Source organism: Natator depressus, chromosome 1, assembly GCF_965152275.1.
Source record: "Natator depressus isolate rNatDep1 chromosome 1, rNatDep2.hap1, whole genome shotgun sequence".
Lineage (NCBI taxonomy): Eukaryota > Metazoa > Chordata > Testudines > Cheloniidae > Natator > Natator depressus.
This window is the reverse complement of record NC_134234.1, coordinates 211,222,620-211,294,708: the sequence shown is the minus strand read 5'-3', so window position 1 is coordinate 211,294,708 and position 72,089 is coordinate 211,222,620. Positions and strand designations below refer to the sequence as shown.

At 45.3% G+C, this 72,089-nt stretch overlaps 1 protein-coding gene across 2 annotated transcripts; it reads right to left on the bottom strand.

Moving 5' to 3' along the window:
* Positions 1-28,882: 28,882 nt before the first annotated feature.
* On the bottom strand, positions 28,883-66,081 carry YBX3 (Y-box binding protein 3). 2 transcript variants are annotated; one of them, XM_074934788.1, is made up of 10 exons: positions 65,844-66,081; positions 59,688-59,751; positions 56,911-56,944; positions 47,656-47,745; positions 46,691-46,813; positions 38,512-38,712; positions 36,501-36,595; positions 33,269-33,440; positions 32,433-32,533; positions 28,883-29,203 (listed from the first exon to the last, which is right to left on the bottom strand). In XM_074934788.1, exons 1-9 carry the CDS (start codon positions 66,064-66,066, stop codon positions 32,468-32,470), a joined length of 1,068 nt encoding a protein of 355 aa, XP_074790889.1. In that variant the 5' UTR covers positions 66,067-66,081; the 3' UTR covers positions 28,883-29,203; positions 32,433-32,467. The 2 variants fall into 2 exon arrangements, with proteins under 2 accessions (XP_074790889.1, XP_074790897.1); XM_074934796.1 differs by lacking the exon at positions 38,512-38,712.
* Positions 66,082-72,089: the final 6,008 nt, after the last annotated feature.

Below are 72,089 nucleotides of genomic sequence, written 5' to 3'. Positions count from 1 at the left end.
ATCCTGGAAGCTGTGCCAGGCACTGCAGTTAAAAGATAGGGAACAAAGGATAGAAATAAATGGTGAGAATGGAGAGAGGTAAATAGTGGCATCCCCTAGGGGTCTGTACTGGGGCCAGTACTGTTCAACATATTCATAAATGATCTGAAAAAAGAGGTAAACAGTGAGGTGAGTAATTTTGTATCATTTGCAAATTTTCCAAGATAATTAAGTCCAAAGCTAACTGCAAAGAATTACAAAAGGATCTTACAAAACTGGGTGACTGGGCAACACAATGGTAGATTAAATGCAAAGTAATGCACATGGCAAAATATAATCCCAACTATACATACAAAATAATGAGGTCTATATTAGGTGTTGCCCATCAAGAAAGAGATCTTGGAGTCATTGTGGACAGTTCTCTGAAAACATCTGCTCAATGTGCATTGACAATCGAAAAAGCTAACAGAACATTGGGAATCATTAGGAAAGGGATAGATAAGACAGTAAATATCATATTGCCACTATATAAATCCATGGTACACCCACATACTGAATACTGTGTGCAGATTTGGTTACCCCATCTCAAAAAAGATATATTGGATTTGGAAAAGGTACACAGAGAAAGGCAACAGAAATAATTGGGGTATGTAATAACTTCTGTTTGAGAAGAGATTAAAAAGACTGGGACTTTTCAGCTTGGAAAAGAGATGACTAAGAGGGAATATGATAGAGGGCTATAAAATCATGAGTGGTGTGGAAAAATTGAATAAGGAGATATTTACTCCTTCACATAACACAAACACCTGGGGTCACCCAATGAAATGAACAGGCAGCAGATTTAAAACAAACAAAAGAAAGTATTACTTCAGTGGAACTCTTTGCCAGGGGATATTGTGAAGGCCAAAACTATAACAGGGTTCAAAAAAGAACTAGATAAGTTCATGGAGTATAGGTCCATCAATGGCTATTAGCCAGGGTGGGCAGGGATCCAACACCCTGCATGTCCCTAGCCTTTGTTTGCCTGAAGCTGGGAGTGGAGGACAGGATGAATCACTTGATGATTGCCTGTTCTGTTCATTCCCTCTGAAGTACCTGGTATTGGTCACTATCAGAAGACAGGATACTGGGTTAGATGGACCATTGGTCTTACTCAGTATGGCCATTCTGTTCTTATATAGCCCTCCCTCTCCCAGCCGTAACCCACTAGACCCCACTCCCCTCCCAGAGCTGAGATAGAACCCAGGAGTCCTGACGGAGTCTCTCTTAGTAACAAAGTAAGAATATACATTAAAATTTTAAACCTAACCAGAGTCCCTTAAGTGACTTGCCACAAGATGTCAGAACATGTTAGTATTAGAGCTGAGTGGATCTAATATTTATTTTTCTTTCTTTTATATAGGAATTAGATACAGTGCTCCTGTCAGCTAATTGCTAAGATATCTGACAAAAAAACTAGAGTTTTTAGGTGCCTAATAGCACTTGGAATCACAGTTAAAGTTGCGCTCCCTCAAAAAAAAAATCTGAAATGGCACCCGTGCCAGCAGTTCCACTGAGAACAATGGAAACTGCTTGGTTCTGAGTTTTTTTGAAAGTTTGGCCCCTCATTCATCAGAAGTTTCTCTGTGAGATTCAGTGGGGTCACATGTGGTATTCACCTGAATTATAATTATGCCAGCTTGCCAGGTGGAGTTCTGCCACCTGTCAGGATAGGAGAGTCAGACTGAATGAAAGGTACAGAGATTTTCGTGTCCTCTTACTATGGCGAAATTAGAGAATACAGTCACAAAAGGAGTGGGATGTCTGGTAGCATTTTTTCAGGCCTGAACTCCTGGGATTTTACTAGGATTCCGCAACTCTGAGGATTTTGGAGAACAGTGTGTGAGAAATGGGAACATGTATCCTTTTTAAAGGTCCACTTTCTTCCTTGAGCAGCAATGCCAAGATCATCTCCAGGTACTAGAGACTGGGGATCTGGAGGGTCCCTCCCAGCACCACAAGTTAGTTTCTTTCTTGTCAGCACAGAACTCTCTTTCTTTTCATTTTCACATCTGCACAGTCTCTCGGGGTGCCCACCCAGGTAGCAAGCATTGTAAGATATCTTCAGTACCTCCTCACCTAACACCAGAGAGCAGGACAGTGGTGAGCCATCACCAAGAGGTACCAGAACAGCTCAGAACTTCCTAGCTGTTCTATCAGCAAGACTCTGAAGAGGCCAGACTTCTCCAGGGTTCTCTCTTGGTATCAGGTAACAGAGCTGTACTGAGTTAGCTGGGGGAAGGAACAATACCATTCAGATCTCCCCACCTGGGGTTTCTCCAGGGTTGAATCCGAGCAGGCACACGAAAGAAAGAAATGAGCTCTGATCAGCCTTTTACAGTAGCATGACAAGTGCCAGGCTTTGAGGACCAACATTAAGAAAGAGTACTGACTTCCATTTTCAGATGTTGAATTATCATTTACGCTCAGGCAGGGTATAATGCAATGGATTCAGCCATGACTTTGCAGAAGATATTATCACATCTGGATTAGGCAGACCACTGGCATGATAGAACTTAATATATCAGGGTAGTTGAATTCTAGACCCATGGTGTTTTCAATCCTGAAAAGTTGGAGTGGTCCAGATGGCACATCCTATGTTCCTCATAATCCTATATAGCAAGATAGATTTTCTCTCTCTAGTAAAAGGATTTTGGTGTCTGTTTTTACAATGAGAGAATCAACTAGCTTGTTGTGGAGACTGTGTGGTTTTATTTCTTTCATGCATCTCACCACCTGTGTAGATTTTCCGCTTTGCTGGGTAGTGTGGGGTTGCAGCGGAAACCAGAGAACCCACACTCAAATACACTAATTTCCTACCAGTATGGGATGCAGCAATTTTTCAGTAGTCAGGATGTGAAGCAACAGCACCATCTAGTGATTATAAACTGGTACATAAACTGTGTGCAGTGTAGGTGTAGCCATATCAGTCCCAGAATATTAGAGACATAAGGTGGGTGAGGTAATATCTTTTATTGGACCAACTTCTGTTGGTGAGAGAGACAAGCTTTGTCTCTCTGGTACATAAACTGGCATTTTAACTGACCAAAGTTACTGAGTTGACACCTCTTGAAACTGAAGTATTCTGTGCTGAAGAGATGAAGCCAAATGCAAAAATGTTGCAGATGAAAATGGGCAGTTTGATTTTATGGGTTAAGTTTATACCTTGTGAACTCCACTGAAGTGACAGTTATACTAGGAGTGCATTTTAACCTATGTGCAAATATCAAAAGATGGTTACTATTACAGTATTTGGGGAAAGTTCCCTTCTACAGAACAGATACAGCTGCAAAGGCTGCATGCAGTGCTGCTTTCTCCAGCACTTACCACCAATATTCCAAAATTCAGACTTGGAGGGACCACCCATAGGAAGGAGAAGGATTCCAGCTTCACTGTCCATTTCATTCCTTAGCCTCTCTGCTAAGACTAGCGAGGAGGTCAATTTGTGTCAGTTGTGATGGCGATTCATTTATTTATTTTACATGGACTCCTGGACAGATACTTGGAACCAAATTAAGACTCACTCACTCATTTCATATAGATAAATAGTTTGCAGATAGTATAGAACTTTTCACCTATATAGTTGGGCATTGGTTCTAACCCAGCTTCAGGTCACAGGCACAGAATGTGTCTGAAGTTAAACAGTATGGACAAGAAGTCCCACTTTTAGGGTACCTGTTCTATTCAGCAAAAATACCTTTCAACTCTTGATTATCAGCTCTAATCCGAACAGTCCAAGAATCATAGAATCATGGAAGATTAGGGTTGGAAGAGACCTCAGGAGGTCATCTAGTCCAACCCCCTGCTCAAAGCAGGACCAACCCCAACTAAATCATCCCAGCCAGGGCTTTGTCAAGCTGGACCTTAAAAACCCCTGGGGATGGAGCTTCCACCACCTCCCTTGGTAACTCATTCCAGTGCTTAACCACCCTCCTAGTGAAATAGTGTTTCCTTATATCCTACCTAGACTTCCACCACAGCAACTTGAGACCATTGCTTCTTGTTTTGTCATCTGCCACTACTGAGAACAGCTCCATCCTCTTTGGATCCCCCCTTCAGGGAGTTGAAGGCTGCTATCAAATCCCCCCTCACTCTTCTCTTCTGCAGACTAAATAAGCCCAGTTCCCTCAGCCTCTCCTTGTAAGTCATGTGCCCCAGCCCAATAATATTTTTTGTTGACCTCTGCTGGACTGTCTCCAATTTGTCCACACCTTTTCTCTAGTGCGGGGCCCAAAACTGGGTGCAGTACTCCAGATGTGGCCTCACCAGTGCCGAATAGAGAGGGATAATCACTTCCCTCAATCTACTTGCAATGCTCCTACTAATGCAGTCCAATATGACATTAACCTTCTTGGCAACAAGGGCACACTGTTAACTTATATCCATCTTCTCATCCACTGTAATTCCCAGGTCCTTTTCCACAGAACTGCCGTTTAGCCAGTCAGTCCCCAGCCTGTAGCAGTGCATGGGATTCTTCCTTCCTAAGTGCAGGACTCTGCATTTGTCCTTGTTGAACCTCATCAGATTTCTTTTGGCCCAATCCTCCAATTTGTCAAGGTCACTCTGGACTCTATCCCTACCCTCCAGCGTATCTACCTCACCCCCCAGCTTAGCGTCAACCACAAACTTGCTGAGGGTGCAATCCATCACAGATCATTAGTGAAGATGTTAAACAAAACCGGCCCCAGGACCGACCCCTGGGGCACTCTGCTTGATCCCGGCTGCCAACTAGACATTGAGCCGTTGATCACTACCTGTTGAGCCCAACCATCTAGCCAACTTTCTATCCACCTTATAGTCCATTCATCCAATCCATACTTCTTTATCTTGCTGGCAAGAACACTGTGGGAGACAGTATCAAAAGCTTCACTAAAGTCAAGGTATATCATAGAATATCAGGGTTGGAAGGGACCTCAGGAGGTCATCTAGTCCAACCCCTTGCTCAAAGCAGGACCAATCCCCAACTAAATCATCCCAGCCAGGGTTTTGTCAAGCGAAACCTTAAAAATATCTAAGGAAGGAGATTCCACCACCTCCCTAGGTAATGCATTCCAGTGTTTCACCACCCTCCTAGTGAAAATGTCTGTGGAAGCCCCAATCATCCTGCCACTCTTCCCGGACTTGATAACTCAGGATCCCACCAAGTGAACGAAACTGTTCCGGAAATCCGTTCAGCTGTTTGTCACAGTAGCAGACAGAATTAAGGGCTTCCAGTCTCCTCCCAAAGGATCTTGTCTTGGATCTCGTCCTGCATCCAGGCATGCTATGACCTGGCAAAGGTACCTGCCCCTCCACTTACAGCACACTCCACGAGGGCGCAGGCATCATCAGCGGTGTTCCTGGCCCATTTTCTTATGCAGGAAATCTGCAGAACTGCGACATCATCAATGCATACCTTTACCTCACATTACACTATTACCCAGCAGGCCAGAGATGACGCAGCCTTTGGTAGAACGGTGCTACAGTCAGCGAATATTTGAGCTCTGACCCTGCCTCCAAATCCTGGGCTTTGTAACCACCTAATTTGAATTTACATGAACAAGCACTTGAAGAAGAAAAAACAGTTACCTTCTCATAACTGTTGTTCTTCGAGATGTGTTGTTCATGTCCATTCCAGTGCCCACCCTCCTACCCCTCTGTTGGAGCTGCCAGCAAGAAGGAACTGAGGTGGTGGCAGGTTGGCAGGGCATTATATCCAGCGCCATAAATGTGCGACCCCAGGGGGCTCCTGAGCCTACCCAACTGATCATTCTGGGGAAAAACCTTCCAGCTGCCGTGCACACAAGCACATGCACACCTAATTGGAATAGACATGAACAACACATCTCAAAAAACAACAATTACAAGAAGGTTAGTAACCATTTTTTTTCTGTTTTGAACCCTTTATAGTCTTGGTCTTCATAACATCCTCTGGAAAAGAGTTTCACAGGTTGAGTACTGTGTCCAGTTTTGGGCCCCACGCTACAAGAAGGATGTGGAAAAATTGGAAAGAGTCCAGCAGAGGGAAACAAAAATGATTAGGGGACTGGAACACATAACTTATGAGGAGAGGCTGAGGGAACTGGGATTGTTTAGTCTGCGGAAGAGAAGAATGAGGGGGGATTTGATAGCTGCTTTCAACTACCTGAAAGGGGGTTCCAAAGAGGATGGATCTAAACTGTTCTCAGTGGTAGCAGATGACAGAACAGGGAGTAATGGACTCAAGTTGCAGTGGGGGAGGTTTAGGTTGGATATTAGGAAAAACTTTTTCACTAGGAGGGTGGTGAAACACTGGAATGCGTTACCTAGGGAGGTGGTGGAATCTCCTTCCTTAGAAGTTTTTAAGGTCAGGCTTGACAAAGCCCTGGCTGGGATGATTTAGTTGGGGATTGGTCCTACTTTGAGCAGGGGGTTGGACTAGATGACATCCTGAGGTCCCTTCCAACCCTGATATTCTATGATTCTATGACTGTGGGTTGTATGAAGAAATACTTCATTTTCTTTGTTTTAAACCTGCTGCCTATTAATTTTATTGGGCCTGTCAATACCAGAAGGTGATCGTCTTCTTGGGTCTCATGTCGTTGATTGCAATGTGGTTCCACCTGATTGAATGTGTCTCCAAGGTAAATCAAGAGACATTGGAAATGTATTTACATAAAAGGTAAACAAAACCATCAAGCTAACAAGAGGAGGAACCAGCATGAAGTCTTTACCAGACCATATGATGTCTCTTCCAAGCAGGACAAACTGTACTTTATGTGAGAATATAAAAAGGTCTATAAAAACAGGGGGTCTGAACCTCAAATCAGAAGTGACTGAATCACCTGATTGTATACAATATTACTGTGTATTCAGGAAGGTCTTTTAGGAAAGCCAGTGACACAGTGGTGTTTAATATCATTGTGAAATTTATGCATTAACACCTGTGACAAGGTCAGGCCAGATGGCTACAAGAGAGTGGTCGAAGGTAGATACATTAGTTCCAGGTTAAGCAGGTCCCTTTTCCCTGGGTAAGATAACAGGGACTATTCCAGAACACTCAGGAACTTTCTAGAATTAATTAAGGCAGGCAGGCTAATTAGGACACCTGTAGCCAATTGGGAAGCTGCTAGAATTAATTAAGGCTAATCAGGACACCTGGTTTAAAAAGGCTGTCACTCCAGTTAGTGAGGTGTGCGTGTAAGGAGCTGGGAGTGAGAGGATGTGCTGCCGGAGGACTGAGGAGTACAAGCGTTAACAGACATCAGGAGGAAGGTCCTGTGGTGAGGACAAAGAAGGTGTTGGGAGGAGGCCAAGGGGAAGTAGCCCAGGGAATTGTAGCTGTCGTGCAGCTGTTCCAGAAGGCACTCTAGACAGCTGCAGTCCACAGGGCCCTGGGCTGGAACCCGGGGTAGAGGGTGGGCCCGGGTCCCCCCCCAAACCTCCTAACTCCTGACCCAACACAGGAGCTTCCACCAGAGCTGATGGTCTCTGAGCTGGTCCCCGACCCACAGGGTGGATCAGCAGAAACTGCGGGAATTGTTTTTACTCTTTATTCCCCATGCTGGACAGTGATGAGATTATCTGAGTGAATGGCAAATTTGAGCCATGAAAGTGGCCAAACTGAGGGCTGCCGTGAATCTCTGAGGCGAGCAAAATCCGCCAATAAGCGCAGGACCCACCAAGGTAGAGGAGGAACTTTGTCACACACCATACAAGGAATTAGGGACACTCACTGATATTATGCTTTAACGTCTGTGACCAAACACAGGCAGAAACAGGTTTTCTCCCAGACAAGTGAGAAGGCTGTCTACTGGTCTCTAACGTAAATTAAGTGACGTGGAACCAAAATAATGGAAGCCCCATTTACATACAAATCAGCAGGGGGATGGGAAGTCCACAGGAAGGGAAGAACAGCAGGAAGCCTTCCTGGCTCTTGAAACAGGGACAATGAACTTTGGAGTGATATAAGGGAGGCCAAAATATTTGAGTTGTCCATCACTTAGGGAATTCAAGGGGACAGACCTCTTGAAATCAGAAACCATTGGGTCCTTCAACCAAAGGGGTTGAAGTCTCTTGGAACTGAATATAGATGAGAAACTTAGGCAAAGATTATTACTTGCTGAAGTTAAATCTAGTCCTCCGAGATGTCACATCCACTACAAACTCTTAGCTATGTCAGATTCCAGAAACTATCCTGCTATATTTTTCCTTCATTGAAGCTGAGCCAGCAGCAGGATGGTTACTGCCACAGCCATTGGTACCAGTGTGTCTCAAGAAATCATTAACTCTGCCCTCCCTTACTGTTCATCTCAGATACTTTCTGATCCTTAGCATTCTGCTGTGGAGGTTCAAATATGTATAGCTGAATAGTGCTAACTCTGAATTGTGTATAAGCATCTGAGGGGAGTTAGCAGCTTGCCCTAAAGAATGTGAAATTAAAAAGAACTGGTTACCTACCTCTCATAACTGTTGTTCTTTGAGATGTGTTGCTCATGTCCATTCCAATAGGTGTGCCCGCACTGCGTGCACGATCATCAGAAGGTTTTTCCCCTAGCAGTACCCATCGGGTTGGTTGTGGAAACCCCTAGAGTGGCGGTGTATATAGGTCCCTGCCGACCCGCTGCCTGCTCAGTTTCTTCTTGCTGGAATACTCCGACAGAGGGGAGGCGGGTGGGATTTGGAATGGATATGAGCAACACATCTCGAAGAACAACAGTTACGAGAGGTAGGTAACCATTTTTTCTTCTTCGAGGGATTGCTCATGTGCATTCCAATAGGTGACTTCCAAGCAGTTTCCCTGGGGGAGGGGTCAGAGTTCACCTGGTTGCTGAATGCAGGACTGCCCTGCCAAAGGCTGCATCGTCCATTGTCTGCAGGGTAATGGCATAGTGTGATGTGAAGGTGTGGATAGAGGACCATGTTGCTGCCTTGCATATTCCCTGGAAAGGGACCTGCCCCAGGAATGCTGCGGATGACATCTGCGCACTCGTGGAGTGCACCGTAAGCGGAGGGGCTGGAATTTTAGCCAGGTCGTAGCACGTCCTGATACAGGACATGATCCACGATGAAATGTGCTGGGATGAGATCGGGAGCCTCTTCATCCTTTCTGCTATTGCAGTAAAGAGCTTTGGTGACTTACAAAGTGGCTTTGTGTGCTCACTGTAGAATGCTAGGGCATGCCTGGTGTCCAGGGAATGCAACATGTGCTCTCTGTTACTGATATGTGGCTTAGGGAACAACACAGGTGAAAATATGTCTTGGTTCACATGAAACTAGGAGACTACCTTTGGCAGAAATGCACGGTGAGGGCATAGCTGCACCTTGTCTTTATAAAAGACCATATAGGGGGGCTTGCAAGTCAGTGCTCTGAGCTTGAATACCGTTCTGGCCGAGGTTATGGCCACCAGAAAGAATCATAGAATAGAATCCTAGAATATCAGCGTTGGAAGGGACCTCAGGAGGTCATCTAGTCCAGCCCCCTGCTCAAAGCAGGGCCGATCCCCAATTAAATCATCCCAGCCAGGGCTTTGTCAAGCCTGACCTTAAAAACTTCTAAGGAAGGAGATTCCACCACCTCCCTAGGTAACGCATTCCAGTGTTTCACCACCCTCCTAGTGAAAAAGTTTTTCCTAATATCCAACCTAAACCTCCCCCACTGCAACTTGAGACCATTACTCCTTGTTCTGTCATCTGCTACCACTGAGAACAGTGTAGAGCCATCGTCTTTGGAACCCCCTTTCAGGTAGTTGAAAGCAGCTATCAAATCCCCCCTCATTCTTCTCTTCCGTAGACTAAACATCCCCAGTTCCCTCAGCCTCTCCTCATAACTCATGTGTTCCGGTCTCCTAATCATTTTTGTTTCCCTCTGCTGGACTCTTTCCAATTTTTCCACATCCTTCTTGTAGTGTGGGGCCCAAAACTGGACACAGTACTCCAGATGAGGCCTCACCAGTGTCGAATAGAGGGGAATGATCACATCACTCGATCTGCTGGCAATGCCCCTACTTATACATCCCAAAATGCCATTGGCCTTCCTGGCAACAAGGGCACACTGTTGACTCATATCCAGCTTCTCGTCCACTGTAACCCCTAAGTCCCTTTCTGCAGAACTGCTGCCTAGCCATTCGGTCCCTAGTCTGTAGCGGTGCATTGGATTCTTCCGTCCTAAGTGCAGGACTCTGCACTTGTCCTTGTTTAACCTCATCAAGATTTCTTTTGGCCCAATCCTCTAATTTGTCTAGGTCCCTCTGTATCCTATCCCTACCCTCCAGCGTATCTACCTCTCCTCCCAGTTTAGTGTCATCTGCAAACTTGCTGAGGGTGCAATCCACACCATCCTCCAAATCATTTATGAAGATATTGAACAAAACCAGCCCCAGGACCGACCCTTTGGGCACTCCACTTGATACCGGCTGCCAACTAGACATGGAGCCACCTTCCAGGAAAGGTAGGACAGAGGCAGGTCACCATGGGCTCAAAAGGGGGCCCCATAAGCTTGGACAGGGCCAGGTTGAGGCACCACTGGGGAATGGGCCATCGTACCTGGGGATAACGTCTGTCCAAGCCTATCAGGGTTCCGTCCCCACTCTGAACTCCAGGGTACAGAAGTGGGGACCCACATGAAAGACCCCTTAAGCTTATTTTTACCAGCTTAGGTTAAAAACTTTCCCAAGGCACAAATTTCATCTTGTCCTTGAACAGTATGCTGCCACCACCAAGTGATTTAGACAAAGAACAGGGAAATATTTCCTATTTCCAAAATATCCCCCAAGCCCTTACACCCCCTTTTCTGGGGAGGCTTGAGAATAAACAAGATGAGCACAAACCAGCCTTGGATTTTTAAGACCCAAAAAAACCCAATCAGATTCTTAAAAAACAGAACTTTATAAGAAGAACAGAAAAAGATAAGAGAACAACTCTGTAAAATCAGAATGGAAGATAATCTTACAGGCAGTCAGATTCAAAACATAGAGAATCACTCTGGGCAAAACCTTAAGTTACAAAAAGACACAAAAACAGGAACACACATTTCCTCCAGCACAGCGAATTTCACAAGCCAAAACAAAGAAAACCCAACGCATTTTCTAGCTAGATTACTTACTAACTTTACAGGAGTTGGAGGGCTTGCATCCTTGATCTGTTCCCGGCAAAGGTATCACACAGATAGACAAAAGCCTTTTCCCCCCCTCCAGATCTGAAACAATCTTGTCCCCTCATTGGTCATTTTGGGTCAGGTGCCAGCCAGGTTATCTGAGCTTCTGAACCCTTTACAGGTAAAAGGACTTTGCCTCTGGCCAGGAGGGATTTTATAGCACTGTATACAGAAAAGTGGTTACCCTTCCCTTTATATTTATGACAAAGCCCTTGAGAAATGGCCCACCATGGGACTGATGAAGACTGACCTACCCGCTGCTCCCGGGTGGAAGGCCGAAATGGCAGCCAGGTGTACCCTGAGAGATGATATTGCCAACCCCTGCTGCTTGAGTTATAACAGGTAGTCCAGGTGCTAGCTACAGTTCGGTGCCCCTCTGCAGAGACCAGATGGAAAAGCGCTTCCACTTTGCCAGGTATGTGGCATGAGAGAGGGTTTCCTACTTCCCAGCAGGACCTCCCTAACTGGGTCTGAACACTGAAGCTCAAGAGGGTTCAGCCATGGAATTTCCATGCCATGAGGTGAAGGGACTCCAGGTTGGGGTGTTTTAGATGGCCGTGGTCCTGTGTGATTAGGGTCGGGCACACAGGAAGGGCTACTGGTCTGTCTACTGAGAGGTTCAGCAGCATGGTGAACCAGTGCTGGCGCTATGAGGATCAAGGAAGCCCTGTCCCGGTGAGTCTTGAAGAGGACTTTGTGTATGAGAGGGAAGGGTAAGAATACGTACAGCAGGTGAAAGGTCCATGAAAGGCATCTGTGATGGAGCCTGGGCTGTGGTTCAGGAAAGAACAGAACCGCTGGCACTTCCTGTTGCTCTGTGTTGCAAACAGGTCTATCTGGGGAGAACCCATGACCATGAAAAGCGTGGCTGAGGTGATAGACTAGCTCGTTTTGTGCTCCCAGAAGGTGCGACGCCTCTAGGTGTATCGAATGGCCGATGCAAAAGTTTCACTGTCCGAGAGCATCCTGGGACAGGGGAGAGGAGCGAGCACCACCCTGTCTATTTATATAGAAACATTGCTGCAGTATTGTCTGTCAGCACCCACACACATGCACCCTGAAGGCGGGCCTGGAACGCTTGGCATTCCAGATGAACCACCTTCATCTCCCTTATGTTGATATGCAGCGATAATTCTGTGTGGGACCATAGGTCTTGGGTTCTGATATTGCCCAGGTGCACTCCCCAACTGAGCACTGAGGTGTCCATGACTAGCAATAGCGTAGGTTGGGGTTTGGCAAAGGGTACTCCCGCACAGACCATTTGTGGCTGCAGCTACCAGTGGAGAGACTCGAGAATGCAAAAGGGGAGGGTCATTAGCGTGTCCAGTGGGTCCCTGCCTGGCCCGTGCACCTGCGCCAATCATGCCTGGAGGAGCTGAAGGCGTAACCTGGCGTGCTGGACCACGTATGTGCAGGCTGCCATATGCCCCAACAGTTTCATGCAATTTCTGGCTGTGGTTGTGGGGAATTGGCAAAGGTTTTTGATAATGTCCATGAGTGCTTGGAAACGCAGCTCAGACAGGAATGCCCTGGCCTGTATGGAGTCCAAGAGAGCTCCTATGAATTCTATTCTCTATGTCCGGGCTACTGTGGATTTGGGCACATTCAATATGAGGCCCAGCCTGCAGAAGATGGCCCGAGCCAGAGACACAGGATAGCCTGGAGCCTTGGGGATGAGGAAATAGTGGGAGTAGAAACCCTTGCCCCATAACTCCTGAGGAACCTCCTCTATTACCCGTAGAGCGAGGAGCAATTGCACGTCCTGCAGAAGGAGTTGTTTGTGAGAAAGAGATGGGGAAGGGAGGTGGGAGGGAAGGAACAGAATTGGATAGACTATCCCACCCCTACCATGCTCAGGACCCAGCGATCTGACGTGCTCTGGGACCAAGCACGGTAGAAGTGGGAGATTCAATTCACAAACTGGGGGGTAAGGATTCGAGTTGATCTGATGCTTCGTCCTTAGGCGCATCCTCAAAAGTTTGGCTTCGGGCCCAGGGGCTATTTGCCAGAACCCTGGCCTTGGCCTGAGGAGGACTGTGGAGGACACCTCCTATTATTTCTGCCCTGTCTCCTGGACGAGTCTCACCTCAGAGGCCCAGAGTAGAAGTGGGATGGGGGGGCTGAGGTTTAAACAGCTTTCTTTGGGGTGCAGGGGTGTGAATCCCCAAAGACTTCAAAGTCACCCACGAGTCCTTAAGGCTGTGTGGGCAAGAGTCTATATTTTGGGCGAACAGGCCTCTACAGTCAAAGAGGAGGTCCTGGATCGTGTTCTGGATCTCAGGTGGTACCCCCAACTCCTGCAGCCACACGCTGCACCTCTTTGTAATAGATGTGGCCATAGTCCGAGCCGCTGAGTCCCCTGCATCTAACGCGGCCTGAAGGGAGGTTCTCGAGACCACCCTGCCCTCCTCAAGGAGCACGCTAAACTCCTTGTGCGAGTCAGCTGGGAGCGACTCCTGGAATTTTGCCAATGAACTCCCAGAATTGAAAGTATAGTGGCTGAGTACTGCTTGCTGGTTGGCCACTCGAAGCTGGAGCCTCCTGGTCAAGTAGACCTTTCAGCCAAAAAGGTCCAGCTACTTAGCGTCCCATGACTTAGAGGCGGAACCTGGCTGCCCCTGTCGCTCCTTATGATTTGCTGCATTGACCACTAGAGTCCCCGGCTGGGGGTGGGTGAAAAGGTGTTCAAACCCTTTCTGTGGCACAAAATAGCATCTCTCCACCCCTTTAGCGGTGGGTGGTATTGAGGCCGGAATCTTCCAGAGCACCCTAGTGGTGTTCTGGATCGTTCTTATCAGGGGCAAGGCCACCCTAGATGGACCCTCCGGGGCAAGGATGTCCACCAACCGGGTCCGACTCCTCCGTGACCACCTCTGCCTGGAGATTTAGGTTTAGAGCCACCCTCCTAAGAAGGTCCTGATGTCCACCGCCGTAAGGGTGGTGGTGGTGCCTGCCACCGCCTCATCTGGCGAGGAGGAGGAGGAGTCCTGTGGGACTGGGTTTTCCTGCCCTTCTGGCTCTCCGGAGGCTGGGTCAGGTACCTCAGACCCCACCATGACTGGAGATGGCTCTAGTATAATTGGTGGCACTGGTTCGGGAGCTGCGCCTGAGTGTGACAGCCCAGAGTCCCTGTCTCATTCGGGTCCTCAGGAACCCTGGGGTTGTGGTGAGCCAGCAACATTGCTGAGGGGGAGGCATGGGGTGCAGACACCACTGATGCCACCCTGGAGCCCTGACCCTGATGGTAGGCCCAAGGGGTCCAAAAGGGCCATCGTACTGGGCTCTGCCACTGGGGTGGCCAGGCGACCCCTGGTGCCATTGAGTCCACAGCTCTGCAGTGCCGGGACCAGTGCTGGGAGCGGGAGCAGTACTGGCTGCATTGAGAGACAGCAAATTTTAGAGCCTAGGGAAACCCTTGAGAACATAAGAACGGCCATACTGGGTCAGATCAAAGGTCCATCTAGCCCAGTATTCTGTCTTCTGACAGCAGCCAATGCCAGGTGTCCCAGAGGAAATAAACAGAACAGATAATCATCCAGTGATCCATCCCCTGTTGCCCATTTCCATCTTCTGGCAAACAGAGGGTAGGGACACCATCCCTGCCCATCCTGGCTAATTGCCATTGATGGACCTATCCTCCATGAATTTATCTAGTTCTTTTTTGAACCCTGTTATGGTCTTGGTCTTTACAACATCCTCTGGCAAAAAGTTCCACGGGTTGACTGTGCGTTGTGTGAAAAAATACTTTCTTTTGTTTGTTTTAAACCTGCTGCCTATTAATTTCATTTGGTGACCCCTAGTTCTTGTGTTATGAGAAGGAGTAAATAGCACTTCCTTATTTACTTTCTCCACACCAGTCATGATTTTATGGACCTCAATCATATCCCCCCTTAGTCGTCTCTTTTCCAAGCTGAAAAGTCCAAGTCTTATTAATCTCTCATCATACGGAAGCCGTTCCATACTCCTAATCATTTTTGTTGCCCTTTTCTGAACCTTTTCCAATTCCAATATATCTTTTTTGAGATGGGGCGACCACATCTTCACTCAGTTTTCAAGATATGGGCGTATCATGGATTTACATAGAGGCAGTATTATCTATCCCTTTCTTAATGATTATGAACATTTTGTTTGCTTTTTTTGACTGCTGTTGCACATTGAGTGGATGTTTTCAGAGAACTATCCACAATGACTCCAAGATCTCTTTCTTGAGTGGCAACAGCTAACTTAGACCCCGGAATTTTATATGTATTGTTGGGATTCTGTTTTCCAATGTGCATTACTTTGCATTCATCAACATTGAATGTCAATTGCCATTTTGTTGCCCAGTCACCCAGTTTTGTGAGATCGTTTTGTAGCTCTTCACAGTCTGCTTGGGACTTAATTATCTTGAGTAGTTTTGTATCATCTGCAAATTTTGCCACCTCACTGTTTACCCCTTTTTCCAGATCATTTATGAATATGTTGAATAGGACTGGTCCCAGTACAGACCTCTCTGGACACCACTATATACCTCTCTCCATTCTGAAAACTGACCATTTATTCCATTTATAGCTTTCCTATCTTTTAACCAGTTACCAATCCACATGAGAGGACCTTCCCTCTTATCCCATGATAGCTTACTTTGCCTTAAGAGCCTTTGGTGAGGGACCTTGCCAAAGGCTTTCTGAAAATCTAAGTACACTGGCCTGTAATTGCCAGAATCACCTCTGGAGCCCTTTTTAAAAATTGGCATCACATTAGCTATCCTCCAGTCATTTGGTACAGAGGCTGATTTAAATGATAGGTTACAAACTACAGTTAGTAGTTCTGCAATTTCACATTTGAGTTCTTTCAGAACTCTTGGGTGAATACTATCAGGTCCTGGTGACTTATTACTGTTTAGTTTATCAATTTGTTCCCAAAACTCTTCTAGTAACACCTCAATCTGGGACAGTTCCTCAGATTTATCACCTGAAAAGAATGGCTCAGGTTTGGGAATCTGCCTCACATCCTCAGCTGTGAAGATCAATGCAAAGAATTCATTTAGTTTCTCCACAGTGGCCTTATCATCCTTGAGTACTCCTTTAGAATAATAGAATATCAGGTTGGAAGAGACCTCAGGAGGTCATCTAGTCCAACCCCCTGCTCAAAGCAGGACCAATCCCCAATTTTTGCCCCAGATCCCAAATGGCCCCTTCAAGGATTGAACTCACAACCCTGCGTTTAGCAGGCCAATGCTTAAACCACTGAGCTATCCCTCCCCCGCATGTAGCATGGTGATTTTCTAGTGGCCCCACTGGTTATTTAGCAGGCTTCCTGCTTCTGATATTTTTGCTATTACTTTTTGAATTTTTGTCTAGTTGTTCTTCAAATTCTTTTTTGGCCTTCCTAATTATATTTTTACACTTCATTTGCCAGAGTTTATGCTCCTTTCTACTCTCCTCAATATGATTTAACTTCCACTTTTTAAAAGATGCCTTTTGTCTCTCACTGCTTCTTTTACTTTGTCGTTTAGCCACTGTGGCACTTTTTATGTTCTCTTACTATGTTTTTTAATTTGGGGTATACATTGAAGTTGAGCCTCTATTATGGAGTCTTTAAAAAGTTTCCATGCAGCTTGCAGGGATTTCACTTTTGGCGCTGTACCTTTTAATTTCTGTTTAAATAACTTCCTCATTTTTGTGTAATTCCCCTTTCTGAAATTAAATGCTACAGTGTTGGGCTGCTGTGGTGTTTTCCCCATCACAAGGATGTTAATTTTAGATTATATTATGGTCACCATTACCAAGCGGTCCAGCTATATTCACCTCTTGGACCAGATCCTGTGCTCCACTTAAGACTAAATCAAGAATTGCCTCTCCTCTGGTGGGTTCCAGGACTAGCTGCTCCAAGAAGCAGTCATTTAAGGTGTCAAGAAACTTTATTTCTGCATCCTGTCCTGATGTGACATGTACCCAGTCAATATGGGGATAGTTGAAATCCCCCATTATTATTGAGTTTTTTATTTTTATAGCTTTTCTTTTCTTTTATAGCTTTTACAGTCACTATCACCATCCTGGTGAGGTGGTGGGTAATATATCTCTATGGCTATATTCTTATTAGAACATGGAATTACTATCCATAGAGATTCTATGGTACAGTTTGGTTCATTTAAGTTTTTTACTTCCTTTGTTTCTATGCTTTCTTTCACATATCCTACCCGTATTTTATCATCTTTCATCCTCTCCTCCTTACTAGGACATAGAGAGTCTCCATTAATAGATCCTCCTCTAAGGGATGTCTCTGTCTGAACCACATGCTCCTCTGCACCTGTCGGCTTTCCCCCAGCCCTTAGTTTAAAAACTACTCTATGACCTTTGTAATTTTAAGTGCCAGCAATCTGGTTCCATTTTGGTTTAGGTGGAGCCCATCCTTCCTGTATCGGCTCCCCCTTTCCCAAAAATGTCCCCGGTTCCTAATAAATTTAAACCCCTCCTCCCTAGACCATTGCTCATCCACACATTGAGACCTTGCAGTTTTGCCTATCTAACTGGCCCTGCGCGTAAAACTGGAAGCATTTCAGAGAATGCTACCATGCAGGTCCTGGAGTTCAATCTCTTACCTAGCCACCTAAATTTGGCCTCCAGGACCTCTCTCCTATCCTTCCCTATGTCATTGGTACCTATATGTACCACGACCACCAGCTCCTCCCCAGCACTGCACATAAGCCTATCTAGAGGTCTCAAGAGATCCACTACCTTTGCACCAGGCAGGCAAGTCACCATGTGGTTCTCCCAGTCATGTGTACGTGTGAGTGAATTGCATTTGATTGTGTCTGAGCAGTACTTGAACTCCTACAGGAACTTTGTTTTCTCTCCCCTGCCTCACCAACATCAAAAGACCCCAAATCCTGATGAACATTCCTCCAGCTGAGAAGCACTAGACTGCACCTTCTGCAAGTAAGAAGCCTGGCTGTGGAATCAGTTGTTAAGGTAAGAAGAATTTCTGCCTTGTAAGACCCTAGAAAACGTTGAAACAGGCATCAGAAGTAAAAATGGCTGGCAAGGAGGTTCTATCTGGAAAGTAGTTAATACCATGCAGTGAAGTGCATTGCATGATACAAAGGCAACCTTTAGAGAAAAAGCAGGCTCCAAGAGATGAGACAAGATATGAAAAATTAATTACATTGAAAATCCAGCAGATTCATAGCTGGATTTTGGAGAAATGAAAATTAAGCACATGTTCATGTGCGAAACTCCAGTGCTGCATCAGGGGATAATGAGCCATAGCCATGTACATAGAAGCATCACAGTCTCAAGGGGGAATGAAAAGAAGGTTACTCAGCAGGGTGACCAGATGTCCCGATTTTATAGAGACAGTCCCAATATTTGGGGCTTTTTCTTATATAGGCTCCTATTACCCGTCACCCCCTGTCCCGATTTTTCACACTTACCATCTGGTCAGCCTATTACACAGTGCAGTAATGGAGATTCTTTGAGGTGTGCATTCCCATGGGTGTTCCACTTTAGATGTGCTTGTGTCCCTGCATCTAAGATCGGAGATCTTCAGTAGCAGTGCCCACTGCTATGTGTTCCTCCCTGTCTTGTGCTGCGAGCAGCAGCTATATAGTACTGTGCGGTCTGACCACCTTCAGTTCCTTCTCTACCACACAGTACATGTTTGAACTCCAAAGTAGAGGGGAGGAGGTCGGGTTGTGGAGCACCCATAGGGACACACATCTGGAAGAACCTCAGTTACTGTACAGGGTGAGTAACATTTCCTTCTTCTTTGAGTAGTGTCCCTGTGGGTGCTCCATTTTAGGTGACTGTAGAGCAGTGCCCTAGGGCTTCGGAGTTGGATTTGTTAAAGAGGACAGAACAGTCTGTCCCAGTAGAGTATCTGATGCTGAGTCCTGGATGATCGCGTAATGTTGTATGAATGTGTCCGTTGATGCCCAGGGTGGCTGCTTTACAAATGTCTGTAATTGCACATTGTTCAGGAAGGCTATCAAAGTGGAAAGCAATCGAGTAGAATGTGTTCGAATTTGTAGTGGGTGCTATAGATTATGCTGCCGGTTGCAAAGATGAAGGTACTCAGAAATCCATTTTGAAAGCCTTTGTTTGGATATGGCAGATCCTCTTGATCTTTCTGTAGACAGGAATAATCATGGCAACTTGCTGAATGATTTAGTTCTTTTGAGATAGAAGGTCAATGCCCTTCTAACATCTAAGATGTGAAATGTGGCTGCTCACTTATTTTCTTGTGGTTTGGGGAAGAAGGCTGAAAGGTGAACAGGCTGGTTCAGATGAAACAGTACTTTGGGTAGGAATTTTGGGTGTGGTTGTAATGTGACCTTATCCTTGAAGAAGATTGTGTATGGGGGGGGAGGGGTACATCAGGAGGGCCTCCATTTCCCCTACCCGTCGAGCAGATCTGATGGCTATGAGAAAGTGTGTCTTCATGGATAGCTGTACGTACAAACAGGTCACCATGGGTTCAAATGGGGAGCTGGTGAGGCAACGTAAGACTATGCTGAGAACCCACGGTGGGGTGGGATCTCAGACTTCAGGATATAGGTTTTGAAGGCCCTTGAAAAATCTTTTTGTTATCATGTAGGTAAATACTGAACAATCATCAGTCTTATGATGGAATGCCGCAATGCCAGCAAGATGTACCCGAATGGAGCTTGTAGCTAGTCCTGACCTTTTGAGCTCTGTAGGATGCAATGCAGTAAAGGAGCACTCAGTGCTGTGACATGTTTGTTGTCTCACCAAGATGGACTAGAGCCCTCTGGAGTGGAAAAGAGGTCCTGACTCACTGCGCCACTGGATGACTCTGCTGTGTGCTCCACGTAGTCCTCCAACTTGACCTCCTCATCCATGACTTCATCCTTGGGGTCAGGTCCACTGTCTGCCCCATCCAGCCCTGCCGAAGTATACACAGGGATCTTGGTAGTGGAGGTGGGGGTCACTGCCCAGGATGATGTCCAGCTCCATATAGAAGTGGCAGGTCTTCACTGCAGCACCAGAGTGACTGTTTGCTTCCCTTGCCTTCTGGTATGCCTGCCTCAGCTCCTTTATCTGAGCTCGGCACTTTGTGTTCCATTTGTAGTTCTCTGCCCATAGGTATCAAAGTTCCTATGGCAGGAGCGCAGCTGGGACTGGACAGTCTACTTTCTCCATATAACTCAGCAGATCCAACAACTCAGCTGTGGTCCAAGCGGGAGAGCATTTGCTGTGTAGAGCCACCATGGTCACCTGGGAAGATGCAATGTGAGCTCTCCACACCAAGCAAACAGGAAGTGGAATTTTAAAAATTCCTGAGCCTTTAGAAGGGGCGGGGTGGATGCCTGTGTACCTGGAGGTCGTTTACAGCAATAAACCCAAGCGTGGTGTCTACACGGACACTGCATCAATCTAACTTTGCCGCAAAAAGCTTCATGCCTCTTGTCAAGGTGGTTTTATTTTGTCGACAAAAGAGGACGGTTTTGTCGGCAAAAGCAGCTTTGTAGTGTGTACACCTCCACTGTTTGGTCAACAAAAGCTGCCTTTTGTCGACAAAACTCTTTAGTGTAGACAAGGCCTTTGGCCCTTATATCCAACTGAGGCATGGGGCTTAAGACAAACTCATCTCATCAACTTCTCCCATTGGCTACCTTAGGCAGCTCCCCACTTATGGTGCTGAACTTCGTGAATTACAGCGTAATGCACCTGTCTCTCCCCATTCATTGCGTAGGGAGCCAAGGCACCTAACTCAGGCTTTGTGGATTGCTATGTTGTTCCAGTGATTTTCTGGGCACCTAAAAGTTAGGTGTTGCAACACCTATATAATTTCATATAGCCACCTTTATAAAACACTTTTGAAATCTATAGAAGAAAAGTGTTGTTACTTATTCAGCCTCTGACTGACTGGAATGTTTTTGAGAGACCCAGAAATCTTTCCCCAGTGACCTGTCAAGTTTTTCTGACTTGGAGGGAGTTCTTTATTCAGAATTAATTTTAAGGCAATTTTCAAAGTCTCTCATTTTTCTGATGAAAGATTTTGTTTTGCGCATTTCATTAATGCATTTAAAACCTCAATTACATCTTCATTCTGATTGCCCTGTCTTCATCTGCATGAAGCATACATTTGGCTCTCTGAACAGGGCTGATATCCAGGCTATTTAGGCATGAGGTACGTACAGAATTATTGCAAAGTATTCTATATAAGGGGCAAGGGGAGAGAATACCTTGTTACAAAGGGACAGAGGTGCCAAAGTGCCATTTAAGCCCCTAAGGTTAACACTAGGTACCCATGAGATCCTCTGCTAGGTACCCCACACTCGACTGCCACCTAACTCTATAGGCACCTGAAGTTCCTGGGTACTTGAAATTTCTGCTGGTAAAGTCATTAGGTGCCTAAATATATCTGCCCCTGCCCAAAGGAACAGAGGAGGTGGTACCCACCTCATGGGGCTGTTGTGAAGTCGACACCACTCCCCTATGGCTCTAGTCCAGCAAAGCATATGCATAACTTCAAATATATGAGTAATTCTATTGGCTTCAGGGAGAGGACTCTAATGCTTAAAATTTCAGAACATGCTTAAGTGCACTGCTGAATCAGGGCCTAGTTCATTACTGGATCCTTAGATAGAAGGTGATAAAGCACGAAGTCTTATGAGTCACTTAGGATGGCCCAGTGCTTGGGGCACTAGCCTGGGATATGGGAGACCCACATTCATTTCCTAGCTCGATCGTGGACCGCCTGTGAGACCACGGGCAAGTAACTCAGTCTGTGCCTCATTCCACAGCAGGGGTCCTAACAAGGAGATGGCCCACTAGGATAAATCTGGCTGTTAAAACAGCAGGAAAATGACACCCCTACAACTGAGTCAGGCACAGGGTACATGCTAAACTGGGGGGACCGTAAGTTCAAATACCTGGATTCTATTCCTGGTTTTCCCACTGACTCACTATGTGACCTGGGAGAAGCTATAGGCCAAGGACCTGACCATATGAGCCACAGAACAAACTCCCATTGAGGTTGATGGAAGTTAAGGACATTCAGCATCTCATAGGATCAGTCCTTAAAATTAGATTTTAGAAATCAGTAAGAATATTTTTATCTTAATTAATGCAAGACTCTGGCCCTAGCATGCGAGAAGTGCAGGGAGAAACACCACACTGAACAGACATGTAAATGCAGTGGGGCTGTCAAGCGATTAAAAAAATTAATCTTGACTAATCGCCCAATTAAAAAAATTAATCACAATTAATCGCACTGTTAATAATAGAATACCATGTATTTAAATATTTTTGGATGCTTGTTACATTTTCAAATATATTGATTTCAATTGCAATACAGAATACAAAATGTAAATGCTCACTTTATATTTATTTTTGATTACAAGTGTTTGCACTGTAAAAAGACAAAAGAAATAGTATTTTTCAATTCCCCTAATACAAGTACTATAGTGCAATCTCTTAATCATGAAAGCTAAACTTACAAATATAGAATTATGTACAAAAATACTGCATTCAAAAATAAAACAATGTAAAATTTTAGAGCTTGCAAATCCACTCAGTCCTACTTCTTGTTCAACCAATCGCTCAAACAAGTTTGTTTACATTTGCAGGAGATAATGCTGCCTGCTTCTTATTTACAATGTCACCTGAAAGTGAAAACAGGCATTCTCATTGCACTGTTGTAGCCCGCGTCACAAGATATTTTTGTGCCAGATGCACATATGTCAACCACCATTCCAGGGGATATGCGTCCATGTTGATGATGAGTTCTGCTCGAAAACCATCCCGAACAGTGCAGACTGACACATGTTCATTTTCATTATCTGAATCATAGAATATCAGGGTTGGAAGGGACCTCAGGAGGTCATCTAGTCCAACCCCCTGCTCAAAGCAGGACCAATCCCCAATTTTTGCCCCAGATCGCTAAATGGCCCCCTCAAGGATTGAACTCACAACCCTGGGTTTAGCAGGCCAATGCTCAAACCACTGAGCTATCCCTCTTCCCTCCCCCCCCCCAGTCAGCTGCCACCAGCAGAAGGTTGATTTTCTTTTTTGGTGTTTAGATTCTGTAGTTTCCACAGCAGAGTGTTGCTCTTTTAAGACTTCTGAAAGCATGCTCCCTACCTCATCCCTCTCAGATTTGGGAAGGCACTTCAGATTCTTAAACCTCGGGTCAAGTGCTGTAGCGGTCTTTAGAAATCTCACATTGGTACCTTCTTTGCGTTTTGTCAAATCTGCAGTGAAAGTGTTCTTAAAACGAACAACAGTGTGTGCTGGGTTATCATCCGAGACTGCTATAACATGAAATCTATGGCAGAATGCAGGTAAAACAGAGCAGGGGACGTACAATTCTCCCACAAGGAGTTCAGTCACAACTTTAATTAACCCATTATTTTTTTAATGAGCCTCATCAGCATGGAAGCATGTCCTCTGGAATGGTGGCCAAAGCACAAAGGGGCATACGAATGTTTAGCATATCTGGCACGTAAATACTTGGCAATGCTGGCTACAAAAGTGCCATGCGAATGCCTGTTCTCACTTTCTGATGATATTGTAAATAAGAAGAGGGCAGCATTATCTCCTGTAAATGTAAACAAACTTGTTTGTCTTAGTGATTGGCTGAAGAAATAGGACTGAGTGGACTTGTAGGCTCTGAAGTTTTACATTGTTTTGTTTTTGAGTGCACGTATGTAACAAAAAAAAAAATCTACATTTGTAAGTTCAAGTTTCAGGACAAAGATTGCACTACAGTATTTGTATAAGGTGAATTGGTAAATACTATTTCTTCTATCATTTTTACAGTGCAAATATTTGTAATCAAAATATACTCTTTGATTTCAATTACAACACAAAATACAAGATATGTATGAAAATGCAGAAAAACTTCCAAAATATTTAATAAATTGCAATTGGTAGTCTCTTGTTTAGCAGTGCGATTAAAACTGAAATTAATAGCGATTAATTTTAATCATGATTTTTTTGAGTTAATCGCGTGAGTTAACTGTGATTAATTGACAGCCCTAAAATGCAGCCCACAGGCAGTGGTGCTATGATGATGTATACAGGTCAAAGATTAAGGTGCATTTTCCCCCAGAGGTAAGTGGCATGAGGCTCTGCAGGTCAGTATGTGGGAGCACTGACAGAGCGAGGGATTCTAATATAATTGAACAGCATTAAGTGCTACAGGTCAGGACTGTGATAAACTGGGAAAACTATCAGAAGGATGAAACAAGAGTTTCAGCTCTTCCCTGCACTGAGCTTGCAGTTTTCCTTTTTAGCGTGTCTCAACATGAAACTTAATAATAAATCCCAAAAGTGAACAGGGAATTTCCATTGCAATCAGCAGAGGGCAGCTGGCTTTTCAGTTCCAATTTAGGTTCCATCACATTCACACACACAGGAAGTGACAGAAGGAGCAAGTGGGGCAGAGAAAATATAGAATACCGTTAACTTACCTGCACTGCAGCTGGAAACAAGATGCCTTGGATCTCAGCTTTCCCATCTGACACCCTGCATCTTACTGTATCGCAAATGTGTGCTGGGAGGTGGGTAAACCAAAGAAGTGGGTCCCCACAGAGCTTGATATGATTTTTAATTATTAAGCTGCGTGCACAATACAGAGCACCAGTAACAGCAAGGAAACCAGAAGAGGAGACATGGACAACCACCCCCCACAATGCTCCCTGCTGCTTAATCACATAGATGTGCAGATGGCATAGGTAAGACTTTAACCCTTTAAACCCTTCTCTATTTACAGCATTCTATAGAAGGGAAATGGTAAGATTTGCAGCTAGCAAAAGGAAGCACGTGGAAGCAGACAAACAGTTTAATAATTTGCCTAACCAAAAGAAGGCTGAGGGGAGATATGATTGCCTTCTAGAAATATATCAGAGGAATAACTACCAGGGAGGGAGAGGAATTATTTAATCTCAGGACCAATGTGGACAAGAACAAATGGATATAAACTGGCCATCAGAAAGTTTAGACTTGAAATTAGACGAAGGTTTCTAACCATCAGAGGAGTGAAGTTCTGGAATAGCCTTCCAAGGGGAGCAGTGGGGGCAAAAGACATACCTGGCTTCAAGACTAAGCTTGATAAGTTTATGGAGGGGACGGTATGATGGGATAGCCTAATTTTGGCAATTAATTGATCTTTGACTATTAGCAGTAAATATGCCCAATGGCCTGTGGTGGGATGTTAGATGGGGTGGGATCTGAATTACTACAGAGAATTCTTTCCTGGGTGTCTGGCTGGTGAGTCTTGCCCACATGCTCAGGGTTTAGCTGATCGCCATATCTGGGGTTGGGAAGGAATTTTCCTCCAGGGCAGATTGGCAGAGGCCCTGGAGGTTTTTTGCCTTCCTCTGTAGCATGGGGCACTTCCTGGAGGATTCTCTGCACCTTGCAGTCTTTAAACCAAGATTTGAGGACTTCAATAGCTCAGACATAGGTTAGGGGTTTATTACAGGAGTGGGTGGGTGAGATTGTGTGGCCTGTGTTGTGCAGGTCAGACTAGACGATCATGATGGTCCCTTCTGACCTTAAAGTCTATGAGTCTAATATGTAAAGGGGGACAGGGGATGGAGTAGGTGGAGCACTTGCCAGTTAAAACAGCAGGAAACTGTAAAGTGGTACGGTTAGAGGGATGGAGTGGTTCAAGGAGTATTCAACATTCTGGGGTAGCCTGGCTGCTAGGAGTGGAGTCAGGCAATCAGGACGGGCACTAGGTGGGAACGTGGCTGAGCTTGGCTGCAGGCAGACAGTGATCAGGCAGCTCTTTTGAGAACATTAGTAGCAGGATCAGCACATGCTGGGTGGAGGTGCTAAATAAAGTTCAACCACCAACCCAGACGAGAATGAGAACTTTTCTGTCCCAGGCCGTTACAGTCAGAAATCTTATACTGATTTCAAATAAAGAGATCCTGTGGGGCTAACAGAACCTATCTTGCTGCTCTGGAATGGAGGCTTGTTTCAGGGACCTTTGCAGTTGTGAGACCCTCTCCCGAGTGACAGCGAGCTTGTAAATTTAGGCCTTAATGCCAAAGCCTGATGGAATAGGTATCCTGGTTTCCCCCTCCCATTCACAGCATGCCCCTTGAACGAGGGGCTCCTGTGGTAAAAAATGGTTACTAATGTTATGTAGCCATTGTTGTTCAAGATGTATTTCACATGTCCATTCCACTCTCATGGTTTGCAGTTACCACAAATAGTTGGATTGACAAATGGACCGGTTTAGTCCTGTCTACATAGAATGCCAAAGCTTTTCTAACATCTAGGGTGTGTTAGTTTGCACCTCTCTATTGGCATGTGGTTTTGGGTAAAATGTAGATCAGTAGATCAAGTGGTTAATATGAAAATTAGATACATTAGAATGGAATCTCAGATGACAGCACAAATGTATTTTATCCTTAAGGTGGTGTGGATGTCAGGGCATGCAACTCAGCAACTCTCCTGATCAAAGTGATGGCTACTAAGAAAGCCACCTTTAGTGATAGATAAAGCAAGGAACATGTTGCTAGAGGTTCAAAATGGAGGCCCCAGGAACCTTGACTAAACTAAGATCAAGTCCAGGGGGAGAGGAGGGGAGACAGGTTCCCTTAGCTCAGGGATGGGCAAACTTTTCGGCCCAAGGGCCACAGCTGGGTGGGGAAATTGTATGCAGGGCTGAGGCAGGGGTTTGGGGTGCAGGAGGGGTCCAGAGTGCAGGAAGGGGCTTAGATCAGGGGTGCGGACTGCGGGAGGGGGCTCAGGGCGGGGAGCTTGGGTGCAGGAGGGATGCGGCAGGGGATTGGGGTACAGGAGGGGGCTCCGCATGCTGCCCTTGCCACGCCTCCAGGTACCTCCCGTGAAGCTCCCATTGGCGGCGGTTCCCCATTCCCGGCCAATGGGAGCTGCGGGGAGCAGTGCCTGGAGGCAAGGGCAATGCACAGAGCACTCTGCCCCACCCGCCCAGGGGCAGCAGGGATGTGGTGCCGGCTGCTTCTGAGAGTCGCATGGGGCCCACAGCCCCACGGAGGGCAATCCGGCAGGCCGGATCCAAAGCCCTGAGGGGCTGGATCCGGACTGCGGGCCATAGTTTGCCCACCCGTGCCTTAGCTAAAGGTACAACTTTTCCAGGCCCTTCAAAAATCTGACTTTCATAGTTAGAAAAATACAAAAACAGTTGTCCATGAGGATGGAAAGCTGATACAGCTGCCAAGTGGATCTTGAAAGCAATAACTGCCAACCATTGCTGTTTTAGGTGTAGTAGTCCAGGATATGGAAGATTGAGGACTCCATTGGTGAAACTCCAGATTAATGAGACCAGAGGGAAAAATGTTTCCACTTTGACATGTAAGTAGACCTGGTGGAGGGCTCTCTACTATTTAACAAGACACTGCAAACTTTTTTCTGAGCAAGACTCCTCCTTAGGATTTACCCATGGAGCTTCCAAGCTGTTAAATGAAGCCCCTGCAGTTTCAGATGGAGCAGCTGACTGTGATTTTAGGAGATTAAGTCTGGGTCCAATGGAAGCAAAATTGGAACCTCCACTGGCAGATGCAGTAGAGTGGAGAATTAGTGCTGCTGGGGCTATTAGTAAAGATCAAATGGGACCATGCTCTCGGGTTATACTAACACTCTGTGTAGGAGTGGGATCAGGGAAAAAGTGTAGCCGAGTTTGTCTGATCAGGGTAGAAGGAAAGCCTCAGAGAGCTAGGACTGTGACCTTGTAGGAAGCAACAATGATGGCTTTTCCTGTTGGTTTTGGTCGCAAATAGGTCTATCTGGATACATCTGTGCAGAAAGACCATTGTGAGAACAGGCTTTTCCCTTGACTTGAGGTAACGATCCAGAATATGAGCTTCCCCTAAACACTTTAAGCAGCTTGAGCGTGCGTTGCACACAGGCACTGGCCTAACACAAGAGATACAGGGTTGAAGTCTGGTGACTGAAGCATCCCTCGGCACAGAGAAATGGAAATCCCAAACCAGGGACCGAAAAAGAAACTAATCCTATCTACTATAAAACCAGAAAACTATTATAAATTTTCAAGAAAATACACAGAGCATTCACTAAGGCACGTCAAGCAATTCCAATGACTGTCACGGGCAGTAAGAAGCAACTGAAGCGGCTTTGGGAAGCCTGGACCTTTTATACCAGCATACAGTGGCATGCAGAAGAGGGCACTCGAACTGCCCTGATGGATACCACTGAGGGGAAAAAATTTCCGACAACTGCAGGTGGGGCACGTACACACGGGTGGAATGTGCAATCACTCAGAGAAGGGGACGCACAGTTTGGTTACACTGGTTGCGAAAGCAGGAGGGTAGTCTCAGAGAGGGGATATTACAGCTGCTTTGTGACCACCATACACTGGCTGTGTTGGCACAAAGTTGACACAACACAAGCATGTCTGAATTTTTCTGTAGCGTCCAGCATGCTTCTGGGCACTATAAACAAATCAAGTGTATTCATAACAGCAGCTATCACTTTGTTATCTAAGTGCTGAAAGATCAAAATATAGTAGTTCAGCTGTTTTAAAAGTAATCATAGAAGAGACACTTCTACCTTTCATTTGTTTTGTTTTTTGGAAGTTAAATCACTTTTATTTGTGAGGAACGTCACCCACACTGCACATTTTCTTATAGATCTTACAAAGGAAAGCAGAAATTTCTCCTCCCCGTGTCCTGAAATTAAGCAGGACTGGCACAAAAAACAAAACAAAAAAAATCCCTCATCACACCTGGGAGGTTTTAGCACCAGCGTCCAGTAAAAAAGCTTTTGACTTAAAATTTCATTTCTTTGGTTGGGGTTTTCCCCCCCCACCTTCTCTTTTCTTAGTTTGGTACCAAAAGAAAAACTGGAGGGGAAAAAATATATATATATAATAGCGAAATGGTGACATTTTAAAAATCCCCGCAGTTGCCGTGGAAGCTGGGGAGGTCGCTCTGACTCTCATTCTCTCTCTCTATGCGTCTGTTGCAGGCGTTCCCTGGATCTCGGCTGCTGGTATATTTTTTATTTCTCTTAAGTTCCGATGTTTCAAATCTTCATTGTTTTCGTCACTTGTTTTCATTTTATTGCTTGGATCTTTCTTTGGTGTTATTTTTGTAATTACACTTTAGGACACCTGTAGAAAAGGTCAAATCGAACAAGTGATTTCTTTATTTAATTCTTCAAATATCCCCCCTCCATTAACTCCTAGGCCTTGTCTCCACTAACTTTTAACCAAGTTTGTAGCTACAACAGCAAGGAATGTGGTATAAAACAATAAACCTGTAAGACTATTGGCTCCAAGAACAGCTTTTATCCTTGTACAACACGGCTAGTAGCTGTGACCAGTCACAGTGTGCTTTCCTTCTCAGTGACCTTGTCTGGAACATGATTGTCTATTTGTAACCAGTTAAATTTCACTTATTTTGCAATGTAGACAGGACCCCCACTTCTCAACAATGCTTGTATAACCAGTTGGTCCACCGTCCTCCAAGAACTTTGAGGACGAGGTCGGAATGCAGTGCACTGCATTCCAAGTTGCTGGTGTTGCTCTACGTGCGACAGTACCAGATATTCCCAAAATGCACTGACAAACACAGTGAGGTAGTGTAGCAAGTACAGCCACAAACACCATTGACACATGGCTGCGTCATGAAAAATGCTCATGTATGGACACAGCTCACCCAGGTTTGTCTCAGCTGCGTGTCTCATGACCTAGTTACAAAGATACTGTTGAGTCTTATATGCATATCATCTAAAAATTGTCTGATGGAAAACTGACTTTACTGGAACACTGTGATTAACACAGTTGTATCCCAATACAATCATAAAAACAGTTTGATATTCCTTGTATGGATGGGAAGAAAAAGCATGGCCTCATGTTATGCAATTATGGTACACGGGCCTTTAAATATCAGGGCCCCTAATCCATCTCTGATGCAATTCCTTTGATATCAATGGAGTTATGCCAGGCTGTCATCTGGCCCCAAGGCTGAGCCCCAAGTAAAATCTTCAGGATTGCTCCTGATAGATTCTATTCTGGGATGAAGTCTCTCTTGCAGCCATGTTCCTCACCCCTATTCCTAATGTCTGGTCTTCCACCCACACCCAAGTCCTAGATGAAGTGTGGGTTGGATATGAGCATGGGGGCAGACCCCAAAAAACAGAGAAAAATAATTTTTAGGGAGGGAAAAAAAAAAAATGGAAAATAAGGATGAGCAGGTTGGACTTCAAGTGTCAAGAAAAGGAAACCTCCACCTAGAAATGTCTCTGGGATTGGGGCAGTAGACCCTGCACACACAGCTAAGGGAACTGCTGAAGATTTGAGAATCATTTCTGTGCTATGGAATATAATTGTGGGGCTGGCTGCCCAAGGCTCCATGGCTGCCATCAAATAAACCCAACTCCCTCCAGCTGCAGTGTCTGAGAGGATATTGTCAGGTGACTTTTGTGAGCCTGTCATGGAGATAGACAGCCCTGTCAATGTGCAAAACGGAAATTAAGATGGTAGTGGCCTGCTAATTACTAAGCCATAGAGCAGTGGTCTCCAACATTTTTACACCCAAGATCACTTTTTGAATTTAAGTGCAACCCAGGATCTGCCCTGCTCCATCCCCGAGGCCCTGCCCCTTCCCCAAAGCCCTGCCTCACTCACTCCATCCCCCGCACACTCTGTCACTCACTCTCCTCCATCCTCACTCACTTTCACCAGGCTGGGGTTGGGGTTCAGGAGGCGGTATGGGCTCTGGGCTGGGGCTGAGGGGTTTGCAGTGTGGGAGGAGGCTCTGGGCTGAGCTTGGTGTTAGGATATAGATATTCAGGCCTGTCTGCAAAGGCCTGTACTTTAAGAATTTAGGTGTATTCTTATCACTTGGCTAGTTCTAGAGGTATAAAAGAAAGAATCAAAATCACTGTCTGCTGGTGTAAGGGCCTTCTCTTACTGTCACAGTCTGAGGCCCTGTGCTTAGGCTAAGGCCTTTGGCTAAGCAGCAGAGGCAGCCATAAGCTCGGAAGCGACCTGTCACATCCTCACATCCCAAACTAGTCACATTGAAAGAAGGTGCTATTGGGCTGTTAGGAATACAATCCTGTCCTGATTATGCCTATCACCTCCAGAGAAAGGGAAGTGCCTAGAAGATGTAAAAGGAAACTTAGTTTGATACCTTCCTGTCTGGCAAGAACTCACTTATCAATAGCTGGGATGTGAAATCCTCATTTCTGTGTTTGTTCTATTGCTGTTGTCCCCATTTCCCTATTGTTTGTCTGCATAATCTCTGTCCGATTCTGTGATTGTTCCTGTCTGCTGTATAATTAATTTTGCTGGGTGTAAACTAATTAAGGTGGTGGGATATAATTGGTTACAATATGTTAGGATTGGTTAGTTAAATTTCAGGAAAATGATTGGTTAAGGTATAGCTAAGCCGAACTCAAGTTTTACTATATAGTCTGTAGTCAATCAGGAAGTGAGGGGGTGGGTGTGTGGGTGGGAGAGATGGGAACAGGGAATGAGGGTGGAGAAATTGGAATCATGTTTTGCTAAAGAGGGGAAATGGGAACAGGGAATAGGGGTAAGGAAATTGAAATAATGTTTTGCTAAGGGCAGGAATGGGAACAGGGACACAGGTGTAAGGCTCTGTGGTGTCAGAGCTGGGAAGGAGGAGGGATACTAAGGAAAGAAACTGGAATCATGCTTGCTGGAAGTTCACCCCAATAAACATCGAATTGTTTGCACCTTTGGACTTCGGGTATTGTTGCTCTCTGTTCATGCGAGAAGGACCAGGGAAGTAAGTGGGTGAAGGAATAAGCCCCCTAACACCTGGGGCAGGGGTTTGGGGTGCAGGAGGGGGTGAGGGCTCTGGGAAGGGGGTCAGGGCTGGGGTGTGGCCTCGCACCAGGCAGCACTTACCTCCAGCGGCTCTTGGTTGGTGGTGCAGCATGGCTACCGCTAAGGCAGGCTCCCTGTCTGCTCCAGCCCCACGCTGCTCCCGGAAGGGGCCAGCGCGCCCCTGCTGCCCCTGGGGTGGGTGGCACATGGCTCCATGCGCTGCCCCCTCTGCAAGCATTGCCCCCGCAGCTCCCATTGGCCACAGCTCCCCGTGCCCGGCCAATGGGAACTGCGGGGTGGTGCTTTCAGGTAGGAGCAGTGCGCAGAGGGAGACCCCTGCCCCCACGCCACCTCCATGGCCGTGCTGGCTGCTTCCAGGAGCGGCGTGTGGCTGGGGCAGGCAGGGAGCCTGTCTTAGCGGCAGCCCTGCCGGAGATCGCGATCGACTGGAAGATCCTCTAGGATCGACCAGTTGGTAACCAATGCCATAGAGCGAAGGAGAAAATTTCACTCAAACTCTGGATTTTCCTATATTCCTTACCTGAGGGATGGTAAAGGTGCCTCGGGAGCCGGACATTATTCAGCACTGCTCTGCTCGGTCACTGGAGCAGGGTTCTCAGCAGGTATTTCGGCCACCTTGGTCTGAAAGAACATAGTTGCATGGAATAGGCAAAGTGATGATTTCCAGCCCCCTCCTCTATTCAGTATTAGTATCAATAATTGAGGCTTGGAAATCCCAAGAAAAATGAATCTTCGAACATTGACCATAGTAGAGTTTTGCCTTTAGCACACTACTTCCAATTCAGCTCCAGCACGGAAGGAGGAGATCAGCTGTCTCGTGGTTTGGGGAATGAGACTCAGAGCCTTTCATTGCTAAGCTTCTTGCTGGACTCTGCAACTAGGTCATTGGGACTGACTGGTTCAAAACAATCAAGGAATGGGATTTGAAACCTTCACCTCCAGGGCACTGATTCCAATACAGACCCTGTTTGAAGAGAGATGGATGGCTCAGTGGGAATGGGGAAAGGCAATGGAGTTCCATCACCTCAAGGACACTGGATCCAGTTCAGAAATGGCCAACAGTTATTCCCATCTGATGGCTGTTTACCATCCTGTGTGAAATGAGTTGGTTCTTGAGCAAGTTTCTAGTAGGACAGGTGATTATATCAAATACAACCACCCTCACATATAGCACCAGTTTTGGCAGCCTCAACACTTACCTATGACATCCCCTGCCCACGCCTTTCAGCACAGGGTTAGGGACACGGGCAGCAGGTGAGGGAAGCTAACAGCTACAGAGCTGTCTTAGGTGTGCATGTTGGCAGCACCAGTGCCAGAACTCAATATACCTCTCCCCATTGCCAGGGATGCTCTCACCTCATTGCCATCTTGGGATGGAGCATTGGGCGGGCGGGGTCGTCGCCGATAATTGTATGGGCGCCGGTATCCACGACGGGATGGCTGCTGGCTCATAGCATTAGCCTCGTGCTGGTTCTCCTTGTTTTCAGCCTCTCCGACCACTGGTGCAGGGCGTGGACGTGGGGGTCCCCTGAACAGGAGATGATGCAGAGAAAATAGGTATTTAAAAAAACAAAACAAAAAACAACAACAACAGTAATTGCTACCAGCAGAACCTCCCCAAGTGATAAGAGCCATCTCAAACAAGTTCCCTTTCAACTCCAGCAGACCAAACTTGAACTGGGTTCAGCTGTGAATCAGAGATGGTGCAGACCCATGAATTCATCCAATCTATCTCCCTGCAGCAACAAAGGACAAGATACCCCAACCCCTTGTAGGCTTCCTTTCCTACCCTACAAAAACACTTTTGGAGAGTGTCAAGCCAATACAATTGAAAACGGTGACCAAAAAACTTACTGCCCACCACCCAGTTTCCATTAGTTATGTGGCTTAAGCCATCCTGACCCTCACCGTAGGAGCTAGGGGCCAATACAGCTTTCCAAAAATAGATGTTTAACAGCAAAGCCACAGTCACTCTGGATTTACAGCAGGGCAAAATCCTGCCCACTGATCTCAGACAGAAAACAGTATGTAATTCACTGGCTTCAAATGTACAAGTGAGTGATGTCATCCCCATAGGAGGAGCGCACAGAGGGGATATGGGACTTATTAGTCAAGGTGCACAAGGCTTGTGTTTCTGGCACTAAAGGATAATGATTCTAGTCCCAGTTCTAACAGAATGAGTATGATTTATGCAGAGTCTGTGTGTAGAATGTGGAGTCATTACAGCTGAGCAGAAGATCTGACCTTACTCCAGATGAATGCAGTTCAGGGTATCTTATCTCACACTCACCATTCATGCCCTCTTTGTGGGATGAATGAGACACATTCAGGACAAGCATCTGAATGGTCCTTTCAAATTGGAGGGGCTTAGTTCATTAGAAGTGGGGCCAAGTCTCAAAAAAAGTTTGGTGGTTTCCAGGTTCAAGCCTTGGATGAAAATTAGGCAAGTCCTGATTTTACCTAAACCTGTTCCTTGTACCAGTCCTACTCATGAAACCAAAAAGAGGTCAGAGATCTCCTCAACCGATGTGGTGGAAGCTCCATTGTGAGTCATTTAACACGAGGACTGGAGAATTTCCTGCTGAGTGAAGGGAACAATCCTATATTGCCAGTGGAGGATGTAAAACATGTAATCCAAAGAGAGTCCATGAACTTGCTGTTGGAAGGCACCAGCGCTCATGTGAAATCCACCTGACCTGTCACTGTGTTATTTTTATCCCAGTCATCTAACCAGTCATTTTGCTTTCTGGGGAGGAAGGGAGAAGTTCTCTAACCCCTCCCAAAAGCAGTCTGATGAGTCCCCCCCCTCCTTTTAAAATCACCATATTTTCTTACAGGAGTGGCAAGAATAACTCTGCAATACTCTCCTTTACCCAGCCAGTTATCTTGAGCATTCAACAAACTTAGGGCATGGCTACACTTGCAGATGTAGAGCGCTTTGAGTTAAACCAGCCTCTGGAGAGCGCAGTAGGGAAAGTGCTGCAATCTGTCCACACTGATAGCTACAAGCGCACTGACGTGGACACGTTAGCAGCTCTTGCAGCGGCCACAGAGAGCAGTGCATTGTGGTAGCTATCCCAGTATGCAAGTGGCTGCAACGTGCTTTTCAAATGGGGGAGGGTGGTGGAGTGTGACAGGGAGTGTGTTGTGTGTATGTGGGGGGAGAGAGAGTGGGTTTTTGGGGGGCTGAGAGCATGTCAACATGCTGTCTTGTAATTTCAGACAGCAGCAGACCCCACCTCTCCCGCGCCTCTCTCTCACACACAGCATTCCATAGTAATGGTTGCTTTGTCTCGGGGCAGATAAGCAGCCGGCTGTCAGAAATGGAGCTTTCAAAGGGCATATCCGCATTCCTACAGCGAGTTCAAAACAATGAAAAGAGTGGCCACTTGACTTAAGGGGATTATGGGACGTTTCCGGAGGCCGATCAGAGAGCAGGAATGCAACATCTTGTTCACACTGACACCCAGGCGTTTCAGCCAAGGCACAACAAGAGTTAATCTTCTACTGAGGTGGAGCACCAGAAGTGCTCTAGCCGTGGAGTCAGAGTGCTCTACGTGCCTTGCTAGTGTGGATGGGTAGTGAGCTAGGGCACCCGGGGCTGCTTTAATGCGCTCTAACTCGCAAGTACAGCCAAGCCCTTAGGCTTGCCTATACAGAGAAGACACTGTGGAATAAGCTGAAGTGTGAATTTAAAGCTCAGTAGCTATTCCAGACTCTTATTCCACAGTAAGAGTGCCTTTGTGCAGTTTAGCTTAATCCAAGTGGACTTAATTTAAGACTTGGAAGTGGATTAAGCTAAACCACATGAAGGCACTCAGTTTGGAATAAGTGTACACACTAGAAAACTGTTGTGGAATAGCTATTTCCCCCATGCAGACAAGTCCTTAATCTTGAGGTCCTCCCTCAAACCTAGCCAATCCCCCCCCAGTTCCTGCAGAAAGTGTCCGAACAGCAGGATACTACAGAGTAATTGCAATGCTCTGATTAAAATGAGGACTCTAACTGTCCTTTTAGATCTTGAAGGGCAAGACTCAAATAGTCTGTCTATACGGCAAAAAACCCAGTCAGCAAATTTTAGAGCCCAGGTCAACTGACTCTGGCTTGTGGAGCTCACACTACAGGGCTGAAAGAAAAAAAAAAGCAAGTGTAGTTGTTCCAGCTTGGGCTGAAGCCCAGCTCTGAAACCCAGCACAGGTGTAGTGTCTCAGAACCTGGGCACCAGCCCGAGATTCGCTGCTGCGTTGGGCTGCTGGTTGGTTTTTTGGGTGCAGTGTAGACATACAGGAGAACAGGTAATGTGTGACAAATTTCAGAATGTTGCCAATTGTTGAGACACCAGAGACTAGGGAAGAGGACGGAATCATATACCCTAGTTCCACACATTCTTACACCCGCAGGCAAGTCCCATCACCCCTCCTTCAGCTTCCCCTCTGTAAAATGGCGAGAATGCTTTTTACACACAAATCTTTGTAAAGTATTTTGAGTTCTGGGGACTCTCTACCAAAATGTTCTTAGGAACTATATAGGCAGTGTGACAGCTTCAATCCAGTGGTAACTTGGATAGGGGAGGGTGTATGGCACATACCTGCGATAGCGCGCGCGATAGGAGGGATTCCGATGGATTTGCTGATGAAGCTGTGCTCCTTCTGGGACCCCATCCTTGATTTCCCCATCACCACCCTAAGACCAAACAAAAGGATTATGGACACGTTGGCAGCTGATGGAGGATTTCTAAACTACAGACGGTTGGAGTGAAAGCCAGCTAGTTCTTCCTCTTCTGATCATGGGACATGATATGAGAACAAAGGGGAACGTGGTAAAATTAAACAACCAGTAAATTTAGAACAAAATCAAAAGGTAACGTATGTTCACGCTGCATTTGGCTGACCTGTGGAACTCACTGCTGCAGGGCATCAGTCAACAAATATGGCAAGTTTTTTTTTTTTTTTTTTTTTTTAAAAGACTGTATAACTTTGTCCATTAAAGGAACTGAGAACTCATACTTCAAGGTGCAAAATAATCAGTTGCAGGGGACAGAAGCTTTCAAAGTATTATACAATTAGCCAAGTGCATTACAGGGTTTTTTCCTTTTTTGGAATTGAAGGAATATTTAATATTCGAGGCAGTATACTGGACTATGTGGACTGACAAGCAGAACTGTCAGGAGCAAGATATCAGGGCAGATGGACCAGTGGTCTGTATGGCAATTCCTATGTACCAAAGAAGGAAGAACAACATGGTCAGAAGGCTCTTACTATGACAAAGAAGAAAACTGGAAGTACACGAGCCAGCAATGCCCCTCCCCTTCCTCAAAGGAAACAGATGGTAGAAAAGCCACCTTAGGATGCTTATTCACTGCCCCAGAGAGGCAGAAACCTTACCAAAACTGCTTCTGACACATGCTTGTGAGTGCCCCAATCCTGGGCACCGTGTGTTCTTGTGTTATTCATCACGGGGGGGGGGGGGGGGGAGGAGAAGAAGGGGAATATATATCAGGTCCTTCCTGGGTCTTTTCTGTCTCCAAAGTTTCCTAGAGACACAGAACTGCTCTAAAGACACTTGCAGTTTCACATGCTGTGCCTGCATATAGCTATGCCAACTATTTTTAGCAGCCTGACAGGGGCAGCTGCTGAGGTGGAGGAGGGGTGGAGAAGAGTAGGGAGTGGAATCAAGACAAAGAAAAAACAGAGAGAGAGTATGCGAAAGAAAACAGCACATCAGGTAATGCCGTTTGTTGGTGGAAAAACTGACAGACAGAAAAGTAACCAGAGGAATCTCCATCAAATGCTGGCTAAATGGATAGTACTGGTAGAGGTAATCAAATACAATCTGAAAGGTGTGAACACCCAGGAGGGAAAGACAACTTGGACATTTAGAGTGGTTTGAGATAGAACTATTACTCTTATCCTTTTAGAATAAGAAGGCTTGCAACATGCTACAAAACAGGTGACAGTAAAATAATCCCATAGTTTCAGAACTCCCCCCCTACTTTCTTTCTTATGTTTCATGGGGTGGATGATGTCTGAGCACAGACTGAGTTAAGACAGACAGCTCTAGATCAATAGTTTCCTCCAAGCGAGATCCATTGAACAGCAGATGATCCACAAGAGGTGACATCTTTCAGAATTAGCAAAGGGGATGGCGGGAAGGATGGAGAGTTACTGGCTTGTCCACAAAGAATGAAAAGTTGGAGAACTACTGAAATATGAATACTACAAATGCATAGAGAGGCAACAAGTGTCCCATGGCTCCAGTGAACTCCACAGGTCATTGCAATAGAGATTACTGGGTTTCTCAATCACCTCTTCATCAGAGAAAGCTGAATCCTGCTGCCTCAGTCCTCCCAAACCCTGCAATTACCATTTGAATGTCAGAATAATGTAACTGGGTTATACCTTTTTGAGGGACAATTATATTGTTGTTTAATGAGGATGGAAGTGTACCAGCAGAAGATCAACCTGGAAGTTCAGTCACAACTGTGTCTGAATCACTCCACTGAGAAGCAAGTTCACAGACGTAGAGGCAGATGGGGCAGCAAGGGAGAAGGAAGCAGAGCAGGGCAGGGAGGTAATCATAGTTTCCAGACGCTGTTTTACCTGCGTGCCATCAGCAGCATGGGAATAGACCCGTGAGCGACGGTCAAAGGTCTGTCCTGCGCGGTAAGGTGGGAAGAAGCGCTGCCGGTATTGTGGGCGGCGCAGCTGGTTCCGCGACCCTGGGATATGCCCTTCGGTGATGAGAGGATCCAATCCTTCACTGCTCCCGCTCCCCTCCTCCTCCTCCTCCTCACCCGGGTACTGACGAAGCAAAGAAACACAGAGTGAGAACCAGGAGGAGGAGGAGGAGGGAGGGGGCAGATGTCAAACCAAGACCTCCCCTACACAAAACCAATGTAATTCTAGACTGCACACACTTGAGCACCTTATCGGGGAGGAGACAGTCCCTTTCTGTGACTCCAGTGCGAATGCACCAGGTCAGCAACATCCAGTTCCAGGCACTGCAGTGCCAGAAGATGCAGTCACAATGAAGGGAATGAGGAGAAAACAAAAACAAAAACAAAACAAGAATGATGAAGGGGCTGGAAGGTCTGATTTAAGAGGGAAGGTGCAAAGATGACATGCAGCCTATCTATCTAAGGAACAACTCAACAGTGGGGAGCGGCATAATGTGAACATCAAAGAGCAGGAACTGATTCTAGGGAGAGGGAGGTACCACGGGCCATGATTGGAAGCAAATACCATTTCATCATTTCCTTTGTGTATTTGCCTACTCTGATCTTTGCGCCTTCTTCCATGCTAGCCACAGGCCTGCATTGTACTCCCTTATCCTAGCATGAATACCTACCAAATTTCTCCTCAAGACTCCCTTGCACTGCAAAGCCCAATCCAGATCAGCAGGCCCCTCCCCTACCCACTGTAATGGATGTGTGTGCTGTAGACAGATGATTACTAGAAAAGTCACACTCCCCCACATCTCTGAGAAGCCGAGACTAGAACCCTAGTCCTTCAGTTTGAACAATATAGGCCTGTACCATTTAAACTACAAGAAATCCCCTTTACCAGGCTTAGGGCAGGTATACACTTGCATCAGCACAGCTGTACCAATGCAGTTGCATGCTGTAGCGCTTCTGGTGAAGACGCTCTAAGCCAGTGGTGGGGAACCTGTGGCCTGAGAGACATTCTGCTAATGTTGACTGTCTGCAGGCACGGCCCCCCTGCAGCTCCCAGTGGCTGCGGTTCACCATTCCCAGCCAATGTCCCTAGCACGTCCCTGCAGCTGCCACTGAAATCCCATTGTGACAATATCACTAGTGCTACCAATTTTTCAACTGATCATTTTAGCAATAGCTTCCAGCCAATATACATGGCCCACAATCCCAAACCATTTCCTGAGCCTTTGACACTGCAGAAAAGTCCTACAATAGCCTACGTATCTGCCAAAGCATCCATCTTCCCCATGGCAGCTTCCAAAATGCAATTTAATTTAAAACTCTTGCAGCATATAGAAGAGAGAAAATTTAGGGGCAGTGTAAAACCTGTGAATTGAATACCCAAATAAATAATTGAGGGAATACTATACTAATTGGCCTTTTCATTTGAATTTAATTCAGTAAAATCCTCCCCCTTTTCATTTAAATGCAGCTTCCAGAAAATTTCTAGTTTAGACATGGAATCCAGGATTTTGCTATAGTTTAGGTCAAGCTGACCATGTTGGGGCCTTGATCAGGGTGTACACGACACCATGATACTAAATGGCAAAGAAATAAAACAAAATTCTATCGCAGAATCTTCATCTAGGTCTCCCTGCATATGTTGTGTTGTCTGTTGACTTCTGTGGCTTGCACACAGTTGACCATATGGTCACATACATGGCATCAACTGTTTATATGGAGCTTTACAAACATACCGTAGGGAATGAGCTCTATCCTACACACTCACCCCCAAGAGTTGACCATTTAAATGTTTGTTCCTACTATCAGTGAAGTCAATGGCAGAAAACTTACTACAAACACTTACTACTACCTCTTCTACATAATCTAGAAGTGACATGCAAAAAAGTCTTTTTTCCTTCTCTATGGAAGTACAAAGAAAGTGTGTGTTTCTCCAAAGTGGATTTTATCTCTTTTTTGGGCTTTGAAACATCAAGACAATCAAGTCAGGTCTTCCCTGGTTTTTGCTAGAGCACTACTACAAGGACCAGTGAATAGGAGTGGTAGCCTGTATAGCCTGCAATTGACAGGAATTGGGTGTTTGTGTTTTTTCACTAAGATCTTTTTCTCAGGTTTTTCTTTCCTCCTGACAAGCAGTTCACACCTTGGATTCTCCACTCTGTTACACCATGTTTATGCCATTGTAACTCCACTGACTTCAGAAAAGGTGAAGAGTACATAGAAATGATTTAGCAGAGTTAAGAAATAAGTGTATTAGTGTTTTTAGACAATAAAATAAAATCCTTTCCCCTCACAGTTCCACAGGAGACTGAAGCCTGGATGCCATAATCCTACCAGTTCTTTAGCCATCTATAAAGTCTTCCAGGAGGGAGTAGAAAATACCTGAATTTCTAATATTAAAAAAAAAAAACAAAAAACAAAAAACAAACAACACATTGTGCAGGGGTCGGGAAAGACAAAAACATTTTAAAATATTCCTCCAAGTTTCTCCCCACTATAGATTATAAAGCGGGTGGGGGGGACGACGGACGGACAAGTCTAATTCCTCCACCTTTGCAGGAATATACCAGTTACTTAATGGATCAGACTCAAGGTCCATCTAGTCCAGTATCCGGTCTCTAACACTAGCCGGTATGAGATATTTCAGAAAAAAGGTTAAGAACCCTGAAGCTGGGGTGGGAGGGCCTCCATGAAGACCTCATCCTAATAGTCAGAGATTGGCTTTAATCATGAAGCTGTTTATCCCTTTCAAGACCTTCCTTTGAGCATTAATTATTATAACTCTGAATAGGCTTATCCCTATAGTGCTACCCTCTTTGAATCTTTCTAAGTTTTTGGCCTCAAGAACATCCCCTGAAAGCAAGTTTCAAAGTCCAATTATATATTTCCTTTTGTTAGTTTTGAATTTGCCACCTTTCAATTTCAACATTCCCTTGTTTTTCTGTTATGAGACAGGGAAAAACAGAAGCTCTAACCTACACACACACTTCATTTTATATACTTTTATCATGTCTTATTTTAGTCATCTTCTTTCTAAGGTAAGCCATCCAAATCTTTTAATTTTTCTTCATATGACAGTCTTTTCCATGCTTATCCATTTTCATTGCTCTTCACTGAGCCCCTGTATTTTTGCAATATTATTTTAGAGGTGAGGTGACCTACACTGCATGCACAATTCTGAAGTGACCCAGTTCTCAGCTAGGCTATTCCTACTGTGCAGAAAGACAGAGGCAAGCCAATACAAGGGAGATAATCTTAAATGTTAAACTTTAAAAAGGAAACACCCAGAAATTTGGTAGGGACAATAAGATATATATAACAGAACATTAATATAAAGTAAAATACTTGCTTAGGAAAATAAACTGTAAATTACCATCACAACAAAAGAAATTTGTTAACACCATGTTGTGTCACCCCAAGAGTGAATCAGCACCTCCTCTCCCTGAGCTTCACCCCAGTTATCCCACCACCTTCACCTCTCTCTGGCTTGCGATGCTCCCTTGCTTTGACACTCCAATGACCACATCTCTTTCCTACAGGTCCACTCCTCTACCTGGATAGCCACACTCATTCCCAAGGCGCCCAAACTGTATTCCCTGTCAATGTCCCAGTGGTCAACCTCATCATTCACAAGGAGGTATGCCCCTCACGTCCAGGCTCCTTGCACACCGTGTTTCAGCCAGTTAGCTTCCTCTGGCAAATCCCCTTTTTATCCCAGCACCGCCTCTTTTTGTCTCCTCCTTCTCTAACTACCTTCCAACTCCTTCCCCTCTCCCTGCTCTCTCATTGCCAGTCTCTCTCCCAGGACAGCATTCTATGCTACTGCATCACAGCTGCAGGCCTTAAAATTATCCCTCTTGATTGAAACTGCAGGAGGGGCTAGTCCCAGGGCCAGGGCAACTACAATTCCAGATTAAACAGATCACTGATTCATGTAATGGCATTATATGCCATTTCTTATGCATCTTGTTCTCCTTTGACTGCAGCTGCACACTGAGCAGAGGTCTACACTGAGTTGTCTACAATGATGTCCAGGCCCTTTTCTTGAGTAGGATAGTTAAATTAACATTTGCCTTCATGTTGCCCATTTACCTAGCTTGGTCAAGTCTATGTACTTCCTCACAGTCCTCTCTAGTTCTGACTAACCTAAATAACTGTTACCTGCCGATTTTGCTACCTAACTGCCCTTTTCGTTGTTAAACACTAGACCCAGTACAGAAACTTGAGTCATCCCACAACCTTTTGCCATGACGAAAGTTGACCATTCTACTTTGTCTTCTGTCTCCTAGCCAGTTTTTGATCAAATGACAATACTTTGCCTCTCACCCCATGATACTTAGCATCTTTAGTAGCCTATGGTAAGAGACTTTGTCAGAAACATTTTGAAAGTCTAAATTAATTATTTCAACTGGTTCTGCTTTGCCCACTACATCATTGACAAGGCCAAAGAATTTTAATAGTGTTGCACTAATCTATTTTCCTTCGCAAGAATTGTAGTGAGTAGACCCTGTAATAAAACATCTGGAATATTATTTTTAGTTATTGTTTCAGCCAGGTTACCAGGTACAGATGTACAGCTTATAGAACCTATCGTTTCACAGATCACCGAGCCGTTTTTAAAATATATATATATATTCGCCACCCTCCAATCCTGCCATATAGCAGCTAGATTTAATGAGAGACTGAATGGTTTCTGCTAGTATTTAGGAGCACTACACTGTCCTGTTTATGTACCTGGATGGAGCACATCAACAGACTGTCTGGAATCCCACGTGTTCCATATGTCTTGTCTTTTATGGCCTTGGCAATACACACCCTAGTCAAGATCGAAGGCATCGGGGCAACTATGCTGAGTTGGGAAGCAATAGGTACCATCCTGAAAGTTTCTGACCCAACTGGCATTCAGGACCACTCTGATAAAAGGTGATACTTTGTGCAGGTTGAAAAGTGGGTTTCTTCCAATTAATCAACTATCCCAAAAACTGGAAGAGGCTGAATACATACTGAATTGCTGAGGAGAGGTCCTGTGGAGCCTGTCAACCAGACGTGTAAACAAATATTGCTTAGTGTCTGAGGTGTGCAGCAACCACTATGAAGCACCTGGTGAACACTCACAGGGCTGTGATAAAGGAAAGACTCTAATGTCTTGTCTCCACACAGAACCTCAGAACTTGATGCAAGCATTTGGATGCTGCATGAAAGCAGGTGTTCTTTAAGGAAGCCATAAATGCCCCCCATCATGAACATCCTGAATGTGAATGGTTACATGTACCTGTTGAGGTTTCTGAGGTCCACAATGGGCCTCAGGCCATCATTCTTCTCAGGGATCAGGAAAGAGAAAAAATAAAATCTTTTCCCTTCAGAGTTTTTGTGGAAACTCCCCTGTAGCTCTTCTTGAGAAGAGAATCCACCGCTTCTGACGGAACTGTCTCAGAATATGGGTCCCTGAAGAGGGAGGTGGAAAGGTGGCACAATGAAGAACTGGATGGTACACAGTCAGTACCCAGAAATTGGAAGCAATCCTATACTAGATACTGTAGAAAGAAAGACTGGATCCAAAGGATAGGGAGACAAGATGTAAATTGGTGCACAGCTCTCAACTACACCTCGCAAAACTTTTGGATATAGGCCAATGCTGAGGGCCACATGGCAACAAAACCTGATTCTATACTGCTGAGGCAAGTAGCAAGTTTAGAAGGAGGTGGAGCATATCACCTTTGGGGCTGTATGCTTTGGTGTTATGAGGGAACCTGACTTTGAAAGTAGGAAGGGCAGACCTCCTCCAAGTTGAGGAAAAGGACTGCTAGCCACCAAGAGCAGGCAGAGGCCTTAATGTTCTCTAGGGCTTTATCTGTTTTGTCATTAAAGAAGCCCAGGCCCTCAAAGGAGTACACTCCTATGGCCAACCATTCTTGACTTCTGTGCAAGGCATCATATGCTGCTTTTAGGGAGCACTTAGCAAGCACATGACCCTCAACAACCAGTGTCCTAGGTCACTTCTTCTGTTCCTCCGGAAAAAAACTCCAGGATGTGTCTTGTGGCATCCACAGGGCATAACTGTAATGGGACATGTGGCTTACAGTTGGCCACCCAAAATCCTAGTGAGACAGGTAAGTAGGAACATCTACCAAAATATCCAGTTAATATCCCCTCTGTCAGAGAGGGTAGAGTGGAACACCTTACTGACCCTTCTTTCCTGTGCTGCAGGAAACAGCATGGAGTTTGCCAAGCAATACTATAACTGATGTCCTTCACGTGGTTTAACATAAACCCTGTCTACTCTCTTGGAAATGAGAGGAAAAAGAGCCAGATATCCTTAGGCACAGTTGTAGGCAGAGCAAGCTTGTCCCTGGTCTGCATCTGGAATCTGATAAACAGGGGATTGATCTCTGGTGCCATAACCCCTTTTTGCAGCTTGAGAACACTTGCCATTCTCCCCACTAGTTACTGAACAGTATCTGTTCGTAAGGAGGGAAACAGATGAAGCACAAATTTGTTCTTCTGATGAGACACTATTCGTATGTGCCTACAAAAGGAATTTGAACGTTTCCTCTGAAGGAATCTCATACTATTCCACAGATGTGGATAGATCTAAGGGGTCTCTTACTGGTATCCGTGTCAGCAAAGACAGGCTGTGTCAGTGGCAGATGAGGAATAGGTGCCTGTGAGGGCACTGGTGCAGAGAGAAGATATAGTTTTGGAAGGGGCACTGGTGCCAGTGCAGAGATTGGCCTCAACCTCCAGCAAGGCTTTCATGGAGTCCTGTACACAGGGCAACACAAGTTGAAGATGGCCCTGCTAGATATCCTTCCATGATACCTTGATCTGAGGTGGGGGTAGATGACCAGGGTCTTGAGGCTGAGTCAGGAGACCCTCCAAGATAATCTCTGAAGGGGTTAAAGGTACCCCAAGGCAGTTCTGGATTAAGACCAGAGAAAATCAGTACAGGCACAGAATTCAAACAGCAAAAAAAGCAAGTTGTGGGGTGGCTAGTTGCCTTGACAGTGGACCCCCCCCCCCCCCGCCAACTCAGGCACACAGATATCAAAAGGCAACACTGCCACCTGAACCAATGAGGAATCCAAATTAGTTATGACAGTTCCTGAGAAGCATGGAGAACAGGTGACGGCAATGCCATAAGAGTCTTCAAGGCCCTCATGGATTGAAGAGAATAAAGGAGTGGCTTCCTCTCTCTTTGTTGTTGCTGCCTCCTCTGTCAATGCTAAGGTTTGAAATCTTAGCAATTGGTGCAGATATTGCCACTGTGTAAATCTAAAGTGGCACCTGTGACGGATTTACACCCAATACAGAGCCAAGGAAATTCCGATCTTCGGCCCATGATAGAAGGTTGTTCTGGCCTCAGGGCTCCCAAGTGTGTGTCTTGGACCCTGTGTCAGAGGACCTCAGCACAGAGACTGAACTGAATACCTCTGGCAGACCTGTCAGGTTACCAGGCTGTAGGCTTAGATTTGAGGCTGCAGGCTCATCTCAATCTCCCATGTGGTCCACGGAATGAAAGTATAACACTCTGCACAATGCTTTACTGAATGGGTTTTACCCAGGCACAGGAGGCACCAAACATGGGCATGAGACTTTGGCATAATCACCGGGCGACAGGTGCACTGCTTGAAGCCCTTGCACAGATAGGGGCCTAACATGGTCCCTGTACGAGCAAGGAAAGCAACTGTTTATTCCATCATCACTTTTTAGGCCAGAGTAGACAGAAGAGAACAGAGTGAGCACTTCACTGTGCAAAGAAATACAGGCACATTTTTAAGGCGGAAAATATTTTCACCACCAAAAGCCACTTTTCACATCCTCCTAGAGACAGACACCAGAGAGGGATCTCTTCAGAAAAGCTCAAGTGGCTGAGTGTATTATGTCAGTTCCAACACTGTGGACACATAATATTGGTAGAAGACAGTGGCCGGTTAACCTCTCCCCTCTGGGTACATCAGGAGGAACATACCACTTGCCTCCAAGTTCAGCTAGATTTGTTCATCACGACATAGAGCTTAACTTGGAATTCCCCAATCCTCATGCAGGGAATCTCAGGATCTGGGTTTGAAGTGGGAGTGCTAGAACTAAAAATGAGCCCAACTTACATTACGAGGTGGTCCACGGCGTCTGCCATAATAGCCACGTCGGTAACGGCGTCTATCTGCAGCATAACGGCTGCCTTCCACAGGGACTCCATCTGGACCAGTGACATTGGCTGCTTCTGCACCCTGAGACAGAAACAGAGAGAAAGGACGTGATGAAAAACATGCAAGAGAACAAGAACCAAGTGGAAGGTGTACAGACCCAGAAAAAGGAAGCAAGATGGGGAATCAAAACACCTCCCTGTTTCCAGAATTAAGGCAAGAGGTGATTGTCTTCCCTCCAAATAGCAGGTTTCTTTGACGCTGCTTATTTTTCCATTCCTCACAAGCTGCATATGTCAAGAATGCACAAGCAAGCCAGGTATTCTCAACTTCATTTCCAGAAAGAGATTCACAAACTATAGGGAGTTCAGAAGAGATCAGCAAAATGATCAGAGGGCCAGAAAAATTGAATTGAATCATGAGGAACAAAAACAACAAAACCCCTAACCAACCAAATAAACCACACACACACCCCCCACAAATCAAAACAACCCTTGAATATCTACAGATTAGCTAAATGACAATTAACAGGGAACATGAATCTACAAGTATTTGAAGGGTACCAATACCAAGGACAAAGAGAATTATTCAGCGGGAACAAAAATGTGCATGTACAGACCCACAGCTCTCCTATTTAAGAAAAATTTATAGCCCATAGGAGTAATGGGATGACATTCAAGAGAAACAATTTCTAAGTGGAGATCCTGATATATTCTGCAAAGATTTATTTATTTATTTAAGACAGAACAATAGTCTCCCAAGGGAAATAGTAGAAGCTCCATCAGTAGAGTAATTTATCACTAGACTGGACAGAGCACTAGAGGACATATACAAAGGAATGATCCTACATCCACCCCCATTGGGAAAAAGGTGGAAATGGACTACCCAAGACCACTTAGGCCTCTCTCTCTCTCTGATTCTCTCACCTTCTCTCCCTCGACCACATCAAATTCTACAGTCTCTCCATCACCAACACTGCGCAGGTATTTCCGTGGGTTGTTCTTCTTAATTGCGGTCTTTAAAGAGACAAAACAGTCATCTTGATCAAAAGTCAGAGGTGGAATGCAACAGAAATCAGATTCTCCCAGAGCAGTTCCCCTGACAGCAAGTTAGTGGCTGGCAGCAAGGAGACAGAGTGGCTGCTATCCCTTGCCTCTGCCAAATCTCAGACTATTCATGTACAGCCTCACTGCTTTATTCAGAAAGGGCACTATCTAGTGATTTAAATGACCTTGAGCATCTTAGTATCTCAGTACCATACAATCCTTAGCAGAGCATACCCTCTACCTCAGAGTACAGTGAGAGATATTATTCTCATTTTTAGACATGGAACAGAGGCACTAAGTAGATAAAGTTACTTGCCCAAAGTCACACAGGAAGTCTGCTGGATTGAACCACGGCAGGAACCAAACCAATGTCTCCCGAGTCCTAACTCACCCTCTTACGCTCCAGATCATCCCTACAACCCCACTGGCATCCACATTGGCAATTTCTCCCCACATAGTTCAGAGTACCATGGTATCTATGACAAAGGCTCTTAATGCTGTCATGACAGTGGTGTTTCTGTATTATATAATGGAAGGAATATTTTACCCTAGTTGTTTGTCTGGGTAGCAGAACCAAGGGCAAGAAGAGGAGGCCATTTCTGACAGTCACTTAACACCTTATAGTTAAAAGGTCATTAATAATGCCAGACCAAGTAGCATTAATGGTTTCACCCCTTTTCCTAAGCAGCATCCTCCACCCCTGCCCCCCCCCACCAAAAAGTTCAAACAGGGTAGGTCAGAGAAAGAATCAGATTGAGAGATGCTCAGAGTCACAGGAGGATCTGAACTTGCTAACAGATACAAGTTAGGTGAACTTCCCTCCTGAGTTACAGGAACAGAACTAACTGCTTGTGGTGAAGCATAAGATTAGATTAAAATATGCACATATGCCATTTTTTCCTCTAATGCTCTGGTCCTTTGTTTTAAGAAGGTCATTGGACACCATCATTGGTCGCAAGTCCTCAAAGGGAAGAGACAAGTGCCTGAAAGCCACTTGGACCTGCATGGTGATAAGTGTTTTGTATATGTGGGATAGCGTACTTAGGTCCTGATCTAATTCCACACAGACACAAGAATGGGCAGGAGGCCCAAGACCTGACGTTCTTTCAGAGACCATAGAGGACAGAGGTCCAAAAAGCCACATGACCTTGACAGCATCTTGAATTTCTCTTCTCTGTGGACAGCAAAGGAGAGATGGGCAGATGTGAATTAGACTGAAATCTCTTGATGGATGACAATATTAACTGTGCATCCCTCTACCCAGACCACCCCCCCATATCCAGTAGTGCCCCCAAAGTTTCAACAAAGGGAATGCAGAACTGTGCAAGATGTTTGCAACAAAATCTGAAACTATGCAAAACTTCTGGCTTTGGGCTCTGTTCCACTATCAAAGCTCAGCCCATATTCACTGAAAGGCTCCTTGAGCAATTAGTGGGCTACACCTACATCTACTAAAGTTAATGCAATTTATGTCAAAGATTTTAACTGAAGCACTATCATAGAAACGTCCGGTTGGAAGGGACCTCAAGAGGTCATCTAGGCCTTCTTCTGGTGCTGAGGCAGGATTAAGTATACCTAGAAGTGTTCTCAAGCACTTTGAGATCTTCACATGAAAAAAGGTGCTATATATAAGAGCTAGGTATCACAATTAACAAACCTGGACACAGATTAGATCAAAACCAGGAAAATTTGATACCAGCACTGGATTTAGACTCTGGAGATTTGGGTGCAGTTCCTGCCTTGAATGCAGACTTTTGTGTGACTGTGGCCACATCATTTCATCTGGTTCAGTCTCTCCTAGCCTACTCCCATTTGTCAAATGAGGAATCTAATATCAGATTTACCTATATCACAGGGGTATAGTAAGAATAAATTCATTCAAATTTGTGAGGTGCCCAGATGCTATGGTGACTGAGGACAGACTGGATAGTTTGTAGTATTATGAGATTTATGGATAGAAAGATTGCAATTCTTAATATTTCACTTAGAGAAAAAGGTGATAATAGAAATATATTATATATGGACAGATTCGGGAGCTATACTACACAGAGACAAAAAACTAATTTTGAATTCATTCAAAATTGAAACAAAGTAAAACACACACATTGTACATGAAGGAACAGTTCACAGTTCAGGACCTCTGCTGAAATAACCTTAAGGGATGCTAACAGAGCACTCAAGGATTTATGATAAGGCCATTGCAGAGAAACTAAATGAATTCTTTGCACTGGTCTTCACGGTTGAGGATGCGAGGGAGATTATGAAACCTGAGCCAGATTTGTCACCTAAAAAGAATGAGGAACTGTCCCAGATTGAGGTGTCATTAGAAAAGGTTTTGGAACAAACTGATAAGCCAAACAAGCAATAAATCACCAGGACCAGATAGTATTCACTCAAGAGTTCTGAAGGAACTCAAATGTGAAATTGCAGGACTAACTGTAATCTGTAACCTATCGTTTAAATCAGCTTCTGTACAAAATGACTGGAGGATAGCTAATGTGACACCAATTTTTAAAAAGAGCTCCAGAGGCGACCCCAGCAATTACAGCCGGTAAGCCTGACATCAGTACTGGGCAAACTGGTTGAAACTACAGTAAAGAACAAAATTGTGACACACATAGATGAAATAATTTGTTGGGGGAAGTGTCAACATGGTTTTTGTAAAGCGAAATCATGCTTCGCCAATCTACTAGAATTCTTTGAGGGGGTCAACAAGTATGTGGAGAAGGGGGATCCAGTGGATATGGTGTATTTAGATTCTCAGAAAGCCTTTGATGGGTCCCTCACCAAAGGCTCTTCAGCAAAGTAAGCAGTCATGGGATAAGAGGGAAGGTTCCCTCATGTGGATTGGTAACTGGTTAAAAGATAGGAAAGAAAGAGTAGGAATAAATGGTCAGTTTTCAGAATGGAGAGAGGTAAATAGTGGTGTCCCTGAGAGGTTTGTACTGGGATCAGTCCTATTCAACATATTCATAAATGATCTGGAAAAAGGGGTAAACAGTGAGGTGGCAAAATTTGCAGATGGTACAAAACTGCTCAAGATATTTAAGTCCCAGGCAGACTGCAAAGAGCTACAAAAGAATCTCTCAAAACTGGGTGACTGGGCAACAAAATGGCAATTGACATTCAATGTTGATGAATGCAAAGTAATGCACACTGGAAAACAGAATCCCAACAATACATATAAAATTCCGGGGTCTAAGTTAGCTGTTGCCACTCAAGAAAGATCTTGGAGTCATTGTGGATAGTTCTCTGAAAACATCCACTCAATGTGCAGCAACAGTCAAAAAAGATAACTGAATGTTCGGAATCATTAAGAAAGGGACAGATAATAAGACAGAAAATATCATATTGCCTCTATATAAATCCATGGTACACCCACATCTTGAATACTGCGTGTAGACGTGGTCGCTCCATCTCAAAAAAAGATACACTGGAACTGGAAAAAGTTCAAAAAAGGGCAACAAAAATGATGACAGGTATGGAACAGCTGCCATATGAGGATAGATTAGTAAGACTTGACTTTTCAGCTTGGAAAAGAGACGACTAAAGAGGGATATGATAGAGGTCTATAAAATCATGACTGGTGTGGACAAAGTAAATAAGGACATGTTATTTACTCCTCATAATACAAGAACTAGGGGCCACCAAATTATATTAATAGGCAGAAGTTTAAAACAAACAAAAGGAAGTATTTTTTCACACAATGCACAATCAACCTGTGGAACTCCTTGCCAGAGGATGTTGTGAAGGCCAAGACTATAACAGAGTTCAAAACAGAACTAGATAAACTGTCATGGAGAATAGGTCCATCAATGGCTATTAGCCAGAATGGGCAGGGATGGCATCCCTAGCCTCTATTTGCCAGAAGCTGGGAATGGATGACAGGGGATGGATCACTTGATGATTACCTGTTCTATTCATTGCCTCTGGGGCACCTGGCATTGGCCACTGTCAGAAGACAGAATACTGGGCTAGATGGACCTTTGATCTGACCCAGTATGGCCGTTCTTATGTTCTCAAGGGTTTCCCTAGGCTCTAAAATTTGATGTAAACAGGCAAGAAGTCTTCCTCAAAAGATGAGTAGCAGCACTGTCCCGTCTTACTGCTGTGCAGTATCAGCAACAGGTGTGAAACCAAGATTGACTCAGCCCTTCCATCTTAGAGGTGAGAGCATTACAAATTAAGACAACTGTTGAGTGCCCAGTGTAAAAGCTTGTACAACAGTATTTCCTTTTCCAAAGAGAAGCCTATTCGGAGAAGTTTTCTTCAGGTATCCTCTGATGATACGGTCATATCATGTTACTATGACATGTTAAAAAATAGCCATGCTCCATCCAAGAAGCAACTGCATTTCAGTGCACACACCTTGAATACTGCATGCAGTTCTGGTTGTCCCATCGTATGTTAGAATTGGAGCAGGGCGACAAAAATGTTTAGGGCTATGGAACAGCTTCCATATGAGGAAAGAATAAAAGGAGTGAGACTATTCAGCTTGGAAAATAGATGACTAGGGGGATATGATAGAGGTCTATAAAATCATGAATGGTGTGGAAGAAGTGAATAGGAAAGTGTTATTTACCCCTCTCATAACACAAGAACTAGGAGTCACCCAATTAAATGAAGAGGCAGCAGGTTTTAAAAACAAAAAACAAACAAAAAGGAAATAGTTCTTCACAAAACGCACAGTCAACATGTGGAACTTGTTACCAGGGGATGTTGTGAAGGCCAAAAACTATAACAGTGTTCAAAAAATAGATTAATTCATGGAGGATGGGTCCATCAATGGCTATTCACCAAGATGGCCAGGGATGCAACCTCATGCTCTGGGTATCCCTAGACTCTGATTGCCAGAACTGGGAGTGGATGACAGGGGATGGATCACTCAATGATTGCTATTCTGTTCATTCCTTCAGAAGCACCTGGCATTGGCCTGTCTGAAGACAGGATACTGGGCTAGATGGATGATTGGCTGTACTGGGTCAGACCATTCTTATGTTCTTAAACACCAAAGAGGGATAGAGACCTTTAAGGGTGCTAAAAGGGCTGCAACTAGAAGAAATTAGTTGAAATTTCAGGAGGAAAGTTCCAAGAAATATTTCATCATTTATTTCATTTTGGAATAGCCATAGCCTCCCAATGAGAATGGTAGAGGCACATCACTTGTTCATTTATAACTGGTAATAGACAAGAGACCTAGATAACACAGCAAAGAATGATCAAAGAATGTGTCCAAGAAAGCAGGGAAAGATAAGCAAAATGAGGTCAAATAGGTCTTTCTAGCTCCAGATTCTACATGATTTGGAGCCATGGCAAGAGAGAAACTGTTAATACAAAGCAGCCACGTATGCTCTAAGGAGAGAAGCATTTTAATCTGTATGCTCTGTGTATATATAAATAGCATCCAATAGCAGCAAATAAAGAGTGTTAACCCCCACCCTGATCATGAGATCTGCCTGCTCCCCTCCCACTGTGTGCGTGTGGAGGGTGGGTGTGTCCCTTCAACTAGGTCAGCCTTATTCTAAAGAGATTACATGTGTAATCCAGCCCCTCCTCCATACTCCCCAAATGCTGGGGGAGGAGTCCACAGTGGCAGGGAACAGTCACTACCCACAGAGGAAAGAGGCAGTTCAGAGCAGGATGTTTGTGTACGTGATTGATAGGACTTTGTAACTGCCACTCCCTGCCTGACTGTTCCCTTTCCTTCTCACTCAGGCAGGCCCCAATCTGCTTGACTGAATCACTGTACCATCCCAAGGGGATGCTAAAATCCCTCCCATCTCTCATAAATTCAGCAGGGATTGGTTTAGTTTGTATTTGGTTGGGAATCCTACCAGGAAAAACAGAGACTACTGCAGTGGGGATATCGCTTCCACTGAACCAATACCAACTCCAACTGCCTAGTATTGCCTGAAGGTGGTCAGTCCTTCAGAGTTTCAAATGCCATTTGGTTAGGGCTCCTGACAGGGTAGTGGGACAACAGAAGAAAGGGAAGGAAGCATGAATTTGGGAACATCAAATCCTGGACCAAGTCTAAGACCAGCCAGAATGGTCTAGTTATGGATGTTGAAACAATGGGACATATTTAATCCTAGAGTAAGCAGACATCTGAAATAAATGGAGTTTCACTCACTTACATCAGGCCTGACTTTTGCTCAAAGGGCACACTCCTAGAGAATTTTAACCATCCTCTTTACCCATATATTGACCTGTGGAAGGACAAAAATTCTCCCCCATCTTCCCACTATAGCTCTTTAATCTACATATGGGAATCAAATATCTCCCCTTCTCTGAGAACAGGAATAAAAAGGTGACAAAGAGAGTGGGTAGAAACTCTGCTACATCAAAACAAACTATTATTCTTCACATTTAAGAACCCTCATCTACCATCATCTTTTATGCAAGAATGCTACCAATGCCATTCTTGATTGCCCATTTTAAAAACTTTTCAATAAGCACCTCTGTGCCTACTCCCACGCCATTGTAAATAGCTGTAGAGCCACCTCATTGTCCTTCTTTAAATTTCCCCTTAAAAATACTTCACTGCCATGATGCCTATTAAAACTTGACAATGATTAGGCAGCTCACTTGCTGCTATCACCTTTTTCACCATGACCAATATCATCTCACTGTTCCCTTGTGCTGACCCCATCTTTTAGCTGTATCCACCTGCTGCCTTTTGCCTGGCACTTACGACGGTCAGCTCTTTGGGACAGGGAGATATTGTACAATGACTAGCACATGAGACTATAAACCCTAATGCAATATAAATTGTAATGAATTACACACAAGTACCCCTGGTGTCTCATCTCTCATTAACACGTTCACAAACTCTTAAAACTGTGAGGTGAACTCTGACTCCTATCACCCTGAGGAACAGTCACACCACTAAGCAGAGCATCCTTAGCACCAGTAATGTTATATACAATACACACTAACCATTGTTTAACATGCAGGCTATGTGTGTGTCTCATCTGCTTCTAGTGGCTGGGTCACACAGAGGATAAAACCTCTTACAGCTGATGGAGTTACTCCTTTAGTTTTAAGTGGTAGAAGCCTGTGTTTTTGGTGCTTAAAGTTCCAGCCGCTATACAAGATGCTAGCTCATCAGGGAGCATTTGAAATTTTGTTGTTTTCAGGCGTTTAGGACAAGCTTCCCAACAGGGAATGCACGTAACCCTGTAAGGCCTAAGAGCAGCAGCCATTAGCCAAGAAGCAGAAAGTCACATCCTTACATTCCATCTAAATTACATTAAAACAATGTAATATCAGGCTGTTAAGAAGGTCATCCTGTCCTAATAGCAACCACCATCACCAGACAAAGAAACCGATCTTAAGATGGTTGAAGAAAACTTTGTTTGATGACATTCTGTCTGGCAAGAAATCACTTATCGACAAGTTGTGGTTGTGAAATCCCTACTTTATTGTTTTGTCTTTATGGTCCCCCATTTCTCTATGGTTTATCTGCAGGGTCTCTGTCTGTTGATTGTTTCTGTCTGTTACATAATTAATTTTGCCAGGTGTAAATTAATTAAGGTGGTGGGGTATGATTGGTTAAAGAATTGTTTTACAATATGCTAGAATTGGTTAGAAAATTGTTTTCTAATATTTTAGGACTGGTTATGGTATTAGACTGGTTATGGTATTGGTTAAGCAGGTTATGGTATTGGTTAAGCAGGACTCAAGTTTCACTATATGAACTGGGGTCCAAAAGGAAGTTCTTGGGAGCCAACTCCAGGACACAACCCCAAGATCAGAGCTGCCGGACCTCAACACCTTGCAAATCACTCCATGAGGAAGCTGGAGTCTCCCAGATGACCTGATCGTGACTGGCCATCAAGAAAAGTTCATCTGCCTTATTGGGACTGGAAGCAGTGAGCACTGTATGCTTAGCGCATTCTTTTTTGGAGGGAATTGTTAATAAACAGAGGTTAAGTAGGCTATTACTGAGTAAGGCTCTTTCACTGGTAAAAGACCCTGCAAACCTGCAGAGTGTAAGGTTATGCCTTGAGCCCACGGAAGGGTACGGGTGGGTGCCTAAATTAACAGGATCATTCCTGAGACCTAGGAATGGCGGAAGGGTGGGTGCCCTAGAGCGTAAGGTTATACTTGAGCCCTAGGAACAGGGAAAGGGTAGGGGTGCCTAAATTATGAGGGTTATGCCTTGAGCCCTAGGAACCGAGTAAAGGTGGGTGCCCCTAAAGTGTGTAACAGAATTTTGTGTGGGTAACAACCTCTTGATCAAATGTGCATCTCTCAGATATTACAGTAATGAGTGTGATGTAAATACAGATAGCTGCTGAGCATTTAACCCTCAGGATGTGGCAGCCATCCTCAATTCTCAGAACAGAAGTTCCAGGTTATGTGGAAACACTTTAAAAGCATGACCTGCTGATGGTTCAGGGAACCCCATGTGCACTAGCAGGCTTCTTGTTGATCACTCCCTGCCCAGTCACAACTGGTGCATTCCCTCTTGCCTGTCATTCTTGGTTGCAGCTGTCTCACACTGTGACAGCTGATAATGTCCAGGCTGGTTAAGGACCAGACTGGATCCTTTTCCTTCAAGAATGGCAAGAAAGGGGACAGAAGGAGAGATTGATAGTAGAGCAAGAGGAGGAATAGGGTTGAGAATGAAAAGGAGAAAAGAAGATTCAGAGGACTGGAAAAGAAGCCTGGAGTATGAACAGGAGAGAGTCTAGTGCAGAAAAGGAGGGTGGGAGGATGAGGTAGAAAACAGCAAAAAAGGTTCATTTAACTTCATTTGAGCCAGATACTCCCTCCCCAACACCAACTGAGCAGTTACCCTGCTGGAAAGAAAAAAGCCTCCTGCCTAAAACCACAGTGGGCAAGAGAAGACAGAAGGAGCTGAAAGACAGAGAGGGGAATCTGTCACGGTTACATACAGAGGAAGCTGGGAGAGTTCCGAGTAGGACAACCCCTTTAACTCCATATAATGAGAGTGGCTAAGAGAAGGAAATTTGTCAGTGATACATGTGGGGCTGAATCAGTTCAGAATGACCCCTTTAGCACTCATAAGGAGAAACTAGGGCTGAGAGATGAATATGAACAGTACATAGCAACAAGTTTTACAATGTATAGAATGTACAAAAAGACAGTCCATTGCCTCTCACTCACCTGATGAACAAACACATCTTCTTTTGTGTCATTTCTGTGGAAAAAGTGTGAAGAGAGAGATGTAATCATGGGACATCTGATTATTTAGGCCTGCGGCTTTACGGGAGATAGTCCCTGGGGTTCAACTCACCAGTCCATGCACCTCTTCTGAGGAGCAGCAGAACCTGGAAATACATCTCCTGAAGCCTCCATAGGGCACACACCCCCTGGGATTCCATGTGCAGTACAAACCTACTCTGCCTCTCCATCCAGACCTGGCTGTGAATTTGCTCTGTATCATTTCCCCAACAGGAGGGGATTGTCCACCTTCCCCAGGGACCACCCTGTAATCTGTGGGCAGACATCCAAGGTGTAGTCTGACATAGGCAGCAAGACTATTATATTCTCTCCCTCTCCTCTCCATGACCACAGGACCTGCAACTCAAGCTCCCAGCACATTATCCCACAGGTCAAGTGAGACTGTCAACAGGACTGGGCACAGCTGTTAACATAGCTCCCCTTACAGTGAAACCCAAAACAGCCCAGGAGAGGAGGGACTAGGAATACTCATTGGGAGGGGGAGAGCTACATATGAAATAAAGAAACCAAAAACAAAAAAAAACCACTTTCTAGGTTGTCTAGACAATCCTCCAGCCAGTACAGGATTCTGCATGTGATACAGGCTGACATATCTGAGAAACTCACATCCAGTGTGCACACACAGATGCAGAAGCTAGGAACCCTTAAATACTCCAAAACAATTTCAGTTCCACTCTACTGTTTACACACAGGTACTTGAAGTTAATTCTGTGGCTTATGAAAAGGTGCTACGTTGACAGAAAAGAAATCTGAGGGACTCCCCCATGCCCTTCTCCCAAATATGCTCCTCCTGACTTAGGAAGGTAGACTTGTATAAGAATATAAACCTTTTTATTTCAAGGCATAAAAGTCAAGCACTAACAGGGGTTAAAAACTTCCCCTGTAAGCTGGTTGTTCCATAATTGGCTACTACATGGTTTCTTGCACCCTCCTCTGAAGCATGTGGCATTGGCTACTGTCAGAGTCAGGATACTGAACTAGAAGCACTATTGGGTGTAATATCTATGCTCCCAGGAAGCAAGGGAAGTCTCTATGGCCGATCCAACAGTTTGGCTTCCCTACTGGGACTGATAATGGGTGGATCAGGGAAAGTAGAGGAACACAATAAGGGCAGGTCTTCACTACCTGCCGGAATGGTGGGTTGTGATCGATCTACTGGGGATTGATTTATTGCGTCTCATCTAGATGCGATAAATCGATCCCCGAACATGCTCCCCGTAGACTCCGGAACTCCAGCTCGCGAGAGGTGGAAGCGGAGTCGACGGGGGAACGGCAGCAGTCGACTCACCGCGGTCCTCACGGCCAGGTAAGTCGACCTAAGATATGCGAATGGCGTATCTTAGGTTGACGCCCGCCCCCGCAGTGTAGACCAGGGCTAAGTGTGCAAATTTTGACAATGGTTTTTTTGTGTGGAGACGTCTCCCACTGGACTGAGACCCAGAAAATTCACTTCACTGAGAGAACATAATTGGAAACAATCCCTACCTCTGAGGGGCTGAAGTAAAACCAACGACCTAGAGATGGAAGGCTTGATATTATTTTCCTTAACTCCAAGCCATTCATTAACCTCCTGATCTTGCACGACCTTGGAAAATGTACTTTAGAAGGGGATATAGAGCTCTCTCAACATGAATCAGACCCCCTCTCCACCTCCCCAATATCAGTGCCCTTTTTGAGGGGCAGCCAGCCTCAATGAGCTGTGGTTGCACTGAACGGTTCAGTATCCCCATTCTCTAATTCATCACAGACATCGAGTCCGCCACAATACAGTGTTGTATTGGAAATGGTTTCTATGATGTGAAAGACTTTGTGTCTCCCTTCTCTGATTTCCTTGAGTTATCAAACTCCCTGAACTGAGGCTTGTGTGGATTCTTTTGCTATATCCATTTTCTGACAGAGGATTTTAAAAAATAAGTTTGAAAACTATTTTAAAAAAATAAATATTAATAAGCAAGTTTCTGTAGCTTGTCAACTAAGTTTATCACAGTGTTTTCATGAGCAAGACATGTACCACTAGCTTTTAGCTCTCCCATTTTTTGCTTGAAGTCACTTAGAAACAGTTTAGAAACCCACATGAGTGGGTGATAAGATGCCTTTGAGGGTGGACTGAGAGTACAAGATGCAGCTTCTTAGAATTCAATGTGGGAGAGTCGAGCTAGAATTCTGGTTTGACCTATTACAGAGAGAGAGAGAGGGACCACTTCCAAAATTCAGATGTGGATCTGGACTTGAGCTTTGGAATACCCCATAACTTCTGCACGTTCAAATCTGTGCCCAGCTATAACTATAAAACACAGAACTGTGGAATGTTAGTGGAGATTGGAATTGGGATGAGTGAACGTGTTTGGACAGAAAATAAGAACACCCTTACCAAAACTTTCTCCAAAGCTCAAGTCTGTTCCCCTCCCGACCACAACACACACGTTTGGAAAGGCTCAATAACTTCCTCCCACATCCACCTATCATCTGATTTTAACTCAGAACCTTAATGGTTATCAGGCTGTCAGAGCTAAAATGCGGCATCACAGGCCAACCTTGTGGTATTTTGAACCCAACCAGAAACAGGAAATACCAGAAATCTCAGAAAACCCCTCTTCCTGTGAGATTTCTACCCTGATTTTGAAGGCTCACGAGTTAATAGATCCATTAAGCATGTGAACTGCAGTGTTGCACAAATTTATCAATAACAACAAACATACCTGTTGATAAAGCCATATCCGTTTCTGACGTTGAACCACTTGACAGTGCCAAGAACTTTAGTGGCTGAAAATTAAAGTAAATTAATATCAGTCACCCTCTAGTAACACACATCTAGTAGCTTCCTGCATCAAACGCAACAGATGTGTGTTCCCCTTCCTTTATACCTGCAAATGCTATACTGAGTTATTTAGGACAGGCCAATGCATAGCGCAGCCCTATTATAGTCAAAGAAAGTCTCCCTTATAATACTTTACACTTACATAGCACTTTTTTAGTTTTATCAGTTTATTTTACCCAGTTGGAGACAAATGAGTAGTCCCATTTCACAGATGTGGAATGGAAACTGAGGGTAAGTAATTTACCTAAAGCAGTGGTCCACAATGTGTTACCTGGACTGCAAGGCAGCGACAGGTGGCAGGGCAGCGACAGCCCGCAGGTGGCAGGGCAGCGACAGCCCGGAGCCCGACCCGGGACCCCCACAACGTGACTGCCCCGGACCGGGGACGGACGGCTGCCCCAGCCCCCAGAACTTGCAGGGGCAGCCTGGACCCCTCTGCTCTGAGCAGCCAGGAACCTGGCAGTATCTTTAGCACACAGCTGAGCTGGGCTGCAGCTGTGTGCTAAGTGGACTGCATGCGGCCCATGGGCTGAGAACCGCTGACCTGAAGTCACACAGCACGTCAGTGGCAGAGACAAGAATGGAACCCAGATTTTCTGATTTCCATCCCCATTCTCTCACCACTAGATCGCATCTTTCCCACCTCTACAATCCAGCTGCTGCCTACTGATCCCCATGTGCGATCCCTAGCTTGAGCATGAGCTGTGGCAAGATGCAGGACATATAAACAGAGAATCCAGCTGCCAGATTGGGGCACCACTTAGTTGTGTTTAACTCTAGTATTCAGCTATCAAAAAGCAAACATGGCAGGAGTGCCTGCTCAGGACATTTAGAAGTAGACTCAACAAAATAGCACAGAGAACCTAACCTCATGCTGGATCATCTGGAGTGTGGGTAACAGGCAGGACCTGACCTGACAGGTCTTTTCTGGCATCACTAGAGCAGGGGGCTTTTACCACTTTCCCTAAGTAGATTATACCACAGGCTGATAGTTCTTACTGTTAGGGAAATATTTTCTAATATCCCACTGGAAATGCTCACCCTTTGCTCTTTTTCACCCCTTTATCTCTAGTTACAGATCCTCTTGGTTTTCCCTAAACAGCTTTTTTCTTATACTAACTCTTACATTCTATGGATACAGATATAACCATATCCGCTCCTTGCCCAATTCTTCCGTTCTTTCTAGAAAATCAAAAGGAAGACTATATCAGTGAAACAGGGAACCTCTAAACAGATGGCCTGAGTCTCATCTATTGGTCTCTGATGTTTTCCTCCTTCTGTTTTTTCCATGATCACCGACTCCCACAGTTACTGAGAACTCAGCACAATCTTGAGCCCTAAAATCCCACAGCTCTTGATCTGAAACATTCTGCTAACAGTCCCTAACCACACTCCTTCACATGGACTCTATTAAACTATCTTGGAGGAACAAGTTTCACCAGGTTCTATAGCAGGGGTTCTGAAACTGGGGGTCAGGACCCCGCAGGGGGTTGCAAGGTTATTACATGGGGGGATCATGAGCTGTCAACCTCCACACCAAACCCCGCTTGCCTCCAGCGTTTATAATGGTGTTAAATATATTAAAAAGTGTGTTTACTTTATTGGGGGAGGGTCACACTCAGAGGCTTGCTGTGTGAAAGGGGTCATCAGTAAAAAAGTTTGAGATCCACTCTCCTATAGCATGGTATGTTCCCCCAACCAAATAAGTTTGCCAGATATAATAAACAGACAAACATGTATGTTAAAATAGTAACAGACTTTCTTGAATTTTAGAATTTTTAAAGGATAAAATTCACTTTGAAATTTCATTTCTAACATTTATCTTATCTGTACTGAATATACCTGCTTCAAAGAACAAGGAAAAGAAATGGAGTTGGACAGAGAATTGGCCAAAACCCTTAACTAGAATGATAGGAACACAGGTATTACCATACTAGTTCAGAGCAGGGGGTCTATCAATATCCAGGCCTCCACCCCACCCCATCTTGTGGCCAAAGCCAGTACTTCACGCTTCAGAGGAAGGCACAAGAAACCCCCAAATGGGCAATTATTAAGGCCCTACATGAATTGTGGGATGACTGTCAAACAATTGCAGCTGAGTAGTGGACAAGCCATGCAAAATTGTGAAAAAATAATGGACACTTTCAGTTATTACTACTAATAATTCATTATTAATAAATGATTTATTAAGTCCATTATTATTTTTCAGCAGTTTTCCACTGTCGGCCACTCAGGGCTGAGAGTGGGGACTCCTGCTCTCAGCCCCATACACGGCAGGGCTCCTGCTATCAAAATTGCAATGGAAGACTAATATTGTGGAATCCGTATTTTCCGCAATATCACAAGTTAAGTGGGGCCTTAGCAATTATGGAATAAGCTGCCACCAGGGAATACCTCTACCTAACCCTAGGCAGTTAGTAATGGACTTAAGTCTTAAAGCATGATGGTCTAGACTACTTATACTTTTTTAAAATCTGTCTAATGTAACGGAGGAAGTTGTCATTATCCATACAAATGTATCTCATCCCCACCATGGAGATATCATTTCTAGGGATGAGAGTTCAGTACCCTGGCCTTTCCAGTTAGTCTGCCAAAACGGGGATCAATAAGTGCCAATCATGGAGGTGATTTTTGTGGTATGCACACCTGTCCCAATAGGAATTGAATTAGACCTCTCATTTCAACAGGTCCATGGAAAGCTCTCAGACTGAAACCAATAATTTCACAAATCTGACCAGTTATCCCAGGGAACTTCAGAAAAAAGTTTCATTTTTTTCTTCAAGAGTCAACAATAATTGGTGAGTAACTAATTTTTCTATTTGTCCATCAAATTCAGGTGGTCTCACCATGTGTTACAATATGCTTTCAGGGGCACTTGGCTGGGTGGTTCCTTTTTGATCAGAAACTTAGCATATGTATTTGCAGAGCCATTAGCATGGAAGTTTGAGATTAATAAATAAAAAGACTTGCCCAAGAGACCATTTTCAACCAGTGCAGTCAAACCACCATCCTTACATTCCCTGCGTCAAAAAAACCACAAACAACACCTAGCAATAAGGCTGGTTTGTAGACAAGAGCAATGTTTTGACATCAGACCAAATTTAAGATTTTATCATTCTTATTAGAAAAAAAATAAGTAGTAAAGGCACAAGTTATCTTTCCAGTCAGGAAAGGTTTAATTATAACTGTATTTTGAAGCTCCAATAAAAAGATATTACACCTTATCGGCTACTTCCTCATAGCGTACTAATGGCTACTGATATGCATGGACTTGCTCTTGATGAATCAGAGGGCAAGGGAAGTGGGGGAATGCACAATGATGTTCTCCCCCTTGCATTTTGCAAGACTCTTTCCACCCTCATTCCCAAGGGCATTTTTTTTAATCTGCTCCTGTATGTAAGTAACCATAGGACTTTGAAAGCTTCTCTTGGGAAGCGTATTCAAGTGTCTCAGCCCCTATAAGCGTAAAGGCCTTTCCCTACTAGTTAGTCTCATAGCCCCAGCTTTATTGTCAGGTTTCAGAGTAACAGCCGTGTTAGTCTGTATTTGCAAAAAGAAAAGGAGTACTTGTGGCACCTTAGAGACTTTATTGTGTTAATCATCCTCCCATCAGAGACTGGGAAAACATCTCTCCCTTCTTCCATTTAAACTGCTCTACTTAAGGGATTTATAGGCTGCAATCCTATCCTTTCTGATAACGCAATATCACAGAACCAGAGTAATTTTACAACAGAATGGTTTCATCATTTGTTTCTTTTTGGAGAAGGTGCAAACTAGGGATGTAAATAGCTTTTAAAAAAAAGTAAACATTTAAACTATTAAAATTGCTTCGGTTAAATATTTAACAGTTAACAAGTTCACAACATAGGTGCGGGAACCAGGGGTGCTGCAGAACCCTTATGTTTTACCCAGGGTCCCGGTAGCTAGCCACCACGTAAAACGTGGGGGTGCTGCAGCACACCCCGCACCTATGACGTCAGTTCCATAGCAATGGTCCCAACTCCTAACAATACAGAACTTAGTTCCACATACACTATGAAATGGTATTGCTATGATGTTTTTAACGTGCACATTAGGCATTTAAACATTAACTGAATGCATTACCGGTAAGACTGATGCTTATCAGTTAACCAGTTAACATTTTACTTCCCTAGTGCAAACATACCATGTGACAGTGTAGTTCCTAAAATACATTAGGACTTTTTAAGCCATCCTACAAGCTACTCTATCCAGTAGAAACTGGGATAGATAGCAACAGTAGAAGTACTCCAGAATACATAACTGCTGATATACCCCTCAGGTATCCTAGGTGTGCCTGAACCATGAAATCCAGTTCAGAACCCAAACTGGCACAAAGTTTGGGGTTTGGATCTGGGAGTGCTTGTTTCAGTGCATCTTTGCCCATGACAGCATATTGCAAAAGAACCTTAACCCAATACTGCTAGAGCAACTGTACTCCAGAATGCTGATGAATTATCCCACAATTACTGCAAGTATGGCTAAAATACCCCTAGAACACGGTTGACATACCTCCACACTGTATTGCTGATCTACCCAAAATGGATGCAATATAGTACTACGAAAGGAAACACAAAATACTGAAAAACAAAGTTTAGGAAGCTGATGACCAATATCAGTAGCTGACCCCCCGAATGACCTGGCTTTAATTCCACCTGCTCCTTATTTCTCTCCCCGCTGCTACCACTACATTTAATATCTTCAAAAAGCCCTCCCATCAGGCCATGCTCCTGGTCCTCTCTCAGTACTGGCCTTTCTCAGCACTAGGGTGCTAGGGAATCGCCATCCTTCACTTAGGACATTCAGAAGTCCTTAAGGAATTCATTGACAAACAACAGACAACAGTCTGTGTCCAAGTGTGTCAGATCATGGTGAGTCAAGTGAAACAGGAGCATGCATCCCCACAGGGTCACTTCTGATGCCCACTGTGACTGGCAGGCCACTCACTATCTTCCTGAAAGGAATGATGGGCAACAGAAGCTACTTGTGAGAGGAAACAGCAGATCTCCCAACACCACGATCTTTTCCTCCCACCATGAAACCTCCTTTACACGAGTCTGTCTCCATTAGCAAACGGATGTTTAATATCAACTATAAACGCCGAAGTGTTGAGGTAATATCTTTTACTGGACCCGTCTCCCGGTGAAAGACACAAGCTTTCAAGCGACAGAGAGCTCTTCTTCAGGTCTGGGTAGCTCAAAAACTTGTCCCACTCACCAGAAGTTGGTTCAATAAAAAACTATTACCTCACCCACCTTGCCTCTGTAATACCCTGAGACCAACACGCTGCAACAATAGGGCAAACAACTGTAGCGCCGCCCGATCTCAGACACAGGTAGAGCCGCCCCCGTGGCGTTCACTCCGGTGCCTGCTGACAGCATGAGGCTTCCCACAGCGCAGCGCGGGCGCAGCAGCCGGCTCCCGGGAAAGGCACTGCGCTTCCCACAGCTTGGCGGAGCCTTGGCCTCCGGGCCCGGCGCGCACTGCGCAGCTCAGCCTCCGACGCGCCCCGTTTACACGGAGACTTTCTCCGACGCTCTCGTGAGCGCCCCCGCCCGGGGAGCGCGGCCGCGCCGCGGAGAGGACAGGGCCTGGCTGGCCGCGCAGCAGGGCAGGTCGCGGCCGCCAGTCCCAGGGGCGGAGCGCAGCGCAGCTGACCAGTCCGCTCAGCGAACCCGCCGCAGCCGGGGCGCAGGACGCGCGCTCCAGCCCCGGACACCACAGCAGCCGCGGGGGCCAGGCGGGATCCCCGGCCCGCTCCACGTGCGCAGGGCGGCCCGGCCCAGCTCAGCCCCGGGGGGGGAGGGGGGCCCGCTCCCAGCCGCGGGTCTCGCCCCGGGTGGCCGGCTGGGCAGGGACCCCCGCGCCCCGGGTGGAGGGGGGTCGCGCCCACCCCAGGCGGAGCGCTCGGGCGGGGCCGGGGGTCCCTCTGTCCCTGTCAGCGGCCCCCCCGCCCCGGGCTCCCCTGCGCGCGCCGGCCGGGCCGGGCCGGGCCGGGCCGGGCCGGGCCTCGCCTCACCCAGAACTTTCTTCTCCGTGTCCGCGGCGGGGGCCGCGCTGCTGCTGTCACTGGCGGGGGCCGCGTCTCCGCTGGCGCTGCCCGCCGGGGCGCTTGGGCTAGCGGGGCTCTTGGGCTTGGCGTCCTGGGCTGGGGAGGCCGTGGCGGCGGCGGCGGGGGGGCCGGTGGGGGGTGGGGGGGCCGCCGCGGCCGCCGCGGGGCTGGTCTGCGCCGCCTCGCTCATTGCGTCTCTCCGGGGCGGTCGGTGGTGGCCGCGTGCTGGCGCGCGGCGCGTCGGGTGGGTCGGTGTCTCGCGCTCGGGCTGGATCGCTCGGGCTCCGCGCTGGGTCTTACTGCCCCCAAAATGGCCCCGCCGAAGTTTTTAATACAGTCAGCGAGGGCCAGCCCCGAGCCCGGGGCGGCCTCATTAGCATTTAAAGGGGCCGCGCCGCCGGAGCGCCCGGGCCCCGCCTCCCGTGGGGGCGGCTCCGCGCGGGGCAGGGAAAGTTACAGAGGAGGGAGTGCGCGAGCCGCGCGCGTCCCCCTGCCAGGCCCCTCAGCGGAACTGACCCAGCCCGAGGGCCCACGAGGACAAGACCTATTGCCCCACCTGGGGCCTGGTTCTGCGCTCGTGTACTGGCCCCTCCCCACACACACCCACTGCAATCCGCTGGGGGTAAAGGGACACCCCCCCCCCCCCCGTCCTGCCTGACTCACACCACAGGGGCAACTTGGGCCTAGTTTTACACGAGTGTAAATCCACTGATTTCAGTGGATTCTTTCCTGATTTGCACCAGTGGGAGACCAGATCCAGGCCCGTTTTTTTCTGCCAAAAGAATACGATAAAACATAAAAACTATCTGTGACTTACATTAACTTTCACTATCTTAAAACAAGGACGAGTTGAAATCTAATCAATGTTTTAAAAAAAAAAAAAAAAAAAAAAGGAAAGAAAAGGACTTTGATGTCCTACCCATGCCCCTGGGTCATCCTGCCAAATTTTGTGGTATTTGCATCCGCATTTTCCTATGTTTAAAAAAAAAAAAAAAGTTTTTTCTTTCCTTTTGCTGTTTAAAAAACCTTCACAAACAGGGGAAACTGACTGACTACACTGGGAAAAGAGTGAAACTGACTGTGCCCAAAAGCCAAGCTTTTAAAATACAGGTGCATAAAGTTAGACTTCTGCGATCACATTTATGCACCTATGTGGCCTGATTTTCAAAAATGCTGTCAACCCAGCTGCTCCCTATGTGGACATTAGGAGCTGCATGAGCCCCAGTCCTTCAGAAAATCAACTTCTGTTCTCTCCTTTAACTGTTCTCACAGGCTCGTGGTAGCATCGACTGAAATCACTAAATAAGAATAAATAGTTTAGATTAATTTCAGAGTAGCAGCCGTGTTAGTCTGTATCTGCAAAAAGAACAGGAGTACTTGTGGCACCTTAGAGACTAACAAATTTATCTGAGCATAAGCTTTCGTGAGCTACAGCCCACTTCATCAGATGCATGCATTGGAAAGTACAGTAGGACGATTTTATATACACAGAGAACATGAAACAATGGGTGTTACCATATACACTATAACAAGAGTGATCAGTTAAGGTGAGCTATTACCAGCAGGAAACGGGAAGGGGGTGTGTGTGTGGAAACCTTTTGTAGTGATAATCAAGATGGGCCATTTCCAGCAGTTGACAAGAACGTGTGAGGAACAGTGGGGAGGGGGGGGAATAAACATGGGGAAATAGTTTTACTTTGTGTAATGACCCATCCACTCCCAGTCTTTATTCAAGCCTAATTTAATGGTGTCCAGTTTGCAAATTAATTCCAATTCAGCAGTCTCTCGTTGGAGTCTGTTTTTGAAGTTTTTTTGTTGAAGAATTGTGACTTTTAGGTCTGTAATCAAGTGACCAGAGAGATTGAACTGTTCTCCCACTGGTTTTTGAATGTTATAATTCTTGACATCTGATTTGTGTCCATTTATTCTTTTACATAGAGACTGTCCAGTTTGGCCAATGTATTAAGTTATTCAGGGAAAGCCCTGTGTGTTTGTACAGCACTCAGAGCAAGGTTGATAGGAGGGTTTCTTGTCATGTAATAATAAATAGGTCTTTTTCTCCTCTGTGTTCTGCCTACTTTTCCTTCTCTCCTTCCCCTCCTCCTTGCTGCTCCTGTGTCAGGTGTCTCTTTCCCACTCCCTGCCCTTATATCTCTTTTTATCTCACTGTTGCTTCCCCTCTCATTGCCCCTCCTCACTGCCTGCCTTCTCTTTGCCTCTTCTTAACCCTTTGCTGCCCCATCTCATGTCTCAGCTTCCTACTGTCACTGTTTCTGTCTTTGGCTGTGAATATACTGCCACTTTCAGCGCTAAAACTTTATTAGTTCAGGGGTGTGAAAAAAACACACCCCTGAGTGACAAAAGTTTTAGCCCTGAAAAGCACCCGTATAGACAGTGTTTTATCACCAGGAGTGGGATAAAGCTACCACCCCTCATTCAAGGTGGTTATTTTTTTTATCGCCGGGAGAGCTCTCCCCTGGCGATAAAGAGTGACTACACTGACCACGTCACAGCACTACTGCAGCAGCACTGTAACGTGGGCAATGTAGACATATCCTTCATGTCTCTCCTTTCCCCCTTGCTGAGCTTTTCCATCTGTCTCTCCTGCCCCCCATTCCCCAAATCCTTATAGTGTTGTCCTTGTTGCCCCTGCATCAGTGCTTCTGTGTCCCACTTTGCTGACCTCTTCCATCCTCACCCTTTACCTACTCTTCATATCACTTCACTCCCCGCCACTTCCTCCTTACTGCTCTGCCACCTAGGCCATGTCTACACTACAGAGTTAAATCATCTTAAGTTTTGTTGATGATCATAAGTTGCTTTAATAACATCTGTGGAGCATGTCCACACAATGCTCCTTGTGTCAGCTGACTACATCCAAAGTCATCGCTCATGTATCAAAATTCCTATGGCTGGTACGAAGCTGCAACTGCACAGCCTCCTCTCCCCATATACTCAGCAGATCCAAAAACTTTGGTGTGCTCCACTCAGGAGCGCATCTGCTGCAGAAAGCCAGCATGGTCAACTGGGAAGATGCACTGCGAACTTCTCAGGCCGAGCAAACAGGAAGAGGAATTTCAAAAATTCCTGGACCTTTAAATGGTGGAGGGGCGCATACCTGTGTAGCTTCAGGGCAGCAGAGTTTAAACCGCTGACCATCATGATGAGCACTGTGGGATGCCTCCTGGAGGCCTATTAGGGCGACATAACCAATTGGGGTATCTATACTGACACTGCATCAGTCTAACTATGTCGCAAAAAGCTCTGTGCCTCTTGTCAAGGTGGTTTTATTATGTTGGCTTAGCAGGAGAGTGACATCGGTGAGAGAAGTATGTACACGTCCACTGTTTTGTAGACAAAAGCTGACTTTTCTCGACAAAACCATGTAGTGTAGACAAGGTCCTCGTGTCTCCCCTTCCCTTCATTACCCCCTTCTTGTGTCTCTCCTTCCCCAGGAGGTAGAAGTGTGAACCTACATCTACTTTGACCCTGCTGCCACCTGTCCCCAGGTATCAAGCTGCTAACGTATCCCAGATGTGGACTATTCAGGCCCTCCACTGCTCTCTGCACTTCAAGGCCTGATCCACTTGGAATTTCGTTCTTTTTGGCCTATACACCTGTTATTCCCATCTGATGTCCAGCTACACCTCAACTCACTGAGAACTCTGGCAAACAAACAGTTAATTTCTTTTAAGAGCATTCCCTGCTGAAGAGTACCAAGGTACTGATAACATGCCTCCGTTCTAAGATGAGGCATTCTCTGCCAGTGAGCACTTTGGTACTGGTTTGAACTTTGAAAAATTTTGCACTGAATTTTTTTGTGAACCTTGAAGAAGGCTCTGGACTTCACAGGTGTCAGAGCAGGGAAAAAATTGTAACAGTGCCCTTTCCTCAATCACAAACTAAATCCACAATACCAAAGTAGCAGTTGTTTCTACTAAAATGATCAGTAGTGAAACAGTGAACTATTTTGATATGCAAATGATCTCATTAGGCTTCAGAGTTAATGCATAATTAAATATTACATTATTGCTGACCACTCAGACATCAATATTCCAACTCACATCTGGAGTCTATCTACAAATTTCATTAACATATTGTTTTTGCCCTTTTCTAAATCATGAAGATGATGGTGATTTTTACAGTAGTCTCCATTGTGCTAGTCTTTGACCACACTGATAACAAAAAGATGATCTCTGCTCCAAAAAGCTTACAACTCCCCTCAACTCGATACTGTACTTGGCAGATTTTATAATTATGTTATAGCCCTTTGCAATTTTCAATCCATATGAGTATTCACATCCAAGCCAGTTTGTATTAATTTTGAATGTACGATTTTGTGACACACTGAATCAAATGCTGTATTAAAATCCAAACCTGTTGCTACTGGTTTCCTTCCTTCCATTAATTGTGCAGTTTTGTCTAAAAAACAACTTAGATCTGTCCAGGAAAATCTACAGTTATAAGCCCTCCTGCTTTTACGTTCTTCTCTAAATTTTTTCCTCTTAATATTTGTCAAATTATTTTAATAGGGGAAATAAGAGTATCAGGGAAGTGATTGCCAGCATCATTCTTCTTCCCTTTCTTAAAGATTGGTACATTTCCTTTTCACCAGTCTTCCATGACTTGTCAAAAAACAATTACTTGCGCTACAGAAAATTCATTTCCTAACTCCCTTAATAAATTATGATATATATTTGTGGGGGCTGATGTCTGTATCTTTATATTTCCAAGCAGTCTTCTTCCTAGTTTTTAATGAATAACTATTTTAATAAGATTTTCCTCGAAGTCAATTTTCTAATTGTTTCTTTATTCTTCTTGTTGAAGATGATTTTTTAAAAATAAATTTGTCCTCTTAGGTATATCTAAGTCATTAATTTCATGCCTCTCTATATTCATTAGTAGACCTAAATTGCCAATAGTACATCAGTTGCTTTCCTCTGATTTTATAGGTGATGCAGTTAAGGTTGCCAGATATTTCCCATTATAGAACCCTGTATTCAGTTGCTTATAACTTTGCCAAACTTTAACCATTTAGGCTGAAATTTTACATGCTGGGTGTCTGAATATTTTTGGAAAGTTTCAGCAAAAATTGTTGAGCTGTTTCCAAGAGTGAGATGTGTTATTTTCCTCAAATTAATGAATTGGTTGTAAGAATTTATTTTAGAAGCTCTAGTGCCTCCATGCTTTGGAGCAGGGACTTGAAATTTGGCAGGGGAAAGTCATCCTAAGGTCAAGGGAAGTTCCTTTGGGGGGGGGGGGGGGAGGTGGAGGGCGGGAGAGTTGGCCAAGTTATGATCCTTTGACAAATCAGTTTGTAGGTGCTCAGTAGAGACTTTTTAGAGTTTGGCTGTTAAATTCTCTGACGATTCTGTCTGTATTAAGCATGCTTCAGCCCCTCTCAGTTCCTACCTGCTGATTAGACTGTATAGGTGCCATCCCTACAGAGCAACCGCTCCAGGGCTCTGAGCAGGACTTTCCTTGGATTTGGCTGCTCTGGGCCACTGTAGCACCAGCCAACAAAATTTAGGGCAGGCCAAACAATCTTTCCTGTGCTCTCAAGGTTCCTCCTGCTGGTGCTGAGGCAGTGAGAAGAAGGAGGAAGCAGTCTGATTTAGAATGAAGTGGGGTGAGGCAGGAAGGAATATGGGGAGAGGGGGTTGCAGGAGCCAAGGGGTGAAGAAAAGCAGAGGGGATGGGGGATGCAGGGGGAGCATTAGCCACAGCGGGGATGGGGAGAAGCAGTGTGAAACAGAAGGCAGTAGAGTGAGAAAGGTACAGGAACAGGCGAGAGCTGGGTAAAAGGCAGTGAGAGGGGAAGGGTTTGGAAGGTATATAGGGAGGCACAAATAAGGGGAAGAGGGCAGGAGCCAGCGGATAGATAGGGGCAGAGTGGGAGGTGGGCAGGAGGAGAAAGGAACAGAGACAGTTTTGGAAGGGGGTGGAGGTCAGGGGTGGGGGCAGAAGAGTAAATTTTAAGTCCTTGGGAGGCATGGACCATCTTCTTTTTCTGCGTCTGTACATTGACTAGCACAGTGGGGTCCTGGTCTATGACTGGGGCTCCTAGATGCTACAGAAATACAAAATAATAATAATTAATAATAATAATAATATATTACCACTACAGCATGCTCCCCTCCAGAACCTGGAATTGAACCCAAGGAGTGCTGAGCATTTACATTCCTCTGCTGTCAGTAAATAGCTGTGAAACCC

Coding starts and splice junctions, on each gene's coding strand:
- YBX3 (XM_074934788.1), bottom strand. CDS start 66,066: ATGAGCGAGGCGGCGCAGACCAGCCCCGCGGCGGCCGCGGCGGCCCCC. Junction 59,752..65,843: donor CACGGAGAAGAAAGTTCTGG/GTGAGGCGAGGC, acceptor TTTAATTTTCAG/CCACTAAAGTTCTTGGCACT. Junction 56,945..59,687: donor GGATATGGCTTTATCAACAG/GTATGTTTGTTG, acceptor CTTTTTCCACAG/AAATGACACAAAAGAAGATG.